Consider the following 72089-nt stretch of genomic DNA (forward strand, 5'->3'; position numbering starts at 1 on the left):
CTTTGAACTTTGGATTGGTCTGTGGTTCTGTAATAAACTTTGTCACCTTGGAAAAAGCATGAAAACACTTAGAAGGTTCAGTTCTATAAAAATTCAGTGGAAACTGGGCTTGTTAATTAATAGAGTGCAAGGGTACGATGCATTATGGCTCATCTACTCTAATGGCTCACTCCCACCTAGAGGAGAATTATTCCTCTGCCCTGTGATTACCTGCTCCTCTTGTGTGCTCCTGAAACCACACTTCTACCCCCTCCTTCACTCCAGCTCTGACCACCGACTGACCATGTAGTAAAGCAAAAAAGTGTGCTATTCCTGCAGAAATCCCGCTAAGGGAATGAGAGGGGAAGTATTGCAATGTTAGAAAGCAGAATCTGTCTAATTTGAGAAATAGGGTGAAACAACAGGGTTGGGAGCTAGGGGAGAGAGAGAAAAAAAAGATCAGCAAGATGGGAAGGAGTGGGACCGTATGCTGGGAGAACAGCAATTTCTTTAGGTGGGCTCTGATACATCATTTATATCTACATTGTGCTACTGAACCACTTACTGAGACCTTGATCTTGGTATGTTAACAAAGAATTCCAGAAAGACATGTAATCGTGTGATATAAAAATAAAGAAACACAATATCCTTTACTTCCATCAGCCTTGCTAAGCACTCCTCCTAATTTGAGTTTCCCCAGCTTCAGTGTCCAGAGGTTAGTTCTCGTTATGCCTTACTGGTTCTTTAAAATAAAAAAGCCAATCAGGCATTAATTGAAATTACTTTAAAAGTGTCCAAGTCACCTTTCACTGTTCTATTTGATAAACTAAACAGCTTGAACTCTTTATTTTTTTAATAATTTAAAGTTTTCTTCCATCCTTAGATGCTTTGTTTTTTTTCACCTTTTCCAGATTTAGAAGATTCCTTTTTTGTTAATGTGAACAAATAGAAGCACACACTTTCTCTATTCTCAACCACAGTCTATTGAGGAATTTGATTATGTGTTCTCTTCTGTATTATAGTCTTTTATTTAAACATCCAGGACTGCTTTAGCAGTTTATAATTGCACCGGGAAGGGAGAGTTCATGTCCACTGTGACCCTCAGCTTTTTTCAGAACCACTACCTTCCATCTGGTGTTCACGACTTGCTTTCCCTCTTTCAAGTGGAACTTCACATTATGTTATAGTCAAAGTTTTGTCTCCACATGCCCAGATAACAAGGTGATACAAATCTTTATGAGACAGTCTTGTTCTTCTCATCTCTAACTCCCTATATTCTAACTGTGAAAACACTTGGTCAGGAACATGCATCTCATTATGTATCAGGCTGTTAGTTGGCCCAGTCTAGCTTTAATCTAATTTGAGGTTCTAGGCATTACTGGTTTGCTAATTAGGTAATATTGTTTAATGTTATCAGGGGTAGTTGAGTTACAATATAATAAAATACAAAAGCATCTGTTCTCTTGCACAACAAAAAATGTAATTACAGAGTAAAGCCTACCTAGAAAGGTTACACAAAATTCACTTATAATAGAGACGCTGAAATCCATTGGAGCCATGGGACTCTGGATTAACCAGCAAAACTGTTTTTTTTCCATAAAAAAATAGACTTTTTTCCCAAGTCTATGAAAAGCATCCATAAACTCGCATAGAAGTAATGAATGATTCTCGTCTTAGTTGTTCCAAAAGGCAACAAAGATCTTTTGTTAGAAGTAAAATAACCTTGGGCAAATCAGTGAGAGAATAAGGTCCCAATTCAACAAAGCATTTTACCATTTTTTTTCCTCAGCCCTCTTCAGTAAAGTACTTACCTTTAAGTGGATAGCTAAATTCCACTGTACACAACAAGACTTAAACGTTATACTTGACTGCTCTCTCAACAGTTTGACGACTTGAGGTCTTAAAGGATAGGGGATGGTGGAACAGATTTGTGTCACATAGATTTAGACATTTGACCAATGCACCTTTAAAGTCTTTGGGCTCCTTATATGCAGTGGAGAGGATTAAGCAAATTACAGAGTCTGCTGCAGATTAGAGACAGGCTGAAACACCTATGCTCAGCACTGATTATAGAAGGAGTGATAGAGAAATTATATCCTAATTAGGTACCTTAATGAAGGACTTACTTAAAGTTGGGTGGAATTAGCTGATCACTTCTACAGAATGCAGAGCACCTTCTAGTTTCCCTAAGAACAAAGAGACCTTGTTCCATTGCATGTGTAAAGCCATGGTAACTAGCCCTGAGAAGTGCTGAGCATCTGCAAGTTGTCTTGACCTATATTTTGAAGTTACTCACAGCTTGTCAGTGTCAGGCATCTACTCTGTTCACATGTGTTTTCGTCAACTGCTTAATGAATAAACTTGTGAAGAAGAATTCTAGTTATGAGTAATTATGAAAATCAGGAATATTTGTTTTGGTAAGATTCTACTTACAGCACCCAGAAAAGTATACATGGGAATGTGCAAAAGGCTTTACACTGGAATTATTCCCACAGGACTTCCAGAGTCTATTGCAGGGCAGAAGCAACTCAGAAAGATGGGAATTAGTAAAAGGGAGGAAATATAAAATAAGGACAAATAGTAAGAGGGAGCAATGGTTCACACATAACATAGCTGGAGTTCATTGCGGTCACAGAGATGGACAGAACAAGAACATTTGACTAAGTGGAGCCTCCTAGCCCAGATATGTGTGAATTGTCCATGTTGTGGAGTGAAGCAAGGGGATCTACTTTACCTAGAAAATCCATTTAAAAGCATAGTTTTATATAGGACATTGGAGCCATTATAGAAATGTAATGAATTGTATTCCCCCAGAAAAAAAAATATAGTTTAATGAGTCAGATGTGTATTTGACTTCAAAATTCCCCAAAGGTCTTTGAACATTCAGTGGCTTTCTGTTTTTGCTGGCAGACAAAAGTATAGGGCCACAACTCCACTCACTCAGACAGTTACTGTTTAAAAAGATAACAAAAAAATGAGGAACGTTAAATCTAGTATACAGTTAAACTATCCAGCCCCAGTTTTAGCTTCCAGCCAGCATGGAAGGGATTTCTTTTAAATGTACTCTTTCATGCATAAAAGATGGCTGATACATTTCTGACTCAAAGGTTTAGGAAAGTTTGTGTTTGTCAACCAAGCTTTGAAATGTAAACCTTTATATTCAGGACCATGATATCTTGAATCTAATTTTGATATGATATCAGTTATGCTAGTAAAATTCCAAAGGAATTATAATGAATAGCAGCCCTATTCTACCATCATATTTAACCCAGCTACTGTAATATTACTAAGTGTGAGTTTCAAACATGCAGAGCAAATACTGGTAGTGGAAGGCTGGACTGAGACTACGCTCAAAAGTTTGCTAAATATTTTCAAAATTCAACTTTTTAATTCCATATAAAGTATGTGAAATAGTTTGATGAAATTCATTGGGATATTGTACATATTTCATTCTCCTAAGGACTTCTTTTGTTTGAAACCACTCTTAGAGCTTAAGAAAAATTGTTGACAGCTCATTTCTTCAGGAACTAAAGCAGGTGGTAAATTAATAGCTTAGGTGGGGGCTGCCATGAAGCATGAAAAGTTATGACTGGTGTCAGTCCAAATTACTGTCTTTAACTGCACATAAGGCACTGAAAAAACATTAGCTGTGCAGTAAACATGGTTTTAGCCAACAAAAAGAGATTTTACAAGGTTTCCTCAAGCAATCTCCAAAAGGTCATTCCATGCATCTGCTCCAGCCGTTGGTAGCATTTTATAGCCATTTGTTGTTGTTCTAAATCTGTGCCTGTAACAATGATCTCATTAGCTAAATCAATGGATGAGGGACATGTTGCAATCATTTTTTCAGTGGAACTTAGAGAAAAAAATACGGATATTGCAAATGCAAGCTAAACTATGAATGTAAATAATGCATATATTAATGCTAACATTTTTCACTTACGAGAACATTCCTAGTATAGACTGGCTTTCAAGACAGGAAATATATTCCATTTGTAGACTCACCGAAGTTTACTGTTTGCAGAAGCTCTAGGAACTAGAAAAAGAAAAAACTATAGCTCATAAACTGTATGTGCTTGAGATCATCCTTTAGAGCTGGCATGGAGATGCCAACACACATACTAATAATTTCACTTAGCTTCTGAAACAGGGTGGCATGTAAACTGTCTCTTAGAATTTGTTCTGGGCCTGAGCTAGCTCCTGAACTGTGCACAACAATTTTTTGTGAGTCCTAATTGTTGCACTACAGCAATTAAACAGTACAGACAACAGAGCTCCACTGCTTGGAGGCAGTCATTGACACTAATCTATTAGTATAGATATAGCCATAGAGCACAAACATACAACTATCTAAACTTTCCAGCTGCTGAGGGACTTCTTTAAGCTACCTTGTTGCTAATGTTACAGTGGTTGCATCTTCCTCTTAACACATCACTTTCACCTACTGCTCCATACCTGTATACTTCTGTTAATTATGCCCTCTTTGTCCCTTCCAGCTAGCATCCTAGCATTAGCATTTAGCATACTCATGATTCTTGAAAATTCATTTTGTGACAGTCTCATTCAACTGAATCAGCATGAGGCAAACCTGCTTGTTTCCAGAACTTTTCCCTCTGGTTTCCATAGGGTAATTGTTGTTACTTACTAGGGGTTAACAGCAAGGTAGATATACCGGACAGAAAATCAGTGTCCAGTTACACAATAGATTTCTGTCTGTAGAACTGGCCCTTTTTGAAGATGTCACTTTTACACATACTATCCCTTTATGTCTAGGCAGCTTCAGAGGAACTCCGTCTGTGTACACCTTCCAGTATTCAAAGATCTAATTCTCTAAATGGGTGGCTCTGAGGAAGGCAGTACAGCTTCACAAAGATGCCTGAGTGTGATTAGCTGATCTTAACATCACAAAGGAAATAAAAGAGCACATCTGTGTGTGATTTTTGTGGAACTGGAGCAAACATCAGACTCACTGTGCATATGTGTTGGCTCCCTGGGAGTTCTTGAAAATTACAGGAGTGCGACTTAAAAGATCAACAAGCTTTTAAAGGAAAGGAACAAAGGCTGAAAGGCTTTTATATAGGCTGAAGGTGTAAAATCAGAAAGGTTTAAAGTGAACACATTAGTCTGGCCGGACCTCCTTCTAACACCTACTGCATTTTACAAATGTGTGATGTCTATCTTAATATAGAATGGGAGAAGTGTACTATAATATTAGTATGTTAGTGATGCTGAAGACAGTCTTTGATAAAAATATGCAGGCTGGTTTCTTGGATAATGATGTACTGAAAAAGTTTTTGTACTCTAACTTCAGATAATGGTTGCTTAGCACTGAACCTTGTAACCTAGTAAGTTTACAAACACAGCTCCTCGTATCTGTGTGCAGAATAGAGAAAATTGCACTCAGACAGGAATCTGTCTGTATAAGCAAAAGCCAGGATGGATGAGATGAGGATCAGGATATGGTGGTCAGAAAACCTGGGTTCTACTGCAGAGTCTTGTATCAGCTTTCATTTGGATTTTGTTGAGTCTTATCTCTTTTCTTTCTTTATGGTCTTTTTTTCCAACTTTTTTTTACTTGTTTCACTTATGCTGAGAAAATATCATGAAATCAACACTTCAAATTGCAAGATGGGGTATAAGAGGGGTAGTGATTCATTATTTTCCATGGCCACTAAAGAAGGGTTAGAACAATAAGATTTATTCAAAAAATTAAAAAAAAAATACGATGGACAAGAGGAAAACTTTCTAACTATCTGGGTGACTAAACACTCGTAGGAATTTACCTAAGAACTTCCAAAACATGGTGGATTAGCATTCATAAAGCAGATTTATTGAAAAAAAAAAAAGACATCTCAGGCCAGTGATTAATCACTTACTATTATGTATATATAGCAAATTAAGTAAGCAATCTCACCATCACAGGCAGGGTCCAGCAAGATAATACACATGTCAAGAGTTTGGTGCCGCTCTTGTCCCTTGGATCGCAATACATCACCCAGGGTCTATGGGTCATAAATAACATGATCCTTGTCCTACATATTCTTACATCTTTGGACATTCACAAGTGACAAATACCACAAATCAAGCTCTTTAATGGGTTATTTGTTTCTCACATACATATCAGATAGGAGCATGTCTATTCTCACCAATAGCTACCATGGCTATTGTTCCCAATCATGGCACAAATGATTCCTTGCATGTCTATATCTGTTGTGTTTCAGCTACTCAAAATGGTAAATCAATCAGACTTTTTCCAAGTTAACAATTTTCTTACTTCTTAAAGTTCTTGGGATTTTAACCACATTATTCTCACCCTATTTTGGCTCTTGGGTATACAGCATGTAGTCCATCACCTATGCTAATTTCACTTCGGTCTTCTATTTGTGCATTAAAAGGTGAAAGAACTGTTTTACAGGACATTTATTCCCACTCTTCAAAGGTGCTACAATCTGGGGTCTCAGGAGATACTGCTGGGTGTGAAGAGCCCACATGGAAACACTGTAAAATCTTTTCTTTTTTTTTTTTTTTAGGAACTGAGAGGAGGAAATGCCTATCAGAATTGTAGACATACTTGTGAATTAATGAACTGTACAGAAATAGATGATTGCTTAATGTTGCCTCCAGCTCTACATGCCCTGATGTATGAATTTGGGTTAGTAAAGCAACTAAGTAGCATCCAAATTATACTTGTGTAACCATATCCAGACTGACATTCCAGGCACAAGTACAGGACCTCTAAAGACCTACTTTATTTTTTGCAGGAAAAGCAGAGGGAGAGGACAATGAATTTAGGTGTAACTCAAAGGGGAAGAGCTGTCACATCAACTTAATACAGAGAGGTTGCAGACATTGAAGCAGTGCTACTGATGGATTCTTCACTGGTTCTAGCCTCCTGTGGCATGAAGTCCATCTCACTAAATGTGCTTATCTACAAATCTAAATGCTTATGCCAACAACTGACCCTAGGCTTATCTTGGTGGTGGTGGCGAGGTAATCAAGATACTTAATGGAGATTAGGACAAAATTTCATCCTAAAGCAGATATTTACATTTGGTGAAATCATATCAAATTCTATTAACTAGTTTGGTTAAATCTCCACTGCATATAGTGAGTACTCTAATAACTACCTGAATCATAAATACTTGTATGACAGATGTCACAGGTTGAATGAAAAATTCTACCCTAGAAAATAAAGGAAGGGAGGATTTTGAATGGTTCATGAACACTTCTTTCCTCATTTCCTTCCCGCATTGCTGTCACGGATCCTGATTTAGGAATGTTTTAGATCACTTAAAGAATCACCGTCAAAGGTATTAGCAAAAGTGATTTTGTAAAAGTGTAACTTAACAGAGTTTGATGGCAAGGTTCATTCTATTACTTACTACATGGAAGAAACGTACAAAGGAAAATCAAGTTAGAATCGATTTAAAATTATTTACAGAGAAACTGGAGATGCAAAAAGGTAAGGGAGACACTTGTTTAATGGAAGAGATACAAAGGGTAAGGAAAACCTCCCGTTGAGTCATGAGCTTCAGAATCGACCCCCTTGTTCTCTAAACTCCTTCTCAGAGAGGAGTCTAGGTGCAGCTGGATCCAGACTTAGACGCAGACTTGGTCAACAGTTTATGGCTAATGGAATTAGCTACATGGATTTCATTAGACATTCATTCAGCATGCTATCAGTCACTTACTGAGGATCTGTTCTGGATAAAAGGTCTTTTAGTCTCAGGTAAGGAATCTGAAACCTTGATGTTAAAGAAGCACCTTCCATCCAGGCGTCCAGTGTTAGTTTGCTCTGTAGTTTGAACCCTAGGTTTCTCGAAGCAGACACTCAGGCATCAAATCTTATAAAAATAAATAATTTAATAGAGTGGTACAGCAGCAGGCTTGAGTTGAGTGCCTCCAGAGAGGGACCAACAAGAACAAAGAAATCCCTGGGCAGTTACGCCCCTACAGACTATTCACCTGCCCCTCATGCACTCTTCATACTCTCTTCACGTGCCTTCCATGTGCCCTTTGGTCCAATAGTGATTCTGGTCTGAGATCTTGTGACCCCTTATTGGATTCCTTCTCTGGAATCTCCAGACAAGCCATGATCTTGTCTAGTTGCAGCTGCTGTTGACAGTTGTAGCCTTGAAACCTGCTTATCTCCTGGTTTGTGCTGGCTCTGGAGGCTTTGTTTTGCTGGAATAGTACAAGTTCAGCAAATCTAGGTGAAAGTTTACAGTCTGCGGCCTAAGGCTTCAGCAAATCTAGCTACTTATGCTAAGTAAGTAAAGCTAAGCAAACAGCATACTAGGTCACACAACATCATAACTCTAAAAGTGATTCATTCTCTTTTCAAACTTACTTATTTAAGCTAAACGACTAATATCTCTTAATATTGCGAGGCGCCCCTGCTCAAGGGGAGATCACCACCATGCAGCCACGCTGCCTACCAGGGAGAGCTCAAAAAACGCTCACTTAGGCTGTCATATTTATGGGATAAAGTGGGTGGCTGGTAGTCAAATTGCATATAATGAAAGAAGTATGCAAGAGACTCTTTGTACCCACAACTTACTTTGTTCCTCGATAAATGAGTCTTGGAAAAATACCTGCTATTCATGTGTTAATCTCATGATCAGCGTTCACTGTGTTGCTCTACTCCTTTGTGGGTTTCCTAGAGGAGTTCTTGGCCCAGCTACAGCTCAGGCCTTTACCTCCTTTGGAGCCTGTACCAAATTACTGCTAGTTTGGTTAAGGGAGGTTCGAGTGCATCCATCACTATTGTTCACCCTAAAACCCATATGTATTCAGAGGATGTGAGATAGGGAGAATACTAAACCGCCTGCTCTCCCAGGCAGCCTGCTACCTTACCTGATTGTAGTGCTACACCAAAATGTTCTGTAGTACAAACCGCTGCATGCAAGAAAGGAGGAAAACCTACTTTGTCTTTAAAGCTCTGAGAAGAAGAGATTTAATCCAGTAAAAATATTCTCACATTGGCATTCAATTCAAGTAAAAATATAGCAGCCTGAAAGTACATCATAGATTCAGTTAAGGATCATGACTCAGGACCTTAGAGTTTTTTTACACTCGATGCAGTCGTAATTTTCATGTATAAAGGCAGAGCAGCACAAGTCATGAAAAAGCTTCCCCCTGAATTGATAGTAGCAGCACTTGGTGAGGAGAAATACAAGAAATATTTTGATGCTACTTAATTATTCATATCACCTACGTCAAGTTACGTACTACTAAGAAAAAAATTCATTTAACAATTCAGTGCAAACTTTGTCTCTCCTATTACTTTGAGAATCCTGGAATTTCCCTAAAACTAAACATAGGCAATTCTGAAAAATTAGCTGCTCTGGCATGAGAAAATAGAAGGGTACAAGCAAATCCATCTACAAAGCTAAACAGGGCAAAGTCCTGGCAATGATGTGACATGTTATCCCTTCACTTGTTTTCGGTTCCCTGTATGTGTCTGGGAGTAGACTGAATAGGGTATAGATGGACATGCAAACTCATGTGATGGTGAATTGCAGAATGGGGATGAGGGATCTAGCAGATATTACTGAAAGAAGGTGGCCCCTGCTTTGTCATATGCGGTGGGTCTTATTCCCACCAAAAAGTCTTTCTTCTAATGTCATCGACTTAGTCTGGTTCCCACTTACTCAAATCATACACAAGTTATTCTTCCCTCCTCTTTATCTTCTCTAGGAGTTTCCATTGTTCATCTCATACACAGTTAAAATATTGCAGCAAATCAGCCCTGACTTTCTTTTTATTCACTCTTAGGTTCAGGCATTTGCCTCAAGAGCTCACAGCTATGATTAATGTCCTAGGTCTTGTAAAAACCAACAAAAGACTCTATTTTGCTGAGGAGAAAAAAGAAAACTGTGTACTACAGCATGGGCAGCATGGCCCCTTTTATCTCCTTGCTTCACCTTTAATCTAAATTTTTTGATCAAAAGCAACTGCCTCTGAAGCTACTGGCAACCACCATTTCATAATACCTTTTATAAAGATATTTAGTGAACGGACTTCAGCCTAAGTGGACCTGTCAGGAGTGTTGAAGGGCAGAGAGTTGATTTCTTGGTTATATTTCAAATAGTGTCCTGAAATCAATTACACTAGCCAGAAGACTCAATGTGAACCACTGTGTCCACACTATAAACAATGGGATAAAACAGGACAGCTTCTCCCATCTGCAGCATGGGATGACAGCAGGACAGAAATAGAGCAGGTTTCAACACAAAAAGGTGACTTGCTTATGCAGTCCCTGCAAGTTTAGGTTTTGATTTGGCCTCATGCTGGCTGGAGATAGGTTAAAGCCAGAATTTCCTTAAAACTGTATATCATTCAGGCTTCATAGTAAAAAAAAAAAAAAAAAAAAAAAAAGCAAGTTATGCATTGCTGAATTTCTTTCTACTCCTACTCCTAGTCCAATGATTACTGGAAGTTCAGCATTTCTGAAAATGCTGTCTGGCATAACTACAGAAGGCAGAGCCTCTGGGGGCTGAACTTTTGCTGACATTACCAGGTTCACTACAGAAGTTAAACATGAAATACTTTGGAATATGAAATGCTTGTTAACAATAATAGAGAACTATATGTTTATATTTTGCAATGGAAAAAAACCCAAACAAACAAACAAAGCCCACCATACTACCAACTTAAGCATAAGAAATAAAAAGGGTTGTATTATATCAACACAGTTCAACATCTTGTTCCTGACAGTGGTCAACAGTGGGTACTTAGAACAAAAAATAAGAAAATATAAATAAATAGTTGGTGATACGTCCCTAAGCACTCTCCCAGTTTCTGATTTCAGAATGGGTGTATGATTTATATGTGACTGAGGGGCTTCCTCAGTCCCTCTGATCTCCTTAAAAAGTATGACCTTAGACTCTCTCAGGCTGCAGGTGACCCTCTTAACCAAAGCATTGTTACTGAAGAGTATCACACCACCAGTGGTTTTTTTCTGTACATCAATTAAAAAAAAAAAAAGAGAAATATTCATATTCCCCAATTATGTGACCATGTAAACATAGCATGTAAATTGTGTCATAGAAGAGAAGAAGCTTTATAAATCATTCACTATTCACATAATTTTGAGTTCCAAGTCATACATCAGTTCAGTAAACATTGAGTTTTACTCTGGATTAAATAGTACCTGTCATTTATGACCAAAATGGTGACTATTTAATCTCTGGCTGGAGAAAAGAGTTAATGCTATTATGTAAGACAGATCCTTGAATGATCATAGTTGTATTTGAAGACTTTGAAAATACAACAGTTTATAATCACACTTGCTCCAAGTTAGGCATTGAGTCTAAACTACCGAACTAGACTCTATAAAGAGAATCAAAAGACAGATAGGGATTTCCAGAGACAGATATCTCAAAATGGGATGAATGATCTTCCAGAAGTGGTCATTTTTCTCTCCATTGATAGTAGTATGATCCTAAATGATAGTCCAGACAGCTAACTTTTAGACAGTTAAGGTTAGTTAAGATTAATCTATCACCTTGTGATATAAGGAAAATAATTTTATACACTCTAAATTTTATCTCTAGTCTCATCAAACTTAATTTAATGTTATCTAATTTAATCTTTTTCTGTCCACATTGTTTCAGATCTAGCTACCAGTTTAATAGCTAATTTCTTATTTATTTAGAAAGATACTGGTGTCAAACACACACACACAAACACACTCAGAAAACTAATAGTATTTATCTTTACATGCAAAGTGCCCAGACTTAATTTATGAAAGAAAAGAAAATACTTCTGTAAGTATAGTCACACTATAATATACATAATCCTCATTAAGCAAAGTGGTTTTAAAGCGTCTCCCTCTCCTTTCTCTAGTAATTCTCCATGGTTCCAATTCTTTCCCATTTCCCAGTGCCTGAAGGTAGGAAGATGAGATTTGTCATAAGAATATAAAATAAAATGTAAAATATTCTTCGTTGCTGATCAGAATTTCCTAGAGCATTAGATCTACCCTTTCAACCCTGCTGAGCAGAAACTCACCCAAGTATAAGCCTGGCTATAGACAGTTTGCCCACTGTGACCATCACTACAGTACCTGAGCACTACCACAAATCTTTCTAGCATTAGGTGCAGAAAGATTATGACTTTGATGTCATTTAGATATTTGCATAATAATAACGTACCAGAAACAAACCAAGAGAATAAACAAGGATGTATTCAGAAATAAAAGTTTTTTATTCAGGAAGCCAATCTTTGTTAATACATGTATCCTGACACAACAGAGGTTAATGAAGGACAGATCTAAGGACCAGTAATACCAAAGGGGTAGTTAGGTTGGACATTCTAGACCTCAAGCAAGAACTGCTCTCTGTTACCTTGTCCTTCTAGAGATCCTCGAAGAAAGATTTTTTTTTTTTTAATGGAAATAAGACATTTTGTTAACTTAACAATGAGCTTGGCTTTCTGAATTCTACCTGTTTATATGCAAATGTAGAACAAATTCTTATTATCTCATCTAAATTGGTAGCATGTCTTGGGAGAATCAATTCTAGTGCAAAACAAGCCATTATCTCTCTGACTTTGCCTGGGAGTTTTTCACCCCCACGGGAGCAATAGAGAAGGATTTGCTTAGAAGGTATTTCCTCTTCTTAAATTTGCATTTATACTCTAGAATCATTGACTTCTGTCATTAGCAAGAATACAGTAGAACACAAATTCTGTGTTACAGAAATACATACGTATATGAGTGTATAGGGTTTGCATGACAAGGTTTTGGTAGTGGGGGGGCTACAGGGGTGGCTTCTGTGAGAAGCTACTAGAAGCTTCCCCCATGTCCGACAGAGCCAATGCCAGCCGGCTCCAAGATGGACCTGCTGCTGGCCAAGGCTGAGCCCATCAGCAACAGTGGTAGTGCATCTGGGATAACAGATTTAAGAAGAGGAAAAAAACCTGCTCAATTGCAGCTGAAGAATATGTGAGAGAAAGAACTCTGCAGACCCCAAGATCAGTGAAGAAGGAGGAGGAGGAGGTGCTCCAGGCGCCGGAGCAGAGATTCCCCTGCAGCCTGTGGGGAAGACCACGGTGAGGCAGGCTGTCCCCCTGCAGCCCAGGGAGGTCCACGGTGGAGCAGATATCCACCTGCAGCCCGTGGATGACCCCATGCTGGAGCAGGTGGATGTGTCCGCAGGAGGCTGTGACCCCGTGGGAAACCCATGCTGGAGCAGGCTCCTGGCAGGACCGTGGAGAGAGGAGCCCACTCTGGAGCAGGTTTTCTGGCAGGCCTTGCGACCCCGCGGGGGACCCACACTGGAGCAGTCTGTGCCTGAAGGACTGCAGCCCGTGGAAGGGACCCACGCTGGAGCAGTGTGTAAAGAACTGCAGCCCGTGGGAAGGACTCACATCAGAGAAGTTCATGAAGGACTGTGTCCCATGGGAGGGACCCCACACTGGAGCAGGGGAAGAGTGTGAGGAGTCCTGCCCCTGAGGAGGAAGGAATAGCAGAAACAATGTGTGATGAACTGACCGCAACCCCCATTCCCTGTCCCCCAGTGCTGCTGGCTGGGTTGAGGTAGAGAATTTGGGAATGGGAATGGGAATTTCCCAGGCACAGGTTCACTGTGCCTGGGGAGAAGGGAGGGGTGGGTGGAAGGTGTTTTAAGATTTGGTTTTATTTCTCATTACCCTACTCTGGTTTGATTGGTAATAAATTAAATTAATTTTCCCCAAGTCCAGTTTGTTTTGCCCATGATGGTAATTAGTGAGTGATCTCTCCCTGTCCTTATGTTGACCCACGAGCCTTTCATTATATTTTTTCTCCCCTGTCCAGCTGAGGAGGGGAGTGATTCAGTGGCTTTGGTGGGCACCTGGCATCCAGCCAGGGTCAACCCACTACCATGAGATGATAACCTGTAGTATACTTCAGTTCCCTGACCTGTGCTCAGAGCACATCATGGCTTCTGCCCAAGTCATGTGCATCTGTTATTTTTGCTTCAAATCCGGTGAGTCTGGTAGGGCTGGTACCTGCCATCAGCAGGTAGGACTGGAGTCAAAACATAGACATGTCACACCTCATCTTGGGGAACATGGGGCTACCCCGGTGTTCCTCAACATGGGTGTAACAAGTCTGCATCAGGGACCTAAGTCTCAGCCTACTTCAGCCTGCCTGAGTTGAGGGTAATTATTGCAGTTCAGTTGCTTTACAAACAGTTCACCGTGGGAAGTGTAACTGTGACTCATCCAGTCCTGATAAAGCAGCAAAAAGTTGTGTGTATGTGAGCTCACACTCTCCTTCACTCATACAATTGACTCTTTTGCCTGTCAGAAAGGCAGTGGTGGCAGATAATAGCTCCATCTCCCATCTCTTACTTTCTCCCATTTCCTCACCTACACAGAGACGGACTGAACATGAAGACTTTCTTCTCCTTCAAACATGGAATCAAGGTCTGGGGAAATTCTCTTCTTGCCCAAATGGGAATGAATACAATCCTTACTTCTCTTTGATGCCACAAAGTTACAGGCACAACCAAACCAAAACCTGGTTAAAAAAAAGTAAAAATAATAGTAAAGAACAATTAAAATAGTCAGAATAAGATTTATATTAATATTAATTAGTATTTCCATAGTATTTAAATCAATGCAGGACTGTCACCTGGTAGTAAATCGTTCAGGATATTTTTCCCATGGTGGAATATCATCCTTCATACTGCTCACAGCTGAGATATCTGTATCAGAAGTGAGGTGTATTTTCTAATGGAGGATGATGCCGCACGCCTAGTAAGTGCAAAGCTGGCAGTGCTTACAGCAGCACATAACCAAGGACCTGCTCATTTGTTTGAGTGTCCTAGACTATATGTTAGGAGTCTTGGAGTGGTGCCAAACTACCTAGCAATAATTGTAGCAGTCATCTGTGAATAGTGATATCTGGCAGCATATTAATAGTTCATTTAATTTATTGTCTTCCCACCTTATTAGCAGTACATCACAAGGCTGGAAAACTTTCTAAGCTCATATTTCAAAAGCAGAGCCCTTAAATCTGCACCTAAACCCTAGAAATTTCACTTATGTAATTTTCTCCAGTCATGTCAATATAAACACCAGACGTTATTGTGTTGCAGAGCTCTCACTCATGCAATGACAGCTGTCTCCTCAGTTGCTAAGCTGGCTGTTAAAGTGATTCACTGCAATCAGCCTCAAAGGTTTCCAAGACAGACCCCAAGGTAACTTAGAAAGTTGTAGGGAAGTTTGACAGGCTGCTTTATTTTGTTTTGTTTGGAAATAATGCTTAGAAATCACAGTGAGAAGTGATGCAAAGAAGGAACTTCAACTTTTGTTTCAAACAGGTTGCTTTGTTTGCTTGTGTACACAACCACAAAGAAACAAATACCAGGGACATCAGGCACACACAAAAGCTCATGTGGGCTCATATACACGAAGCAGGGAGAATAAAATTCACTGCATACAATACCACATATTGTATTCTTTCTATTACTCTTCAAGTATTTGAAGTATTAAAACTGGAGAGCTAGTGCCCTCAGCCTTGTTCTTTGACTGTTCTGTCTGTAACTCATGTGTTTACATACATATCTCTGAGAAGGTAGAACTACGATTCCTGTAGTCCTGAGACATTTTCCTCCTAAGCTCCGTGTTCAAAGATTTAGCTCAATCACAAATAGATTCATCTTGCGAATTGCATTATAAATATTGAGTCAGTCCATTGATTATCTTTTATATGTGGTATGGCTCACTGCCAAGATAAACACTGGAGGTACTTTAGGGAAGAGCACACATTGTTCTCTACTAGGCATAAATATCACCAGCTGCTGTTCTTTAAATGATACAGTCTCCCATCCTGAGTTCAAACTGCAAACATTTCGCTACATCTTGCAAAATGGATAATAAAGAGGATAACTTATGTTCTTTCATGTTGACTTATTATAAGAATAGTAGATCTATTGTACCAACATTTTCAAAGCAACTGGTCACATTATTTCCAACCAGAGACATGGGAGGAAGACGTGATTTTGAATATATCATATTTCTTAAATCAGAAAAGAATGTATATTCTCGAATAAGAAAGTGTTTTCAGGATGTTTTATTGACCATGATGTTTATTGGCCTCAGCCTTAAAAGATATAGATAGATAAGCACTAAAGCTGGCCACATACTTTTCACTGCAGGTAAGAGTTCAATGCTTAGCTAGGGTTTGCTGAATAAATTATTTAGAGGCTTGTTTTTCCATGACATGAAAGCAGACTTTCATTGCATTTGTGGGGTTTATTTTTGTGTTCAAAAGTTTTCATAAATCTATGCTGAAGTTCCCAATCTTAAGAGCACATAGACTGACCTGCTTCTTGGAGGATCAGTCAGATGAATAAAGGAAGCAGAATAAAGGAAGTCAGAGGGTTGTCCATCATCCCATGAAATCAAACACACACACGCACACACACACACACACACACACACAAAACCTCAACTAAAACCCAACAAACTACCCAAAGCCAGAAAAAAAACCAACATTATAGCTCAAGTATAATGAGGTAGCCACAACAGTCAATGTTTTCAAGATAGATGTAAAATTGTTTAACTGAGTTCTCTAAGTCACCCGATAGAGTGAAAACTGAATTAACAGCCTGCTCCGAAAATATACAAATTCAGTGTCTGGTCTTTTAAATAGAGCAAATAATTCATGATTAAATGAATGGAAGGACCAGAGGATGCTTCATCCTTTGTAGGACTGAATCCAAAGGTACTGCTGAAAGTCTGCTAAGGCATGAGTCAGGACTTACAGTATCATTAAGGTTGAAGTAAGAACTATAGAATTTAAGCTATAAAATTGAAATAAGGATCAAATTCAAGCTTCTATTATAATTGTGATATAGCTGTGCATCCAGGCCATGTCTGTGTAAACATAAGATCCCATAAGACTGGTCCAGAAACTCCCCATTTAGTTGGCTGCAGAGATGATACAATGGACCCACCTGAAACAAGGTAAAGGACTGAACTCTTAGATGGCTTCACAGCAACTCATTCGACCCATTGCTACAGGAGCTTTCCAGTTTGGGAACTTTGGACAGTCCCACAGATTTCCCCCAATCAGCTACTTGTGTGCTTCAGTGTGCTGATTAACATCCTTAGTGACCGTTCTGGCTGTTCCAGGCACTCTGCTGGGAGTTTCCTGCTGCAGAATCCACCAAACTGAACACACATAAGATGTTTGTGAATGATCAATAGTAGCTGCGCCTGCAGAGGCAGAGACAGTCAGGTAGGACATTCTTTTGTAAATAGTTCAAGTTGTTAAACTACATTTTGTACAAAGTTTAAGGTATTCAATAATGGTGGATCATGTGTGTGCTGGATTGGTCACATCAGATCACAGGTCAGCTGGATAGAGGAATTCAGCAGAGATTTTGCTTCAGCACATCACACAATCCCTCATTCATCCACCTCTGCTCATTTATAAGACATCTGTCTTCCCTCTTTCTCCCCATCATGCTATGACGGAGAATGTTTGAACAACAAATGTTTTCCACATAGAAAATACAAAACTTTTGGTAGTGCAGACAACATAAGGTCTGCAAAAGATTACTTTCTGAATGACGGGCAAGGATTTTCTTTTGGCCAGTCAAAACTTTGTTTCAAATCAGTTAAAAAAAACCTATCTGAGATGCCATTCACACATTCTGTCGAAGTCTTCTTTCCTGTTTAAGATACTGGGGAATATATGTCCAACCACTTAGCCAACTTGTGCAGCTAATGGCAGTATGTATCTTCCCTTGTCAGCCTTCCACTACAGCACAGGCGGTCATGGATATTAGTGACACACAGATGACACAGATGAGACAGGATCTGTAATGGCTATTTTTTCTGAAAATGTTAGTATTTATGCCCACAAGGAAAACAATTTGTACTTGGAAGTGCAGGTACTTTGAAATAATAGCTATTGTACTTTTTCCCTGTAGAGATATCTCTGAGGCTTTTTAAGCAGTCAAACAAGGGAAAAAAAATTAGAAAACATGCTGTAAATTGTTCATACAAAATAAAGTAACACTTATCCATGCTAATGATTACTATGAATATCCAAACCATAAACATGTCTCATGAGCAAGAGAGCAGATAAATTGGCTGTATGCTACTAATCATATCCAGTATAAGCCTTCTAGCCTTCATCTAGTCCCATCTAATTAAATGATGTCTCCCTCTCATGTGGATTTATTTACATGTTGCTAGCTACCTTTGCTAAACCAGGAAACAATGAAAAGATATAGCTGCTATTATTACTTATGTTTGGAAGGAAAACCGCTCCTGAAGAAATAAAGAACAATGCTTTTACAGGCAAGCATCTCCTGCTTGCATCTGAGGATCAAGCTTGAATCTGAGGTTGAGCAGATATCAGACCAGTTCTTGGGGCAATAAGCTAAATAAACAGCAAGCTCCATTTCTAGCCCTGAGGTCGAGTGATGCAGAGCAACTGGCAAACTTAAGGCTCAACCGTTTCTCCCCAAACAGGGTGACAGTGCTCATACGATGAGGGTTCATGCTTTCCTATAAACCCTGCCCAGCAGAATAGTGTGTCTTGGCACAGGCCATAACCATGTCAGAGACCATGCTACCAAATAGTATGGATGATCATAGACAATATTTAAGCCCATGCTCTAGTGCTAATAGCTCACAAATATAGATGTAGGTCCCATGTGATCCACAGAACATAATTTAATCTCTCACTCTTAGATAATTCTAACATAAATAGTACTTCTTGTCTCTCAGCCCTTTCCAGTCTTCTTTGCCTGAGACAATAACCAACTCCTATTTCAAGAGATTAATGGAGATTTTCTTTGGCTAGAACTCTTAGGTGTTAGGAATAACACAAAATAACACATCTCTCTCAAGACCATCACTTGGGAAAAATCTCATCATGTACCATGGGGTTTCCTTTGGAAAGTTCAACACTGCCTTAATGCTTAAGATTAATACTGTCACACCTCTTATGTGTTTGCACACATTTCCAGTTCCTGAAGCTTATTTCTGCTTTTTAAGAGTGGAAGAGCTGAATGAATTGACAGTTAGATGAAGTACCTAGTATCTTTAATTTTACACACACAGATTATGTCTCAGAAAAAGTCAAAATAAGCATCTTCCTTCTGACAAGAATGTTACGTGCCCTTTGTGTTGTTTACTTTTTTGCCTTTGGTTTTTTTTGAAAGATTACCATAATGACAACAAAGCAACAATGAGAAAGTCCACCTGTATTCTCTGATTTCCCAGTGGAATCTGTGCATGGCAATCAGATAACAAACAAAACTCTTGACAGAGACACAACACAATGCTTGTGACCTAATGAGCAGCAAGGAGATGAGCCAGGCATGCAGTTGTGTGCTGCAGCCTAAAAAAAGATATAGGAAAATAAGAGGGTAGGACAGGTAGGAACCTTCCCTCTGTTATATCACACTACTGTGCCACAGAGCTGCTTTCAAAAACAGATGCTATAACCTTCCAGGAGCATGTACTTGTGCTTAAGGGAGAGCTGTGAGGCAGCAGGTGTCCTGGATTTCTGTTCACACCTTTTTACACCTTTCTTTTTTTGCCAAAACCTAGACTGTCACAGCCTGAGGTCTGCTCTACAGGTAGATCTAGTTTATGTGCAGCTGCACTTTGAATGGTCATGCAGTCGCCCTGGTATGCAAATATCTGAAATCCCTTCCTGTCAATCAAGGAATGGTTTTACTTCCAAAAAGGCATCTTTATATTGACTTCTGTTGGCACAGCTTCAGTAGTAACAGTGGCAATAGGGCTGACACCTGACTGGCAAATGTGAGCTGGCAGAAGTTCCTTAGGTAAAGACAGGCCAAATCCTTCTGTGACTGGCACAGGTTTCTTTAGTCAGTGCTGTTTACCTGCATTGATATCAGGAATACTTTGCCAGTGCAATGCATGAATATTCTGGTCTCAAGAAAGTGATAACACAGACAAACCCTACAACTACACAAGGGATATTATTTATGTTTCAGTTAAGGAAGTGCCATTTTCTAGTACAAGGAGGGAAGAAAACAAAGAAAGAGGTCTTGCTTGGCGCTGCTCACTACAGCACTGGTGGAAGTGAAGACTATGTATATAAAAACCTATTTCTTCTCTGAGCAAAGAAGGTAGAACCTGAGAAGACTGAGGAAGGAACACTGATTTTATTGCCCTAGTATCAGTCTGAGTAGCTGCCAACCCTTTTTATACTGATGTGCATGCAATGGAGTAGCTGGGATAACCCATAACAGCCAAGGGATTCAGCCCTCAGAGACACTGTAAATTCAATGGGCCAATTAGCACCCATGCAATCTCTGTTTCAAAAAGCAAAGACAATTATCTACATTTTACAACACGTAGTTTAAGCTTGTAACTGATCTTATGCTTTGTGGGTTTCTTTTGGTTTTTTGTTTGGTTGGGTTTTTTGTTTTGTTTTAATTTAGTTTCCACTTCTCTTTATAGAGAAAAAGCTAAGCTGGACACCCACTAAACCACCTCTATAAAGCCTGGACACCACAGTGAGCATATGGCCATCCCCCATTTCTGCAGGAAAGCCACATGTTCACAATCTGCCTATTTTAATTGTGCCACGGGTATCATATTTGTCTCTAAAAGGCTACTGGGTCTTGCTGTGTGCCTTGCTGTCTCTGGCACACGGGAAGCACAGATGAGAAGCCGCTGGGCATCGCCAGCCAGTGCTTAGCTGCGGTTGCATGGCAAGGGGGGCTCAGAGGGATAGGAGGGTCTGCAGCTGCCTGCAGACACCCACACTCTGAATGTAGGACCAGGTTTCAGTGAGTCATGGAGACAGACACAGAAGAGGATTGAAAGAGGCAAAGAAGGTCAGTAAGATAAGTTTATACAATTTCTTCCTAACAGAGATGAATATTGGCGGCCTGAGGAAGAAATAATAAAAAGTGCTTCTTTAGTCTATATGTATTACAAAAAATGAGAAGAAAAAACTTTTTTTTGTGGAGACAGTGGAGTTACTGTCCAGTTACCTAAACCTGAGTGCAGGCCTGTGGCAAAGAGTAAGACTAAATATTCCCTTCGGGTCTTAACAACCTATGAGTTTTGGAGGACAATGTTTCCTCATGCCCTTTGATCACCCAGCTAGAGAATGGAAGTGTCTGCCTCCTGCTGACATCTCCCTGTGACAGGTCTCCTGGGATTTCACTCATGAAGGCAGAGAGTTTGCTTTCAACAGTATCATGCAGGTGAGAAAACAGAGGAAGAAGGTCTAAGTTTTCAGAGCAGAAGCACTTTGAACAGGAGGGTCTACATCTGAGGACCTGCCATTCTTATAGAGGTAGTTTTTGCAGATAATAACAGATGACTAATAAAACCTGGCAGTTTCTTTAATGCTATATTTATATGCACCATTATGAAGGACTATAACCAACACATGGAGAAAGATTTCTTCACAGTCTTATTTCCTTATGGGAGAAAAAAGATCATAATGATAATGCCTTACCGATCTGGGAGTCTTGCTGATACAGAAGAGCTGTTTTAAAAGAAAGCATATGTAGGGGGGAATGGGGGTGTACTGTATGCACATACGTATATTCGTATCTATGGTAGAACCAATATTAGGTGTTACAGTCAGTGGCTAGGACCTTCATCTTAGAAAGCACTGTACTGAAACTGAGCAAAACAGAGTTTGTTTGGGTTTTTGCTTTGTATGGAAACCCTGAATGCCTCAGTTGTGAAGCAGAATACAGCAGCTGTTTTCAAACAAAAAAAATCTTTCTAAAATAATCCAGGCTAGGAAGGTAGACAAATTTTGAAACTCCACAGAAAAAGAACGTGATTCTAGAAGTTATAATGGATTTCTAGGGACAAACAGTCAGATTTCGAATAATTGAAAGGGATGAAGCCAACCATTCTTTCTTCTTCCCTAGAATTCCAGCCTTAAGATAACTTGGATGTGTGGGAAAAAGTCTGTCTTCAAGATCCCTGAAACTGCCCTTGTTCTTTGAAGATTTCAAGCTAGACTGGCTTCTGGGATATTTGACACCTGTAGGTAACAACTGCCCCAAACCCCCACTGCTTTTTATTTCAAAGCTGTCTTCCCCAGCTGAGACATGGAGGCTATATCTAAGACTAGTAAATACCTTTGGGAACTTTTCCAGACACTGAGAGCAACTGGCATGGAAAAGACCACATCTGTGCTGTTGGACTCTCTCAGCTTCCAAAACCAAGTCACCACTCTCAAACTGTTTATTGGGAATGGTTCCTGACCAGGCTAACATCAGAGCTGTGACCAGGACATGTGCGGGAGAATTCTGCTTTTCCAAGCAAGAGACCATTCGAGCTGCTTAGCAGTACACTAAAAAAAATATATTTAACAATCGTATTATGGTGTCAGGGCACAATCTCAGATGCTGTTTATTAGTATAGCCGTAATCAGAGAAGATACAGAGAGTTCCTAATGCACATACGGTGTAACACGCAGATATTGGCAGAGAAAGCGAGTTTCAAATACTTGAAAATAACATTAATATTCTCTGTCTATCCTCACAGATATTCTCAGGAGGAGCCATACATGACAGCAGCTTATCAGGTTTGTGAGAAACTATCTTCATAACTGTAGAGCCATAAGTATCATCTCTACAGAGAATTTCCTGACCAGAAGAGAGAGCAGGTGTAGTCATCTTCTAATTTATATTCTTTATCCGTGCATTTATTTTTATTTGGCTAAAAATGAATACATAATATATACACTTTATTGTATCAAATATCAGGGTTCTCTGGTGAGTAAGATAATATCTCTAATTTCCCATGGTTACCTGTGCTACTGAGCCAATAAAGTACTGTGCATTGCTATTATTGGATTTCAAACCTGACCTGAGTTTTACTTTTATTAACATTTTTATTAATTTGACTGCACTGACAAAATGACGGACGAATATGTTGTCTCCAAAATAGAAAAAGGTATATGCTGGTCAAAAGGAGTTAAATATGAAATTCCCAATAATTTGATATTTCCAAATAGGAAATAATACCAAAAGGAAGAACCATTTCTAAAGAACAGAAACAAAAAAACACAAGAGCTGCTGAGAAGGATGTCCATTAGAAAATTATGAAAGTCCAAATGTCCTAAGCAGGTACACAGAGAAGGCTTGAGCATTCATGGCGTATACGATTGCTCCAATAAGCCTGCACATTACATGTACCTCACTGAATCATGAAGGGCATAACAAACAAAACACCACCGCAAAAAAAAAAGTAGCTGAACACTTCATTTGCTTATCAACAGCTCTGCATAACCATGTCTCCTCGAACATGGTCAGCATGGTCTTCTCTCTGGAGCAATGAGAAGGTAAAGGCTGCCATCTGCTTCTGCTCAAGGCAGGAGGTTTGATCTAAGGCCTAACCCTGACTGTCGCTGAAGTCTGCAGGAGCTTTTCCTTTTATTTCAGTAGAGGATATTCCTCCCATCCTTCTCATTGGACTTTGAGCGCCTGACTGAAATATATAAGATAGGAATATGGTCAGCTTAGGTTTCCTCTATACTCTATAGAAAAAGAGATTGATGCTACCCACCTGAAATCTAAATGACCTCTGGAATGTCCTGTATTTCTCCATTGATTTCCTATCTCTCTCCATTCATTTTAATGAGTGTAGGGCAGCTATATCCCTAAATTAGCTGGTTCAGTTATGTGCCAAAAGTTATATGGCCCTTGTGCTTAACCTTGCTTGAATCAACATGTTTTATCTGAACACTTTTTTTCCCCTGAGAAACCAGATCTTGTCCCTTTTTGAGGAAACATCTGTAGTTTCAAACCCACTGTTTTTATAGAGACAAAATTTAACAATCCCAAATCTTTTTGGTAAAAAAAAGTTTCACATTTGCACCTAAAAATACCCTGAATATTGTAGAGAGATTTCAAGAACGGTGCTGGTTAAATAAATATGCTTTCAACAGTTCTCAAGAAACACTACAATCTGAAGCAGTCTATCCTATACTGGTTTTGTTTCCCCAATGACAGCATAAAATGGTAAAAACAAAGACAGCTCTCACTCTAACACAGAACGTGTACCTAAAATTCATTGGAAAAAAATTACCGTGTATGTGGAATAATCTGGCAAATTGTTATGCCCAGACAATTAATGTAATGAAGAAATGCTGACCAGTTTATGGTAAAACTATTTTTCCTTCTATTTCTCAATTACTGCATGTTCTCACACTGCCTGCTCCAGCCAGATTAAAATTACTTTAATGACTTGGATGAATGGCATCAGGAGTTAGCATAGCTCACAAAGTCTCCAGTGAGATTGTTGCTCTGCATTTTACTTCTGTTAACAAAATTAAATATGAGTTGCCTGGGTGTCCTCAAAAGGGTTGTTTCTTGTATACAGGGCTTCCCACAGAATATAAAAGCAAGACAATGCTTTTCAAGAATTGTTTCACAAGTGATAAATTACACAAATTTCTTTACCCTGTGAATCGCTGAATAATTTACCCAGACGATAATGATGTATGCCTCAATAAAAAATGTTTGGTATAATTACAATTTTATTTGTAAGCCACTTAGCTCATGCTCACTGAAGGTATTTTGGTGAGGTTTTTTCCCAGTAACTTTGATTTTCCCTACTATATCAATTCTGAACTTTGCTGCCTACTATTATAACTGCAAAGTTCATATGAAAGCTCCGGTTCTGGTTTGCTGGAGTCCTCTGTATCATAATAACGATTGAGAATAAAATGCTTTTCTCAGATCTTGATTTTGTTCTTATTCTTTTCTTCGACAAGCAGAGCTCTTAACGTCCTCACTGAGCAAAGTTTAAAGTTGCCAGCTTGGATACCATTTTCAGTGAAGCTGTAACAAAAGTGCAGCTAAATATTTACTTTTGGGGTAGAAACCATGCTTCTGTGATGGTGTTGAAATTCATGTTGGAGCTAGATGCAATTGGACAAGAACATTGTTCTGTGTAGTTCTTAGTCAATAGAGGCAATCCTGCTTCCTGCAATGCAGTTGGTTACTAAGTAAGAGCATTGGTGTGGCACCTGGAAATCCCACACATGGACTTTCTGTGCTAGGCCCTCAAAAAGCTGGGAATATAAAGATGGTCCCTGCTCTGAGCCTCTCATAAGTCAAAATCCGAAGCAAGACGTTGTTCACAGAACACCAGTAAATAACAAGACTGCACCACTGGCAGCTAAGTCCAGCAGGGGCCTGTTTGATGCAATTGCCTGCAAGAAAATAAGGCAGCTTTGGAAAATAGTAGTAGTGCTAATGTGAAGTGCCTGAGTTGCCATGGCTAGGGCTAACAGCTTGAAATTGTAGGGTAGTTTTAGTGACTGCTTTGTGCTGTGTTTTCCACAAAGAATGCCCACGAGAAATATTGATGATACCTTTCTTCTGCTCAGACTGTGGATACAGTGGAGCGTGAGCAGAAAGTCCCACAGGCTGATCCAGGCTTCCTAGTCCTCAGCACAGAGCAGATGTCTAAAACTCAATGGCTATGTTTGTATTAATAAAACGTATGGTGCCAGAGGACAGACTTGGCATGCCTGCTGACACTATTAAATTGCTAGGCTGGTTTCTGGCATGGTATTAGTGTGGTCCTATTAGACTTATCCAGAAGTTAGCACAGATGAGAGGTCATTTTCAAAAGGCTGGTCAGATTCTACCTCCCTCTTCTGTAGGCTAAGAGATTTTAGCTGGACTGACACAAGCCATACCATACTGCTTGGCCTCAGGATTAGAAAACAAACTATTATCTCATCTTACTGATATAGCTACGGCTGTTACATCCCTGCCTGCTCCACCTGAAGGTTCGTCCACAACTAAGGAAATCCTAGCTCTTCAGAAGAGACCTAGTTTGAGAAAAAAGTTGTCATTACCAGATTAAATGTAGAAGTAGTTAATCTGCTCTTGCATCTCCAGAGACATGTAATCTGTATTCTAAGTGTATTAACAAATGTAAGACCTCTCAAAAGAGATTTTATGGAAGCTGAGCATGTTCAGCTGAAGGATTTGTGAAGAAATGTCTTCACAATAGCCTAGTGGCTAGGGCACAGGTGCCCAGAAAGGAAAACTTTGGTTTTCACTCGTTTTGAATATGGGGGAGTTTGAACTTAAGGTGTTTATGCTGTTTATGCATTTTCTATTGGAAACAAAATCAAAACAACTCCCCTACACACCGTTATTAGGTTAGTGTGCAAGTATCAGCGAGCTGTAGGCTCCTGAACTAAACTTACTTTTGCTTGGAAACTTTGTTCAGATTATTTCACATTCTTGACTGAATAGGGAATCCATGTGTCAAAATAAATTAAATCTTGTATCTCTTACTCTCCCTTGTTCCACTATATGACCTTCACCTTTATGATCAGAGCGCTCTCTGGAGATGTGGGTTGAAGTCCCTAAGCAGACCAAGGTCATAGAAGACTATTCTGCAAAGTATAATTACTGCCACTTCCTCCACCCATTTTTTTAGTTAGCTCATTTCTATCAATATCTAATCAGAGCTGATTTCCTGGTGTGGGTTCCTCTGCTTGGGTCTGAATTGCAACAGAGTATTAGTGCTGAGGTTGAGTGTTTCTGAATGTATGCACATGTGAGTGAAGACATACAAGGAATATTCAGACCTGCCAGAGAGGTACCAGGGAGTTTTGTGTGCACTAAGGATGAGAATACGTTGGGGATTTGGCCATCTGGAAGACAAGCATTGCATCAATTCTTAAATCTCAAATTAAACATCTGGATTTCTCTGACCTCAGCCACAAGCTATGTGTAAAGCTGGCTTCTGTCAATGGAGACACTGATGTTGAGTGGCACTAAGCTTTATATGAGTTATAGGCAGGCATCTTTTGAAAACCTGTATCTGAATAAATTCAATACATTGAACATCTTGTATTCAATGAATAGCGTCCTGCTGAGTGTGAATGATTTTAATTTCCTGTTTGAAGGCAGCTATTTAGTTTAGTGAGCAAGCTGCAAAATTATTTCCTTTGGCTGGTTTCTAAGTCCAGAACTGACACTGGACTTGAATGTAACTCTGAACCAGTGATGATACTTTTTTGTCACTGAGGTTGCTGGTTTGCTTTTTGTATCCATTTATACTTTTAAGCTTTTGAGGTGCTCACAGACAGACCTACACCAGAACAAATAAATGCTGGTATAATACAGAAAAAAGCTAGTAGTAAAACATATTTGCATACCATGTTGCTTATTTTTTGAGAGATCAGTGCAGCGACTGCAACACAGGTAGTCACTGCAATGCATGCATAGTTAACCTATGTCTTTTATGGTTTCAGATATCTGTGCAGTGTCCCAGGACATGACTAGTATGTTTGTGTTGACCCCACCTGAAGGCAACTTGTACCTTTGTGGTTTATTTAAGTTATTCTCAATAATGTTTTGCAAAAAATCCTCTTGTGAATAAAAGATGGAGGGCAATAAATATTTCAAAAAAAGATCAACACTTGGAGAGAGAGAGAGAGAGTACTATAGGGAGAAATAAAGAAGGATTGAGAGACAGAAAAGGGGAAAGAAATCTGATCCGTTTTCAACAGACAAACACAACTTCCGTAAGGCCCTCACGTACAATATTTAACACACTGTAAAATAACATTATTTATATAAACTTTATCAGACATTTCATCTTTCAAATTTTATTTCAGGATTAGTCTTGAAATACCCCTAAGGTATTGTCTTACTTGCAAAATGTTATTTCAATTAGTTGAATATCATTCTTTACAGGATTCAGGTCAAACGAGGGGCAAAACTAAATCCAAACCAAACAATATGTGTCTGCAATAAATTTCTGTTCCTGAATTATTCATACATAATGGCATAGGTGACTCTTCAAGCATTTTGAATTAACTGGAATTGATTTCTCACTTTTTTTATGCCTAGTTGTACAAGCTTTTTTGTACTTTTACTTCTCCTTAACAAATAAAGTATTGATTCAACTCTACTGAACATGTTTTATTTAAACTTTGCCCTTTGTCAGCAACTTAGTCCTCTACCCAGAATTCTCTTCTTTGACTTTCCATTGTCTCTTGATCTGGAAGGTGAAATATACTGGATAGGCTCCTTGGTATGACATAATGTACAAAATGCATTCCAAATTTGCTGGGAACAGTTACAATACAAAGCACACACCACGCAACTTAAAGCACTTAGTGCTCTTCTTCTTGACTAGACTCTCAGATTGCTCCCTGGGAAATTCAACACTTTCAAAGTCAAATAAACAGACATACAAATTACAGCCTTTTTTTTTTAAATATTTTTTTCCTTTGACTGGTTTATTCTTTTGATCTAAAACTAACATTATATGCTGAACTCAGATGCTCTCTCACTCTCCCTCCTCAACAGGACAGGGGGAGAAAATAAGATGGGAAAGTTCATGGGTGGAGAAACAGGCAGGGACATCACTTACCAGTAACCATCACGGGCAAAATAGACCCTAGTTGGGGAAAATTAATGTAATTTTCTGCCAGTTAAAACAGAGTTGGCTAGTGAGAAACAAAGACAAAATTAAAACACTTCCGCTCCACCTTTATTCCCAATCCCACCTTCACCCCTTCCCTCCCGACTCGTGTCCCCCCAGGGGGCGGCGCAGGGGCTGGGGCCGGGGGTTGCGGTCCGTCCCCCCCAGCCCCTCTCGGCCGCTCCTCCCTCCTCACACGTCTCCCTGCTCCAGCGCGGGCCCTTCCCCGGGCTGCAGTCCTTCAGGGACAACCTGCTCCCGCCCGGGCTCTCCACGGCCGCAGCTCCGAGCCGGCTGGGACCGGCTGGAACCGGCTGTGTCCGGCACGGGGCAGCCCCGGCCTCTCCTCACAGAGGCCGCCCTGCAGCTCCTGGCTCCAGCACCTGGGCATGGGCATCCCAATAGAGTAAGTGATGGGTATGGAGAAAGTCAGTTATAAAATCTACTTTAACTCCACTGCAAGGCTTTCCTTACAAATACTCTCTGATCTCATGCTTCAATGTATATGTTTTGTGTTTATCAGCATAGTGCATTGCTCAGTACAATGTCTGGGGCACCACATTCTCCCGTCCCTCTTTTCCAGAGGTGGGGGGAAGAAAAAGACTTCTCTTTCTGTAATACTGCAAAAAATGAAGCTTTTTAAAAGTAGTTCACTTTATTGCAGTAATGGCTTTACAGAGTTACAGTTTATAGGGGAGAGCGCTGGTCATGTTGTCCATGGTTTAGTAGTATGTAGGATCCCAGTTTAGCTTCTATGAAAGTTAACAGAAAGTCAAGGTAATCTGGCTTTTGATCCAAAATTTCTTGGTTCATTTTCCATATGAGTTTCCATGCTACGTGTACCATGCTATGATCTTATTTATTTTCCTTAGCCCAAGCTTATGTCTATGCACCAGCAAGAAATTCCAGTGAATAGATTCTGATTACTCTGTCAGATATCAGAAATGTAGATGACTGATTAAAAAAAACAAGCTGGTATTCTGGTAAAATTAAAAATTACTATCTTCCAAGTAGCAAAACTTAATCACACTGGTTGCTATTTCACTATGATGCGAAAATGCATTAGAACAGTCTAATTTACACTGCAGTGTAATTCTTTCAATTTATTAAGGTTGTTCTTATATTTATGATAGAAGTCAAATCAGCTTCTTTCCCAATTGTATTCTTTGCTATACGGTACAGCAGTTCATAAACTCTAGGTGCAGATTACAATACCAGTTTTAAACATGGCTGACAAAATTACTATGATGGTAGCTACAAGTGCAGCATCATATAAAATAAAGATTATTATCATCATTACCAAACCATAGGAAAAAATTGTGGATTCCATTTGCTCAAAGATATTTGTTATATAATGTATCCAATATATCAGCTTTATTCCATACATAATCTTTCAAATCTTCATCTCATTAGACTTGGACATAAATATATTTCATCTGCAAAAATTATCTGATTGTAGACCTAAAGACAAGTGAGGAAACAACAAAATACCATATTGGCAGTAACACAAAGTACCTGTTCTTCACGTGCAAGCTCTTTTTCCTTATAGCAAACATAGCTGTAGAGCATTACCTCTAAACAGCCCTCAGTAATAATTGACATCATACTATATTTGTACATCCCTTAGTGACAGTCAGAGAAAAGTCAGTCTTTACTGAGTGGTGATCGATACTTATTTCATGGTTATCTGCAACAGAATCAATTTGAAAGAGCTAGTCATGTCTGATTCGCAGGATTATTATCATAGCCAGTAAAGTCATATAAAAAGATACAAGTATGAAGTGGAAGTTTATTTTAATTAGTAGAATACAGTATAGATGTATATATATAACTTCAGTGTATATACATAGACATGTAATAAAATCATAAAGGTAGCCATTATTCAGTATGAAGAATAAATGGGACCTTTATTTTACCATTTCTTTTGAAAAGGCAGAGAAGACCTGATAGCAGAATTCATTAAATCTCATGTTGGCCTCAGTGGGTTATGAGTCAGGCTCCAAACTATGATTCAAGGTGATTGTTTTTTATACTCTCATTCCAGACTTGTGAATTGTCTGAAAATGCAAATAAAGCAAGCAAGGAATTGAGCAATTCTTTCTCAGTCTTCCTAAATAAATGTATAGCATATATAACCTTTAACTAGTTTAACCTTAGTGAATGCCACAAATCTGTATGAGTATTTCCACTATAGCTGTTTTAATGAAGCTCTAAGAACTCTCAAAAATCTTCAGACTGGCCTCTTTACCAAAGCCTCTCTTCAGTAAAACCCGTTGTAGTCTTACTAAAATTCTGCTGGAATACAGCACTTTCTGAATTTTCAGTACAGAGGATCTTTGTTCAAAAGTTTAAAAGTGAAATGGAAATCATGAGAGATATGGTTTTAGTACCTGACACAGTAATTGGAAGAAAATTTGTTAGATACTCTAAAAAAATGAAAGAGCTACTTTGATGGAGCAGGTAATCCTGGAAACCATTTCCAGGCACATTAAGGACAAGAAAATCATGAGGAGTCATCAGCATGGCTTCATCAAGGGGAAGTCATGCATGACCAACTGAAAAACTTCTACAATGAAGTGACTGGCCTGGTAGATGAGGGGAGAGCAGTGGATATTCTCTACCTGGACTTCAGGAAGGTATTTCACACTGTCTCCTGTAAGATCCCTGTAGAGAAGCTGTTGATGTATGGGTTGGATTAGCAGACAGTGAGGTGTATTTAAAACTGGTTGAATGGCTGGGCCCAGAGAGTGTTGATCAGTGGTGTAAAGTCTAGTAAAAGGCCAGTGACTAGTGGTGCCTCCCAAGGATCAATACTGCGTCCAGTCCTGCTTAACATCTTCATTACTGATCTGGATGATGGGGCAGAGAGTACCCTCAGCAAGTTTTCTTTCCTGCCCTGTGACAGGACCAGAGGCAAGTGGCACAAACTGAAACACAGAAGATTCTCTTGAACCTCAAGAAATGCTTTTTCACTCTGAGAGTAACCGAACGCTGGCACAGGTTGCTCAGAGAGGTTGTAGAGTCTTCCTTGTCAGAGGCATTCAAAAGCCGTCCAGACACAGCCCTGGGTAACCAGCTGTAGGTGGCCCTGCTTGAGCAGGGGTATCAGACAAGATGACCTCCAGGGTCCCTGCAAACCTCAACTATTTTTGATTCTGTGATTGTGATAAATATTTTCTCTAGAATTTTAGCCATCAAGTCCATTAAACTGTAGAATTCAGACATACATTATCATAATGTACATATGTTAAGATTTGCTTGAGACATTAACACCAGCTTTATTGTTTCCTGTGAAAAAACCAATATATTTACATTTGTGCTATCAGCTGTAGGACAAAAATTCAGCATGTACCACCACAACTACCACAGAAATCCTGGGAATTCATGAAGTTTGTGAGGGAAAGCATAGTCATTCTCTTTTTCACTTGGTAGGTAGAAATATATGTGACTTTTGAAGCTGTCATATTTTGTGGCTTCCTAAAGTAAGTAACCTTAAAGTAAGTAACTACCTCACGAAGTTTTTTTTTTCATAGTCTCACAAATTCCATTTTAAAACTAGATTGGCTTGTGATCCCTATATACCTTGTGGAAACCTACTTATATTATCACTTAGATTACTAGAATCCTTCTTCTACTTTCTAGCTTAAATGCTCATCATTTCATCTCATGTCAACATTGACAGTTAACTTAAGTAGTTCTTTTCCCTCCTTAATGCTTAACCCTCTTGTGTAAGATCCAATCCCCACCTAATCTTCATTTAGCTAAGCTAAAAGACACTTTTCTAAGGCTCCCTTTCTGTAACAGCTTTTTGTATTCTTTGGCTCTCCCAAGTAGTCTTTCTCTGAACTTGTTCCTGTAGGAATACATCACTCTGGAATGCAGCTGACCAGAACAGTAGAGACGATTCCTCTGGGTTCTTCCTGATGTTTTCTGCAATCTTCTTAATAATCTGAACTTGGAGTGCCCAACCTGACTCTTTTAAAGACTGCATTTACATTTTTCTTGGCAAGTAACATCCATGTCCCAGGGACATTTTGCAATTCACTGTTAAAGAAAGTAGTGAGAAGGCTGCCGGCTTTGTAGCAGCTTGGGGAGTTGCCTTGGGGAGTGAGGATGCTCCTGAAAGCAGTCTGCCTTCTGCTTTTCCTCCAAGGTGGTCCACACCACATGTCCAGTCTGGGTCACCTGAGTGAAAGCCCTAGATCTTTACTGCTAGACCACAGGGGAAGTATGGGACCTGAACCCATGTCACCATGAAGACAAAGCCACATGGTGCTACCACAGAGTTGGCCAGGGCAGCTCTCCTCTGAGAGAGTGCAGGTTTTGTCAAATCACCTGGTGATTTTCAGGAGGAAAATCATCCTGGAGCAGAAAACCTCGGGTGTCATATTAAATGATATGTTTGAAGTAGGCATTGCTCAGGTTGATCAAGCACAGAATGATTTGCTTTAGGATGATAGTAGTGATATTCAAAACGTGTTTCTCAGTTGCTCAATACTGAAGACTTGTTTCTTTTCTTTGTATGTTCAGTCATGGACAAGAAAGGAGAGAAGGACAAAAGTTGTGTGGGCAGTTAAGGTATCCAGTACAGAGACTGATGAGGTTGGTAAGTAGCACAATGTAATACTGAGAGCTACAGCGAGAAAGCACAAATGTGGTACTAATCCCTTTCTCCTTCCCACTGTATTCTCTGATGTTTTAATATTACTGAAGTACAAAAGAAGTGTTGCTGAAAGCTATCAACAGTGTACTGAGAAAACACAATAGAAAACAGCAAGTAGTGGGCAATCACACAAAGTTGCTAATCATGTTGAACCAGCTTAAAATAAAATCTTTACAATGAAGTTGCACAGATTCCAGCAATGAAATTAACCTCCTATTAATATTTCTTCCTTGCTGATGGTAGTAAGGTGAGAGGCTCTTCCCCACATACACCTGATGAAACTTGTCCTCTGTTGGACAGTGCAAATGCCTTCCTCTCACAAGTCCTAACCAACAAATTTGAAGCCATGAGGTGTTGAATCAAAGGCTTGATTTCAGAGCCAGAAGAAAATAGCTGAATTTTTCCTGTTTCCTTCATTTGGGTTTGGATCAGTGTTTCAAAATAATAGCATCTCCTAGTAAAGATTTAATTCTGTTCATCAGCCTTTGCAATTATTTCTTCTTCTGTGATTCAGTTCCCAGGATGTACAATGAAAAGCTGATATTTACCACAGTCCATTGACAATTCATTATTACCATAATTTTTTCTCCAATAGAGAATACCAATTTATCAGAACCTACACTTCTGAAGGCAAAAACATTCTTTGACTGATATCTTCAGTCAAATTTTGAAAAATAAAGTCCTGGATACTACAGTATGTTTCTAGGGACTTTTTCTCCCTAATTTTTAAAAACTTTTCCCTTTGAATTTTTGATTAATTTATATTGTCATGCATACCAGATTGATAGCAAATCCTTTCAAATTTTCAAACTGACATGTTTTGACTTACCCATCCATATTTCTTCCTTCCCAAGTTTTCAATTTTTTTAACATTTTCTACATACTGAAAATTTTGACTTTTTTGTCAATTCATGATTAAAAGATTGTTGCACCTCTTCTTTCCAAAAGTTTTGGTGTTTTAAGAAAACTTGTTTTTAAAAATGCATCTCCAACAATTACCTTGTTGTTAAAGTTGCTGTGGTGGGTTGACCTTGGCTGGCACAAAGTGCCCACCAGTCTGCTCTATCACTCCTCCATCAAAAGGACAGGAGGAGAAATACAATGGACAGGGAGATCACTCACCAATTACCATCACAGGCAAAAGAGATTTGGTTTGGGGAAATTCACTTAATTTATTGCCAATTAAATGAATAGGATAGAGAGAAATAAAAATTAAACTGAAGACACCTTCCTCCAGCCCTCCCTTCTTCCCAGGCTCAACTTCACTCCCAACTCTTCTAACTCTTCCCCCCAGGCAGTGCAGAGTGGATGGGGAATGGGGGTTGCAGTCGGTTCCTAATGCTTTGTCTCTGCTGCTCCTTCCTCCTCACAGTGTTCCTTTGGTCTAGCGTGGGGTCCCTCCCACAGGACACAGTCCTTCATGAACTGCTCCAATGTGGGTCCTTCCCACAAGCTGCAGTTCTTCAAGGACTGCTCCAGTATGGGTCATTTCCATGGGGTACAGTCCTTCAGGGATGGACTACTCGAGTGTGTGCTCCTCTCTACAGGCCACAGCTCCTGCCAGGACCCTGCTCCTGCTTGAACTGTCTATGGGCTGCTCCTGTGTGGACTCTCCAAAGGCTTCAGCTTCCTTCAGGGCACATCCACCTGCTCTGGCATGTGGTCCTCTCTCCATGGGCTGCAGGTGGAGATCTGCTCCCCCGTGGACCTCCCTGGGCTGCAGGGGGACAGCCTGCCTCACCGTGGTCTTCCCTATGGGCTGCAGGGAAATCTCTGCTCCGGTGCCTGGAGCACCTCCTCCCCCTCCTTCTGCACTGACCTGGGGGTCTGCAGGGCTGTTTCTCTCACATTTTGTCACTCCTCTCTCCCGCTTGCTGTTTTGCAGCATTTTTTTCCCTTTCTTAAATATGTTATCATAGAGGCACTACATCGCTGATGATTGGCTCAAATTTGGCCAGCAGTGGGTCTGTCTTGGAGCTGGCTGGAGCTGGGTCTGTTGGACAAGGGGGCAGCTTCTGGTGTCTTCTGACAGAATCCACCCTTGCAGCCCCCCCGCTACCAAAATCTTGCCATGTAAACCCAATACAGTTGCTTTGAGATCCATACTGCACACTCTGAAGAGAGTGTGTGTTACACCAGACACCTCTAATCACTTCTATTAAATACAGCTGGGGATCAATGGGATACTTGTCTTATACACTTGCACAGCATGTCTAAAACTGCAAAGCACTCCTTGCTATGATCCCTGACATGGAGCCTAGCAGCAGTGAAAGAGGCTTGCATCCATATTGGTCATCTAACTCTCTAGACAAGGTGGCCTTGCCCATGTTCTTTATTGGGAGTGCTAACATCTAAATTATGCCCAGGAATTTTCTGAGTGTGCTGCCAAAATCATGCAAGGGACTGTTCCATGAATTTAACAACACTGATGATTGAATTCCAGTGTTTGGAATTGCTCCTGGGCCTTGCTCAGTTTGCCAGCTAATGAGTTGCCTTGCAGTGCTATCTGATCTTTCTCCATCTTTTACTAACATGCTCTTATTGCCTTGGTGCGTGGAAGTGCTATTTTTCATGCTTTAGAGGCGAGAAACTAATAAATCACATATTAAAGTAATCTGACCTAACTTTAATGGGTAGAATTTCTTCCCATCAAAAGTCTGCGATATCTGAAATTAGGGGACTTGATTGTCTTACAGAGGGGTTTGTCACCTGGCTGCAGAAGGAACTTGGATGACTGAATTAGTGAGGATGTCTACACTGGGCTGTACTAGACAATGCTGTGATGAGCAATGTGCTCCTGACTACATTCAGATGGCCTTTGGCATCTATGTGTTATGTGGTGGCAGCATCCAAGACACCACACAGTGATTCAGTCAGATCTTGCACCTCAGTACTGTCATTGGAGAAACATAATTACAACATCTAATTTTAGCAGCCACGGAAGGGATCCTGGATATATTCTCTTCTTTGTACCAGTATTGCACAGAGACAGGCTCTGTTGGGTGAGCCTGTCTAATCATTACCTGATGCAGAAAATGTGCAGTTCCCCCATGTCTCCTGCCCCTCAATTCCACTCCTGCTACTGCTGCTCCCAGGGGCACATTGAAATCTCCCTGTTAACACTAGCTGTTACTTGTTTGGGCCTTCTGTGATTTGTTTTAGATCATTAAACAGGCAGAAAAATAACCCACGAAAACTAGAATAATGTTCTGTCAGCTTTTTTGTCAGAAGCTGAGAAACCAGAAGGATGCTTGAGTCACCTCAAATTATAAGTGGAGTACACAGCAAGGAAGGAAAGAGAACAAAGTGGAATGGGACTTCTCCTTTGGGCATCAGCAACCACTTGTATCTTCTCTTGTCTCTCCTAACCACATGGCCTAGCCTTGACTGTCTGATAATCAAAGCTGTTAGCACAATCACTTTAACTGGTTACTGCAGACATTCAAGAATTCTCTTTGCCTCTTTTTGTAGTTATAAGCCTTTATCAAACAAACAATAATCACTTCAAGCGTCTTATGATTGCTCTTCTAGAAAAGTCATTTTTCTAGTCACTTAACTCTCCCTTTTTAGGGCTCCGTACAGGGTTAGATGGGAGCTGTTCAGAGAAGAGCTTCGTCTGGCTTCCCTATTATGCGTGTTCAGCTGCTATCTTGACATTACCTCCCTGCCAGCATTTCTCACCTGCCTCACAGAGGTGTTATGTGATGTAATTAGTTTTATTATTACTGTAATTACCATGAAACCAAGCTGACAAAATGAGACTGCTTCCCCAGGCTTTTCCCATCATTTTTTGCTGAGCTTTAAGATTATTTTAGCAGTTAGAACTTTCTTCTGTGCTAGTTTCCCATTATCACTACTTCTTTCTTTCTCCTTTTGTGTCATTTGGTTATGGTGGTGATAAAGCATGCTGACATATTCTACTGTATCATTTTCCACAGTAGGCTTGAAAATAAAAGTCTCTAACAAAGTGCTGTTACTAGTGGGACCCTTCTCCCATTTTAGGTAAAGAGGGAACAACTAAACATTTTCTATTTCTCCCCCCCCCCCAAGGAAATTGAGCACAATGTACATACATATTTTGCACACTTACAAAACCTGGAGAATGCAAATGAATAATTCAGGTAATGCTTTGATTCAAGTTCCCTTGTTTTGTCCCAGATTCACAGAGAATTTTGATGTTGCCACACTGAGCATTTCAATGCTCAAGAATGACATGTTTTCCTCCAGGAGACAAATTCACAGTCCCCAGTTCCACAGGTTCACTGTGCTGGAAATGAACATGAGTAGGAGTGTTTCACCCAGGAGTGGCAAAAGGCAGCATGCTGACCCAGTCTGTGCCTGTCAGAAGGGGGATGTTTGAATTGTGTCCCTCACAAAAACACTTAGGAAACAAACTGAAGTTCACAGGCACGTACTTCTGCAAAATTTCCCTTTGCACCTCTGAGTGTGCACATGTAGTAGTGTAGAGATTAGTGTATTCACCGAGAAAAGAGGGTTGTCGGCTAAATCCCATCCTCAAGGATGGCAAGGGCTCAAACCCACCTTTCTCACATCCCAAAAGAGTGCTGCAGATTGCTATCTCTAATGCGTGCTCCCTAAATCAATCTGTGTATTTACTGGGTATTGGGAGCTAGCCCTCAGTTTATTTAATTTATCAAAGGGAAAGAGGAGGAAGAAGGGGATTTTTGAGGAATACTGTTTAAAACTGCAGTCAGGTAGTTGCTAGCAATATTCTGGTAGAAAAAGCAAAGCAAAATCAAATGCTTCAAGGATGATGCTGGAAATAAACAGTTTGAAAATGCCGATTCTTTAAAATTTTTACATATATGTAGAAAAATGTCACTTGAGGCTAGAATACATTTTGTATTAGTTCAAATCTTTCAAGTAATTTTGTATGCATTCCTAATAAATAAGCCTTCATTTAACTGTTTATCTATTTATTTATTGAAAATATTGTTTGAAATATTATTAAATATTATTTAAACATGATTTATTAATTATTTTTAATTTTAAAAGATATTTTAAATACATTATTTCTATTAATCATACATTGAAGTGTATTATAAAATAAACCTTTATTCACCATTAAAGATGATCTCAAAAGTTTTGTGTGCAGCAAATTATTGATCTATGACATAAATGGTTCTTTCTTTCTAATAATGTGCAGTTCGTTCTGATACATTAGTTTTGAGGCCAGAATTTAATGATCTTCCCTTTTTGGTTTGAGTTTGGTTTTTTTGTTCTGTTTTCTTGAGGTTTTTTTAGTTATTCCAAAATCCGGCTTTCTTTAATATATATTTTATTTCTTTCTATCCATGCTAGTGCCTTCAGGGTACCTAGGTGATAAATGCATAACTCTGTTTTCTTGTTTGGAACAAGAGCAACCTTACCCTAATTTGCTTTGAAGCAGCCAAATAGTTTTTTGATTTCCCTAATACAATATTTCATATTCCATGTAATACAATATTTCATTTTCCAGTTAATTTATTCTTAGTTAATTGCATTATATTCTGTCTGAATATGTGACACTGTGAAGCAATTCCAGAAAATTCTGGTCTGATTCTTCAAGACCTGAAACCCAAAACAAAAGGAGAAAACCCCACATAGATAGCAGAAAATGTAACTTAGTGTTCAAGCTTGAGCTGGAATTATCAGGAGACCCTGACTCTGAAGCAACTCCTCTAAAAAGGAGGACCTGCAATCCTTGGAAAGCTGCTATTATCATTACAACTGAAAGCCTGTCTTATCAGAAAGTTGAGTGAAGTGGGTTTTTTCTTTCTTTCTTCTTCTTTTTTTTTTTTTTTAACCAGATCTTCAAGGAATGTGTGTGTAAGGGAGCCTCTTTCAGGAGTTTTTTTATTTCCTCTTTTATATGGAAGCTTTGATTAATGTCTGCATTACTTTTCCTATCTCTTATCCTCCTGGAAAATGAAAGGTTAAAACCTTAGTGTCTTTATTCCAGGTTTTGGAAGATACAATTCAAATGGAGAAATGGGAATCTGGGGTAATACCATATGCAGGTGGCATGTTGTCCTGTGCTGGAATGGAATATGGATAGAACAGATCGTGTGCAGGATTTGAAAAGGAAGCCAATGTTCTTCTCTTGTTCCCATTCTCTTTTATCTTTTTTTTGCCTCACCTGCTGATAATTATGTTTACAAAAATGTACATACATTAATTCTATATATGCTATTGTGTAATCTGCAGGATGTAAACTTAAGAACTATTGCATTTGGAAGTATAGATATTGTCACACATTAATAATTTGAATGAAAAATGAAATTTTATGCCGCATACCTAAACATTTATTGTCCTTCACGGCCTCCATCAGACCTGCACAAGTCTGGTTCTGGAGAAGTTCCATGTAGGTAGCGGAAGTAATGTGAATGTGGCCTGGATTAAAATCTGAGGAAGTCAGTACAGAACCACTTCCCATGTTTCAGGATATATTTCTAAATGGTCTGTCCTTAGTAGCCATGCTAATGATGTTTTCACCTTCTTTGCAATAAGATTGTAGCGTAATGCTATTATGAACCAAAAGAGAAACTAGGGATCAAATTGTCTGTGTTTATCATGTCTCCTAATGACTGCATATATACTACAAAATTAAGCAAGGCCAGGGAATTGACTCAAGCACTGACACATGATCATCCACACCCTTTAATACTCAAAACTTCTTTGACATGGTTTTGGCCCATGTCACCAGGCACTCTCCCAGACAATGCCCATCCATAATTTGAAGGACACCATGGGCCAGGGAAAGTTCCCAACAGGCAGCGTGGATGGAGTCACTTTGTTTTGGTGAGGCAGTTTGGCAGCTAGCTGTATGGTCATAATCCATATTTTCCCAATTTTCATAACAATTTGAGATGCAAATTCCTTTTTTGTTTACTAATATGGACATAAATGGTGAAAATTTCAGCCTGTCTCAGTCCCTTTTGATATGTATTGTAATGGCAATGCAAAATAGATGCAATGAAAAATATTGCTGTGATCCAAAAAGGGTATAGTACAGGTGAAATTTCTGGCATCAAAACCACAGACAACACTAGATTTATCAGTGTTAACTGGGAGAAAGGAACAGAGAGTAGCAAAGGGCTCTTGCGCATCCAGGTGGCCCACCATGACTTGTGGCATGTGTAACAAGACAACCACATTAGGGATTGAAGGTTTTCACAAATAACAAAGCCAGTAATGATTATGCAGCTGTTCCACCTTGATCCCCAGTGTTACTAGACAGCAAGACAAGAATCTGCAGGACACTGTAGTTTAAAAAATAGAGGTATTAGCTTTATCATATTGATTAACTAGGAGAACAAAGCTGGGGTCAATCGACAAATGTGGGTGGGCTGCTTATTTTGGAGGGGATGGAGATGATAAGGGGGAAGAGCTCTGGAGGGGAAAAAAAGAGGGAAAAGAAATCCAAAATCCAAGGTGGGGCAAGTCATGTGAACAGGGCTGTTTGGGAGTATCTCTCAAGCAGGTGCTCAAAACAGGTAGGCGCAGGGCAATAACCCTGTCACTGCTCCAACCATGCCTGTGTCTGCCTTACTCCTGATGTCAGGGGAAGCTCGCACTTTCCCTGTCGCTGAGAAGGGAAAGAACATCGCTTGTCACACCTAGAGGGAAAGAACATCTTCTTACCCACACAAAGTTCCTTTATTTCACTGCTGTATATTCTTTGTGTGACTTGTGTTAGCCACTCCAGTCTGTCTTCCGCTCAGATAAATGAATAGCACAGCATAGCATAGCATAGCATAGCATAGAATAGAACAGAACAGAATAGACTAGAATAGAATATTTCAGTTGGAAGGGACCTACAACAATCATCTAGTCCAACTGCCTGACCAATTCGGGGCTGACCGAAAGTTAAAGCATTGTTAAGGGCATTGTCCAAATGCCTCTTAAACACTGACAGGCTTGGGGCATCAACCACCTCTCTAGGAAGCCTGTTCCAGTGTTTGACGACCCTCAGTAGAGAAATGCTTCTAAACACTTCTGAAGATGAAGTGTAATTGCCCTAGGGTCCCTCAAAAACCATGGAAGAGACAAGCACCTTCCGAGGCAAGACATCGTTGGTGGCCTGAACTCACTGGTGCTACAGAGAGCCTAGGAAAACTTTCCTAGTGTTAGTGCTTCAGCTCAGTGCCCAAGGCTAGATATGATAAATTAAAGACTCTTGTCTCCAGGTCTGTAGTGTTTTCCGATGTGAAAGTAAAAAGACCTTCATTAAAGATTGTGTGGAATTTGAATGCTACTTGGAGGAAAACCAAATAAATCTTATTATTCCCTCTCATTCCTTTACATTTTGCTAACAGAGGTGAGAACACTGTAGGTGTTAACTACTGAGCTACTATTCCAACTATTGAGAGACTTATTTTTACAAATGCAGCTGTGCCAGTGAAAAGCCTTTCACCACAGCCTACTATAGCTTCTTGTCACTGCCTCCCTGCCAATGTGTCCCTTTGATCTTTGTTTCATGTGCTTGAAATGTAGCTACCAAAATTACTTGTCTCCATGAGCCCAGTTAACAAAGATATGCTATTTTTAAACGCACCTGTCCCATTTTTACTGAACTGGGTTAAATCAGGATCAAGGAACAGCTCAGCCAGTAGGTCAGAAGGGCTGGTAACCTTTCTGAGGGGAGCAGGGATGATATGAATGGCAACCTCTACAAATGACATGATATGGCCAGAACAGGACAGCAGAAAAGAGCCTGAAATATTCTGTCTGTGAATGTATCATGAACAAGATCGGTCCTGGCCTTTGCATAGATGCATACATGTGACGTTTTTGTATGCAGGAATCTTTCTTTTCCTTTACACACCTTTCAACCAAGGTAGCAGGTATTGTGCTACAGGGTTCACAAGGACTTCACTCTCTGAGAGTCTTTAGAAATGCAAGTCATCACTGTTGGTGGAGAAAGAGATCCTGCAGCTTAATTGCTTCTGCGATCTTGGGAAGCCCAGTATATTACAGAATCACAGAATCATAGAATGGTTGAAGTTGGAAGAGACCCTGGAGGTCATCTTGTCTGATCCCCCTGCTCAAGCAGGGCCACCTAAATCTGGTTGCCCAGGACCGTGTCCCGATGGCTTTTGAATATCTCCAGGGAGGGGCACTCCACAACCCCTCTGAGCAATCTGTGCCACTGCTCAATCACCCTCACAATAAAAAAGTTTTCCTGATGTTCCAAAGGAACCTCCTGTGTTTCAGTTTGCACCTATTGCCTGTGCACTGGGCACCACTGGAAAGAGCCTGGCTCTGTCCTCTTTGCACCCTCCCATCAGGTATTTATATACATTAATAAGGTCCCCCCTGAGCCTTCTCTCCTCCTGGCTGAACAGTCCCAGCTCTCTCAGCCTTTCCTCATATGTCAGGTGCTCCAGACCCTTAATCAAACCTTTAATCTTTGTGGCCCTTCACTGGACTCCTTTCTGTACGTCCATGTATCTCTTGTACTGGGGAGCTCAGCACTGGACACAGCACTCCAGGTGTGGCCTCACCAGTGCTGAGTAGAGGGGAAGGATCACCTCCCTCAACCTGCTGTGAAATATTCGCATGTAAGCTAAATTAGCTCCTAGATGAAGAAATTGTTTCTTATGTCTTGGCATGTAAGATGTGTATTTTCAGGTCTTTGTTAGGCATGAAACAAAACTGATCTGTAGTAGAAAAGTATCATTACCAATGGACCAAATTTCTGTGCTGCTGCAAGAGTGTTAACTAAATGGTTTTATACCTTAGCAGCATAATTTAGGATAAACAAATATCTTACCATAATTTGGTATGAACTTGGTCAGTGAAGGAAATACTTTTCAGGCCCAGGCTTTCTGACACAATCATGCATGACTATACATAGACTATCCAAACACAGATACTGTCTTTTCCACAAAGTAGGACTGAAAATAACTCTCCTGTTCTTGTCTGAAGACTCTAATTAATTGCAACAACTATAATTTACATAATGGCTTTGAATTCATCCTGCCTCAAGAGGGATCTCATCACTAGCTGACCAGGGCAGGGAAAAAGGCTATACAAAAACCAAAGAGCGTTCAGTAGTTGATATACCTGGTGCAACTTGGTTCAGTCTCAATCATTTTTTTCTCTTCAGCTGGTGAACTTTTGGCATGCCAGCAGCTAAGGTTTATCTATACCTATAGTCAGTTTGGACTAAACAATTGTTCTAGTTTCGGCTGCGATAGAGTTAATATTCTTTCTAGTAGCTGGTATAGTGCTATGGTTTAGATTTAGTATAAGAATGTTGATAACACACTGATGTTTTCAGTTGTTGCTAAGTAGTGTTTGTACCAAGTCAAGGATTTTTCAGCTTCTCATGCCCAGCCAGCAAGAAGGTTGGAGGGGCACAAGAAGTTGGGAGGGGACACAGCCAGGACAGCTGACCCAAACTGGCCAAAGGAATATTCCATACCATGTGATGTCATGCCTAGTATATAAACTGGGGGGGAGCTGGCTGAGCGGGGTGGATCATTGCTCAGGAACTAACTAGGCAACTCGGTCGGCGAGTGGTGAACAATTGCATTGTGCATCACTTATTTTGTATATTACAATTCTATTATTATTATTATTATTGTTGTTGTTGTTGTTATTGTTGTTGCTGTTGTTTTCCTTTCTGTCCTATTAAACAGTGTTTATCTCAACCCATGAGTTTTACTTTTTTTTGATTCTCTCCCCCATTCCACTGGGTGGGGGAGCAGTGAACAAGTGGCTGTGTAGTTCTTAGTTGCTGGCTGGGGTTAAACCACGACAACATTCTATACTATATTGTATGTGGATGCTGTTATTCTGAAATACTTTTATTATTCCAAAATAGATTTAACCAGACTAGTAAGAAATTCTCTTCCTTCTGAATAAGAATATATATTGATATGCTGTTGTGGTTTAACCCCAGCCAGCAACTAAGCACCACGCAGCTGCTCACTCGCTCCCCCGCCCCAGTGGGATGGGGGAGAAAATCGGGAAAAGAAGTAAAACTCGTGAGTTGAGATAAGAACAGTTTAATAGAACAGAAAAGAAGAAACTAATAATGATAATGATAACACTAATAAAATGACAACAGCAATAACGAAAGGATTGGAATGTACAAATGATGCGCAGTGCAATTGCTCACCACCCGCTGACCGACACCCAGCCAGTCCCCGAGCTGCGATTCCCCACCCCCACCTCCCAGTTCCTATACTAGATGGGACGTCCCATGGTATGGAATACCCCGTTGGCCAGTTTGGGTCAGGTGCCCTGGCTGTTTCCCGTCCCAACTTCTTGTGCCCCTCCAGCTTTCTCGCTGGCTGGGCATGAGAAGCTGAAAAATCCTTGACTTTAGTCTAAACACTAGATAGCAACATCTGAAAACATCAGTGTGTTATCAACATTCTTTGCATACCGAACTCAAAACATAGCACCATACCACCTACCAGGAAGACAGTTAACTCTATCCCAGCTGAAACCAGGACATACGCTAATATGGAATGATCATTCAACTTTAAATGTATATCTTTTTATTCAGATTATGTGTCATGGATAAATAGATGCTGATGCAACAATTTTTCACAGTGAAAAGTGGAAACAAATTTGTCTTTATACCAGATGAAGAAATTCTGAGGAATATAATAGAACAAAAAACTCCTGAAAATTCAAAGCTATTGGATTGTTAGGTGAGAGCATTTGCTTAATCCAACTTCAAACCGAGTTATAGTAACAGAACTAACAATGGGATAAGTTGTAAGAACACTGATTTTGTGTGAGGGAAGGGAAGGGAAGGGAAGGGAAAAATGTAACCCCTTTTAGCCACAAGACCAATACGAAACTTTACTTCTTTAGGCACTGAAAAAAGAGTAGCACAGAGAGAATTATCCACATGCACAGCATCCTCCAGTGCTTCTCCTTCAAGTCTGATCTCCCTGGGTACTGGCTTGACCTCATCGTCTGTGTTTTATGAGATCTGATAGGATCATAGACTTGGATGGCAACCAAACTATGCTGGCTGCTTTGCTACTTCTTGCTGATAATATGCAAACCTTTCCTCTAATTGAGTGTGTGCCACTTGCCCTTGAATTCAGTAATGGGTAAAAAGTTTATTTCAGAGTATAACACATGCTTGAGATCTCAATATTCAGCTTGTCATAGTGCAGCCCTCTCACAGTTCCACATAGTCGCAGAGCATACTGCATGTATTCTCTAACACAGTGATTTATAAATGCATACAGTTTCCACAGAGGTACCGATGCCTTTATATTGACAGAATTAGATCATCTAAAGCAAGGGCCCCCCAAAGGGATGAGTTACAGGAGAGGGCAAATTATTTATGTAGAAGGTTTCTAAATAAAGACTCAGATTTTGGTAATGCAACTAGAATAATCAAGTTGCTTCTAATAAACATTCAGAGTCTGAGTGATTTGAGGATACTGTTGTAGGGGTTTTTTTCCCCCAGGTCTCCTGAAGGAACTTCAGTCTGGATATTCTTCTTTATAGTAAACACAAGTGTCTATGGACCAAAACAAAGAATAAATTATATTACCAGTGCTATAAGGCAAAAAATAAGCAACCTTAAAATATATATATTTTAATCTCTTTTATTCTTTTACCCTGTCCAATGTGAGCAGGTTGCTATTAACAATAAAGGATATACTGCAATTATAAACTGATTACTTTTTGGCATTGTGATAGAGAAGATGTGGTTTGGAAAATTACCCCTAAGGGCATGGGTATTTTGCTGTGCCTGGAAAATGCTCTGTGTAAGCATTAGGTGTGAGAAATTTATTTCCAGCACTCCATGCTAACATGTTAACCTTCTGCTGAAGGTTAGTTTCCTAAAGAGTACCTCAGAAGAGAAATCTCATACAAGAGTATTGCCCTTACTGATCTGCAAAACCACAGACACTGGTATTCCAGCATCTTCTCACTGTAAGGTGAAATGTGAGACTTTTACTCCATAACCTTGTGGGTCGGCAAGGAATCTGTATAACAGGTAATGTCTCAAGGATGCAGTTCTGTCTCTTGGGTGAACTGCTCCAAGAATTTTCCTCTACCACTAGCTCCCTTGTGTTCTTAATTCACACACACACAAAAAAAATGCAGTGCCAAAACTTTAGACTTGAACACCAGGGTTTAGTTCCTTGCTGGTGCTGAAAGCATAAATACACTGCTGTTAAGGCATTTACGGTGTGGATATAGACCTCAGCTCTTTTTTTCTGAAATGAGTAGTAGTTTATTATAACAGTTCTGAGCAAAGTACGTTAACCTACAGTGAGAACTAGTGGTATTTGAATGCTGTGTGTAGAAATATCCATAGAATACAAATGTTATTTTGGGAAGATTGCTCTCTCTGTTAGGATAGGGTATATCACACCTTCACTTTGCAGACGTCTGTGTCTGAGCTCTCTTTTATGGTCAATGGGAATAAATAAGCATTTCTAGTGTAGGAGTCCTTTCATCTTACAGGAGATACAGAATAGGGAAGATGAATTGTACCCATTTCTCTCCATTTGCTATATAGAGAGTTCTCTTGACCAACTCAGATGGAGAGAGCTTCATTACAGTGGCCTAAATTCGGTGAGATAAATCCCACAGTTAGTGAGGTTTTTTTCCTATCTGCAAAATAAGAATAACATTTTCCTGACACATACTGACAATATAGATATATAATAAATCTTTTTTTAAACTCTTGAATATTACCAATATAAGTAAGTGCATCCTGTACGTGCAAGAGAGAAAAAGGTGGAATGAACCAGCTGCTGATCAGTTAATGCTGCAAAATCAAGGTAAGGCATGTAATAAAAGTGGACTTTTACTACAGTGTCTGAGGTCAGAGTCTAAACAGCTGCTTTCACATCAAGTCTGAGTTTTTTAAGCAATCAGATCTGCTTGGTGAGGATGGCAGCAGAGATTTGCTCTGCACACAGCACAGTGGCATTTCTATCCTGAGGGCCTTGTCATTCATCTTTGTAATTTTACACTGAGTCTTTTAGTTATAACATCTGACAATTTTTACTTTGATTCGAGATAAAGATATGTCTGTAACCACCATCTTTCCCCTGTGAAAGAGAAATAGAAATAGGAATTTTGACTTAAATGTAAGTTAAATGCTCAAAATTTGGAAAGTTGAATGCACACACAGACCCCCAAAGCCCTGAGACATAATACAAGAGAATAACGTTTGGGGGATTTTCTCAGTTTTCTTTAGATACATGGTTTTAGCAATACTAGACATGAAATCTCAGGATGCCACCAAAGTGTAAATAAGAACTGCTGTAAGCTCAGTCAGAGAGCTGTAAAATACCATGAACTACCAGTCTCTTATGTGATCACAAATTTTAAAACAAAATAAAACAAAGCAACAAAAAAACCCTACCTAGAGTTGTAGTCCTTACTCAGAACTAACCTTCACTTTCTTTTACTGTAGGTAAAAAGTCTTGCTCTTCCATCTAATCCATGGGAATTCACAGGAAACTATACTGAACTAGGTATCCATCTTTTTTAAATTAAGTGGATACTGAGTAGGAGGCTGTAAAATTGGCACAAGAATAAAGCTGCTTGTCTAAGAGCAACATTTGAGAAGAGACTTTTTTTTGGTACATCTTGGGCTCTGAACTCATTAGCATGATCCTTGGTAAACTTTTCTGACCCGTTTTTTACTTCGCACAGGACTGGCACAACTGCATCTCTCATTACATCACATCAAATGTGTCCCACTGATATGAACTAGGTACCAGCTTGTTAAGGAAAAGACAATAAAGGCAAAATTCTCCCAGCAGATCTGCATGACAGGTCTTGACTACTGATACCCCGCTCTCTAAAAATGTGTAGTCTTGTCTTTGACATGCAGTCAGAGACACACAGTATCAGAGGCAAAAGATTTTCCAAGAAAAAAAGAGTTTGCCAAATTGGACAAACAAACCTATTTTTAAGAATACTTTATTTTAAGATATTTTATTAATACTGTTCATAGAGAACATTTTAATAACAAAATTAATCACTGTTTAATTACAAGGAGCAACAAATCACATATTCTTTCCCCTCCACACAGTGTACAGGAGAGGGAGATCAATATTTGGACAAATACATGCAAACTCAGCTGGGTGCTTGGAGATCAAGAAGGATCCTACAGATTATGTGGGCTGTGGATTAACCCTGATCTCACCACAAGGCAGCACACAGAGAGAAAAAAATGTGATTTCACTGATGGCAATCAACGTGGTGCCCTAAGAAACATGTCCATGCAAAGGATCAAAATCTTCAACTTAAAAAACTTATTAATACAATAAAATAAAATCCTGGGTAGCTGTAATTCTCTGAAGGAGCAGTCCCAGAAGTGCTCTTAAATCAGGTGTTGCACCTTGTGTCCTTATAATCAATACATAAAGATTGCATTGAGTCACAGTACAAAATGATGGAAAAATCCCACCTGGTTTGGGGGTAAGGTTGTGTCAGAAGTTTTTCTGGGAGAACCCTGCTGCCTCTCAAGGAGGCAAATTTTCTGCTTGATTCCTTCTCTGTAAGGAGAGATAGGATGGTGAATAAAGACGGCAGGCTGCTGCTGATGTTCACCCTTGGAAAAATTTCCTGGGTTATTCCTGTGCTAGAGCTCTGGCCATTCCCACAGCCATGAAGCAGGGCTCCCATAAAGTCAAGGGCTGTTAAGAGGGAGTGTCCAAAGAGCAGCATAAAATGCCATGAAAAAATATACATTTTTTCAGTTATTAATGGGATCAATCTACACTACCTTGATGCAGCTGAGAAAGCCTGCAGTCTAGAGAAAACACAATGAGTATAATAAGCTTCTTTCTCATTTTGCACATTTACTGTATGTGAGGGCAATTTCTTCTTATTATCACACCTCTGTTCTTATAGCTACTACATGTATGACAACTCCTTACGAAGTTCAGGTTTCAGTCTAATAATCAGTTTCTGATCAATAATTCCTTACATTTATTTCATGACTGGAAGTTTCCTAAACATTTCATCTTCCTATTCCATTCTCTGTCAAATTAAATGTTTAATATAGAAAAATATATAAAGAAAGAACTAAAAAAAAAAAAAAAAGAAACCCTCCCAAGTATCAAAGGAAATCTATCATGTAAAACAGGAAAGCAGACTACTTTTTGAACGAACAATACTTTTCTCAACAAATACATTAACTGAACAGACTATTCAGTTGTGGAATACTATGAATGTTATTTAGTGAAAAGTGAAGCTTTATTACAGGTTTGAAATTCAACATTTGTCTCTTTATTCAAGTTCTCTGTGGCATTGGAGAGTTTAAGTGAGATTTTTAATCATGCTATTATTTATTAATGTTTTGTGTGTTATTTATTTAACCACTTTGACTAACAATATGCTCTAGGTATATCTATAATTAATATTCCATATCAAGGGGCACTGTCAATTTCAGTTTGACCTGTCTTTTCAAAAGAAATCAACGATCAGAAAAAATTTACAAGGCTCCCAAGTTTTTATAAACTTCAGCCCAATAAGTTTTTTTCTTAAAATAAAAATATTTGAAAGCTATGGTATTCCTTACAATTTTCATGTAGCTGTCCAAATCTTAACGGTGGGTACTGTAAGCTAAAAACTAAACTTCCTTGAAAGAAATGCAGGCAGAAAACAATACTGAATGAAAAGTAAACAGAGAGATTAAACATCTAATCTTCATAGATCTTCAAAACCAAAATTTAAGTATTTTTTCACGTATACTCGCTCCTAGAAACCACAATCCAGAAAAGACAGATCATCACACTCTCTTTCTTCCTTCTCCCAAACTTACTTCAACCCACCAAAACAAAGGTAAAACTTTCAGTGTATTTGCTGTACACGTAATTTATTTCCAGACTGTAACCTTGATGAGAACAAACTCACATCTTTCTCTTAGGGAAGACATAGCTTTAGCTGCTGAAATTTGATACGGGTAAATCACAATGATTTCCTAGACCCAAGCAGATGAGAGATATGTAGCTTAATCCAGATAGCAATTTCTTGTAATTCAAATCAATCCCTAGTGATAATAACTAAGTGGTTGCTCCCAGCATGTTTCATCTCTCTACCATCTCCTATACCCAGTATCTCTGTTGCTTATAGGCACAGGGTGTTGGTGAGGTTATTAGGAAAACTATACTTTTCTCCAAAACATCTGAATACAAAACTGGGAAAAAAGCATGACTGATTAGAAGATAATTTGGTTCTCTCTTTGTAGAACTGGCCTCACTGAAGTAATTCAGAAGTGCTCTAAAATCAAGCATGTCCTTTAATCTTGCATTTGATGTCAATGCAATGGAAATAAAATTCCCATCTACTTCTGGAGCAGACTATATTGGAATCATCCTAGACTTCCTTTATGCAAGATGTTAAAATTTAATGGAAATAATTGTCATTAACAATATACATATTAAGAAGTCTTATTAAAAATATATTTCTTTGTAATCAGTTCCCTATGGAAACAATTGCTAGATGATCATGAAGAGTGTATAAATATTTGTGTGTTTTCACTTCAATCAGTATTTCCATTTTCTCCTTCATTCCCCAAGTAACTCTTGAATCTGTTAACCAACTTCAGTGAAAGTTTATGGACTCATGGCTCAAGCTGTACCGCACTCTGACAATTTCCATGAAAGCAGGTGACTGAGGAGAGGAGAAAGTTTCCCACTGATGAAAAGGCTCAGAACACCATTACCAGACACCAGAGAATCCACACGGGGTGGGAAGCATCAGTAATCAAGCTTCATTAATTCCACCCCCGACTGAACGGTCAGTTTATTACCTCATTTTTTTCCTGCTCAGTTCTTATGATCTCAGCATGACTCTTCTTCTTCAGGAATCACAGTTTCCTAGGCTAAATAGGACTTGGATTTTTACTATTGCGAAAAGATATATTTCTTTCTATTTATAGAAGGAGAAACCTTCTAAAGCACTTTCAAGTGCTCTGTATTCATCTGAAACAGGTGGGGATACTCACACTAGCAGGCTTATTGTGACACACTGGTCATTTTTAAAAATCCTTTTGCATTAAACATTTTATTGAGTGATGTGAAAAAAAGAACACAAAACCAGCAACTTAATGCCAGTTAAAAAAATTAATTCTTAAAGTCAGATAGAGACATGTGAAAAATCTTTTGCACAGACACATCTCTGATGACAACAGAATGGGAACCTGCAACTTGATGTGCCATTGCATCAAAGATAGCTAATGTCCCACTGTTTCTTGCATCACCCTGTGAGCTGAGGGACTGTCTCCCCCATGCCACTGTTGTAAGACCTTTATTGGGCTTAAATATAGAGCTTCAGCTTCCTGATGGTGCTTGTGGCCAAGCTGCTCTGCTTGTATGTTTGAGGATTGTACATCAGAGTTGAGGATATACAGGGAAACTAAAAAGCCAAATAAACATCATGAGGGCTAAGGAATCCCAGGGAGAACCCTAGGAGAATTGTTAATGGCAGCATTAAAACTTCATTAGTCACCCCAAGCATTACCTCCTCAATAAATCTGTGCTTCATGACGTTCTCTGATATTCCCCTATCTTCGGCCTACAGACTCCCACCTGCAAAAGCTATTTTAGTGAAAGATGAGGAGTATTCTAGATTCACGTTACCAGCTTTGTCTGAAGATGTAGGCAGTATGGATTAGGTTTTATCACCCGGTACGTACCTCATGAAGTTCAACAAGGCCAAGTGCAAGGTCCTGCACCTGGGTCGGGGCAATCCCAAGCACAAATACAGGCTGGAAGGAGAATGGATTGAGAGCAGCCCTGTAGAGAAGGACTTGAGGGTATTAGTGCGGGAAAAACTGAATATGAGCCAGCAATGTGTGCTCGCAGCCCAGAAAGCCAACCATACCCTGGGCTGCATCAAAAGAAGCGTGATCGGCAGGTTGAGGGAGGTGATTCTCCCCCTCTATTCTACTCTTATGAGACCTCACCTGGAGTACTGTGTTCAGCTCTGGGGCCCCCAACATAAGAAGGACAGGGACCTGTTGCAGCCAGCCCAGAGGAGGGCCACAGAGATGATCAGAGGGCTGGAGCACCTCCGCTATGAGGACAGGCTGAGAGAGTTGAGGTTGTTCAGCCTGGAGAAGAGAAGGCTCCAGGGGGACCTTCTAGCAGCCTTCCAGTACCTAAAGGGGGCCTACAGGAAAGCTGGAGAGGGAGTTTTTACGAGGGCATGTAGCGATAAGACAAGGCCTAATGGCTTTACACTGAAAGAGGGTAGATTTAAACTAGATGTAAGGAAGAAGTTCTTCACTGTGAGGGTGGTGAGGCACTGGAACAGGTTGCCCAGAGAAGTTGTGGATGCCCCATCCCTGGAAGTGTTCAAGGCCAGGTTGGATGGGGCTTTGAGCAACCTGGTCTAGTGGAAAGTGTCCCTGCCCATGGGCGGCGGGGGTTGGAACTAGATGATCTTTGAGGTTCCTTCCAACCCAAACCATTCTATGATTCTATGATTCTATGATTCTATGATCCACTTTCTCCTTTCCTTTTCTTTCAGCCCCATAATGCAGATTTTGTTTTTCATTTCCACAAGATACCTGAATGAGAGGGCCTGCTGGAGTGACATGGGGAGACTGGGAGGGGAGAAAAGCATTACAGCAGGGTAGAAAAGTCGAAGGTGTGTGTTTATTATTGTGAGGATGTCAGGCACTATCTGTGGAGCATTTTCACTCCAGGTCATTGACAGCAAAAACTCTCATGCAGAGCAGCATGTGACAAATTGATTTTCTTTGCAACTTTCAGCTGACCTTTGAATACATGATAAGTCAAGGCCACAATAAAATATCCCTTACCTCCTTTAATTCTCCCCTTTTTCTTAATAAATTGCCTCTGAAACATCTGCTCAGTACTGTCTCATTTTGTTTTGATCGATTCTTTGAAAAAAGCTATCCTGAGTAACTGTAAATATGATTTCTTAGTGTGAACCCTAATTTCTACAAGCAACTTACCCCTCTGTGTCCTCTCCTTTGTTATAATTCATCGAAGAATAATATATGTTTTGAGATAATGAAATCAAACACATCCAAATCAAAATTTTTACTGAGTCTATTTAATCAATTTTTTGCAAGAGAAATACAATGTTGCAGAATATTTCACCATTCATAGGAACTAGTCATGCAGTTCAATAAAAGATACTTAAATTAGATAAGCTACAGTTTTGGCTGGTTTTATAATTGTCCTTCTGAGCTTTTAAAATGTATTTTGTATTTAACTTTCCACAGTTTCTTTTCTTTTAGTATAGCAAGAAAATTTTGGAGTCATTAAAAAATATTCTGAATTGAGAAATGTGTAGCCTAAAAACCTGCAGCCTATGCAAAGTTTCCTTCCAAAGACATAACAGAGAGTCTATTAAGATAGTTGTTGTACACCAACAGTTATTCAGCAGCTCTCTTTTTCCACTCTGCACAAGTATGCAGTACTGATGCTAGGGAGCATTGCTATAACCAAGTATCTGAGATGGAATACACAGCTGCTTACAACCTTGGGAGCATAACGTAAGGAAGCCAGGCACATGACTTGGCTTCATTTGGGGAACTAGAAGAACTGTCTAAAAAGTAGAGTTTGTTTTTTGTTTTGTTTTGGGTTGTTTGCTTGCTTTTGTGTTTGTTTTTTTTTGTTTTGTTTTTTTAAAAAAGGAAAGCCAAGTAGTCAAATTAGAGTATTACTATTATGCTAAACCAACCAAAAGAAATGTTTGAATTTTTTTTTTTTTTTTTCAGGAAAACAATCAATTTTCTGGAGAGATTTCTGTTTTCCAGGTTTTCAATGGAAGCAGGAAAGAAGAAAAAAGATACTACTTATATAAAGTGTTTCTTTAATGAAACAATAAAAATAATTAAAAGAAAGCAAAAATGCACCTTTGATACTGAAATTCACCCAGCTCTAGCAGTTTACAATGCAACTAGCTAAACACTACTACACATCCAAAATGGTTTTAAATTCTTTGCTCAAATTCCTGAATTATTATCTCTAACAGATAAGAATGGAAAAGATAACTGTGGCTTACTGCACCATCATTTCTGTCATTTATCTATTGATCTGTCTATCAATCTATTGATCTATCCATCTATCTGTCCTAAAAGTTTTCAGTGAAGTTTTCAAATCACTTTTGATTCTGTCAATGTGTTTATGTATAACGGCTAACTCACCCCAGAGATATTTGGCACGTTATAAAGACTAACATTTTTGTTTGCATTTTATATGATGCAGAAAGGCTTGCAAAATATGACAGCCCACTCCTCAGAACATCATGAAAAGGGATAAGATATCACAACCACTCTAGTACACTGGGATTTTATAGTAGGAATGATCTGTGTAAGACAACTGGAAAATTTTGTGAGTGGCAGCGACTAAGAATACTGTGTCATGTCCTAAGAGTAATAGTAACAACGTAGGAAGAGTTGTGCAGTATTAATAGGTTGCAATTTAAAAAAAAAAAAATCATCTTCCTCAGTAGATTTAAATGCATCAGAAAAATAAATTAGTAAATATTTGTACTCCTTTTAATGTTTGCTGTTTGTTAATACGTGAAATCTTCATGTTAATATTTCCTATCTGAGGAATGATAGTTACTAAAATAGAGTATCTGTACACTTCAGAAACTTAGGTATCCAGATGCCTAAGCACAGACAACTAGTGCCATTTTGGTGTGATAAGGCACTCTTCCGAGCCTCCATTTGCCACTCCAGGGAGCATACACGTCCACAGGTCCTGCTAAGTCTGCCAGCCCCATGCAGGAGTTTCAGGTACCCTCAGCACATATAAAATGGCAGAAGACATTCATATCTTGACCATGACCTCTACCTGTATTTTGCCTTGCAGGAGGCACTGACAGGACCTTACAAATTTTCAGAGCTTTTTTTCTGTTCAAATATACTTTGCTTCACAGAAATAATACTTAAACATTTTTTCTTTTTCCCAGAAAGGAAGTTTCTGTCTTTAAGTTATTTAATATGCATTAATAAATATATCTTTTTAAAGTGTCTTCAGAAACAAATATGTAAGACCATGCTGAAGTAGAGTTGCCAGCTCAGCAGCTGAGATTGTCCATCTCTCTGATTTGATCTTTGACGAAAACGAGACCACCAATTCAGGTGAGGAAAATATAATTAGCCCTTACCTTGGTAACTAGATTTGGCAATGCCCCATCCATTCATTCACCATATCTAGCAGAAACATCTACCCCTCCTTTTGAACATAATGCCACTCCTCCAGGAGCGGATGCAGAGATTGAGAGTTGGATCCCTTAGGCAGCCGATACAGCTTGATAATCTACTGAAATACCATTCCTTTTTTCTGCCAAGTTAGTGTTTTAACCTGTCTCTTGTATCAGGGAGCCAGACAGGCACCAAAGCCAGCATGAGAGACCATAAGGTGGGGAAAAAGGATGAAAGAAGCAGGATGGGGAGGAAAAACAGGCTCATTCTCCTCTTCAATTATTTCAAACTGTTAGCTGTACTTACCCCATCTGCTCTAATCCCATCTTGATGCACAGGTTTTACCCCTCAGTAACTTGTTGGCAACTCAAAATTCTCACTTTCAGTGGAAAACCCGAAATTTAAGGATCCCAAGAAAAGTAGACGTCTGTATTCATAAGGAATGTGGGAAGGTGTGAGAAAGTTATAACAAACAGTAGTAAATAACAACTACACAAATAACAGCTCTGACAATAACCAGACACTAACAGAGATCCTGCTGTTCCCTGGGGCTGCTCCAAGCATTACAAGCAAACATATTGAGAAAAATGTCCTCTTACAGGATAGTGTCTTAAAGCAAAGCATCTTTGCTGAATCATTTTTTTCCCTTCAAACCCTTTTCTCTCTCAAAATAAGAAGAAGCTTCTGCTTCTGGCCAGAAGAAGGGGCCTTCCCACTTTTTCATTTTATGATGAGAAACCTCCTGTTCACTTCCCTGCTTTAGATAATGAATCCAGTCTCTAATGCTATTTAAACTGGTTGGAATGGCTCAGAAAAAAGAACTGATCAGTCTCCAGACCATCCCAAAGCTGCAACAGCTCAGCGATCTGGAGAAATAATGATGGCTATTTCAAAGCTAGCACAGACCAGATGATGTCTATGTTTAAATGACAGATGGAGAGAGAAGTGATTTCTGTGTGGCAGGCAGCTTGAACTTCTTGGCTTCTTGGATTTCAGTGCTTTGCTGGGCACAGATAAAGCGTCCTGACTACAGAGATAAGGAGAGCCTTGATGTAAGGAATCCCTGTGAAGATTCATTCCCTGCACTCTGATATAAGCTGATTCAGTTCCAATCCCTACACACCAAACTTCTTTCAAACCCTATGAACCAAGCCCTGTGAAGTTCGAATAGCTCCTCTAAGGTGCAGTTCTTACACTTTGCTTTCACAAGAAGGCTCTGAAAACCTAGGGTTTCTGACATAAAAGATATAATTTCTAACATAGAAAACCCCAAAGCTCTAGATGATTCGATGATGAGAAAGCATTCAAGTGTGGATGGATGCTGGTCTCTTACAGATTTTCCCAAAATATTTGATGCTGTCAGAGATCAGTGTCAATGGGGTCTAATCCAGTGCTGCTGCTCTTACAGTCTGATGTTACTCTGGAATATAGCAATATTATTGATGTTAATTATTGGTGCAGCCCCCCCCGGGCCACATTGCAATGTCAGGATCAGCCAATGTTGTGTTCTTGTTTTGGATACAAGTGCAGTGAGTTGGGACAATCTGGTACTTTCTTATCCTGGCTACGATACAGTGAGTTAGGATGATTAGGCACTCCCTAACCGTACCTGAAACTCCTGCTGCTTGAACTATGGCCTGCCTTGGAGGGTGCCAGAATTACCTGACAAGAATTACAGCCAGAATGGGAATATACTAACCAAAGTCAATCATCTCGCGATCCTAAGTGAGACCATTTAAGCTCTCTTGGATTCCAGCAGGGTGTGACCAAGTATCCCCCCTGAGTTGGGATGCCTGTCAGGGTAGATTTAGCAAGGATTTCCAAGATCATCCACTGATAGATGCCGATGAAGAAGAAGGGGTCAAATTTCATCTGCAAACAAATGCTGATGAAGGAGAATACAATTAGATTTTGTGAAGTTTCAAAGACCCTTTGGTACCAATAATTTACTACAATTGGCAAAGAGAGAAAAATCTTGATCACAGGTTAACCTCTATAACTGTGTGCGTATGTTTGTGTGTGTATGATTCAATTTAGGAAACTTTGTAGTGTTGATTACGGAAAATTTTATTAAATCACTCTGATAATTGGCTGGTGATTAAGTATTGTTAAATATCATATGACCTAATCTCGTGATTTACTGTAATATGGCTAATAAATCTTAAATTGCTGTTACATCAAAATTGTGCAGGATCCTAAATCAGGATTCACGACAATTTGGCTTAGTAACTCAATGGGAGGTTTTCCTTACCCTTTATACTAATTCCATCAGACATAAACTGTTGACCAAGTCTGAGACAAAGTCTGGATCCAGTCGCACCTAGACGCCTCTCTGAGAAGGAGTTTAGAAAGCAAGGAGGTGCATTCTGAATATTGTGACTCAATGGGAGGGTGTCCCTTACCCTTCCACTGCTCCAGTCTCTGTGTGAATCATTCTAACTAGATTCTAAGTCAATTTTCCTTTGTATGTTTCTTCCATGTAGTAAGCAGTAGAGTGAACGTTGCCATCAAACTTTTTTAAGGCGCACTTTTACAAATTCACTTTAAAATCACCTTTTGCTAATACCTTTGATGGTGATTCTTTAAGTGATCTAAATCACTCATCCGCAACACAAAGTCAAAGTGCTAAAAGTATACTTGCCATCTCCTCAAAGCATCAGATATTAATCTGTCATCTTTCTGGACCCAAAACTTCTCTAAATGCGTCACCATCACGCATAAAGTTGTCCTCACAGTAAAGCTGTGGAGCATTAATGTTTTCATTCATGTTTCACAGATGGAGGAATAGGTTGCCTGCCAATATCAAAGGGGCAATCTGGCAATGTAGCAGTCCAGAAGAGCTTTGGCTCTGATTTCAATATATCAGTCTAGACTACTAAAGGGCATCACCATGGTTGTTTTGTGGGAGAGCTAGGGAACAACCCCTCATCTGTCATTTGACTATTGTAAATGAAATACCAATTTTTATTTTTCTGTATATATTAATTTGTGATATTCAGTCCACATAACACACAGTAGCAGATGATAACTACATAAACATTCCTACAGATGTGATAGGACATGAAGCAAGAGTGGGAAGATTCAAAGCCCTAAAAATTGATCAATATAGCTTATAGATAAAACAATTAAGTAAACTTCTAAAAAGTTCCTAAATCTCAAGTGATGAGATCCCTCTGTCTGGGATAATGGCTTAAGTGTCAAACCAATAGCTTGCTTGGAAAAAATTTAAAAATAAAACTCTGTATTTATATCAATTTCTAGCTTCTAGCTCAGCAGGTGCATCTTAAGTTATGGTAATATTTATAATGTAAGTGCAATAGCTAGTCTAAGGAAAATTACTTTATTGGATTTATCAGTAGAGTATTTTACTCACTGTATGGTTGCAGTTCAGTGTTGAAATGGATGAAATTACTGTTCAAATTAATGAAGTGAAAAAAAAAGGAAATCGAAAGTCTGAATATTAAAGGCACTCAGAAGAAGTTTCTTAAGACAGAAATTGAACCAGCTATAAGTAATGAACAAGTTTCTCAAAACCATAATATTGGTACTGTAGCAACTGTCATTCCCTTAGTAACCACATCACAATCAAGTAAGTAAACCTGCCATGCCAGTGAGGAAAAGAAAAAAAAAAAAACAAAAAAAGAAAAAAAGGAAAAAAAAAACGGGAAGGGGAAGGGGAAAGAAAAAACCCCACACCAGTCCTTAAAAGCATGCAGTTAAGAAGCAAAAGAATAATTCAGAAAGGCTGGAGAAAGGTCAGGTCAGATGAGTCAATGGTCACACATTGCTTATATGTTACATTGACCATTTATTAAGAAGGATATTCCAAGGCATGATGTAAAATAGACAAGATTTGTTCTCCCTACACTTTATGGGAACCTTTAAGGTCAGACTTTTTTCAGCTCCTTATCTGCACTGAAATTTGAGCTGAAACACATTGGAATTGTTGATTTTTGATCTCCTACTTGGGCAAGCAATCCCTCCAACGCCCCAATACTCTGTAAACGCAGCAGAAGAAGGATAAGATACTCCCCATCAGACTCTGACTATCCAGTCTAAAGCAGTCACTGTAGACTCCTGAAAAGGATGAAGGAGGGTTAGGTACTTCCAGGTTCAGCCCATCCTGACATGCATGGTTAAGACAGAGAATAGCAACAGCCCTTAAGTGGTTGGGAGGAAGGCCTAAATCTAGGGGCCTCGACTCTAAGACAGAGTTCATTAGGTTTTGGGACATCACATGCGTTAGGGGAAAAGGTCAGATCTGGCTGTGAGAGACTGATAGAGTTAACGTTTCAAACATTGTGGTGGGGCAAGTTGTGCTTAACAATGAACTCTGCATAACAACAAACGCTGCACAGCAAGGAACCACTGGCAAGGGCATGCAGGAGGGTGCACAGCTCCCTGTTCTGATGTGTTGTTCTGCTATGCTGAGCAGGGCAGCTCACCATGCACAGTGAAAGATCACTTCTGCGGGGAAGGGGAAGTTACTCCCCAGACGACCCCCAAGCCCACCAACCCATTTCCCAAAGGCTCACAAACTGCTCATGACACCTAATTAGCTTAATGAGTTTGAGTGCCCACCCGAAGGAGGGGCAAGGGTGATAAAAGGACACAAACTGAAGCCCCAGGCATGCACACCCACTGGAAGTGGACCCCTCGGCTGACTGGACCAATGCTGGACCCAGGACTGGTGAAATCTTTCTCTTCTCTTCTCTTCTCTTCTCTTCTCTTCTCTTCTCTCTCTCTAATCCCTACACTTTATCCCTTTAGACATAAACAGTTGACCAAGTCTGGGACTAGGAGTGGATCCAGCTGCCCACAGGCTCCTCTCTAGAAAGCAAGGAGGTCTACTCCAAACCTCGTGACCCAATGGGAGGGCTTTCCTTATTGTTTTCCCTGAAATGATCCCCAAATAAGCAAGGCCTGCAGTATACGTTTGGTGATGTATGGTTAGCACTTGTTACACAGTTTACTGACATAGTTTCATGCTAATTTTTGTGGTGAGCATACCAATTTTTGTGGTGAGCATGCCAATTCATGTTGTGAGCGAATAAAAGTTGAGTTTTGTGTGTTAAAGGATCCATGGTGTTGCTTCACATTAATCCTGACCTGGGAATCAGCAAACCTGAGTCATCGTCCTGAGAAATTGGGACGTGACACTGGCAGCCTGAAAAAAGAGTTGCTGCTGCAGCTCCATGTCCCTGAGGCCTAACCAGTAGCCATGCTGAAAATGCATTCCTAGTAGGCACATGTACACAGAACACAGCTATTCACCGCATATAAACATATATGCATATATATGTGGCTGGACAGACAGATCACAGACAGAAACACAGAGCAGTCACACACAGACAGGACCAAAGGCCTCATCCTTCTTCCCTCTCTGGCTGAGCAGGAAGGAAGTCCATTCTTGAAACTATACAGATATACATCTGTACAAGGTGGATCATCCCAACAGCTGGGCTCAGACAGTCTGCCAAGCAGCTGCCCCAGGATCTCAGTATCCCCAGTTATTGGCACCTGGACATATGAGCCCCCATGACCACAGCTCTACTCCAGTTTGCACCAGAACACACAGATGTAAAGATAAACACACATAGCTGGTCAAGACTCCCCTGGACCCCAATAGCCAACACCACTGTGGTTTCACCCTTAGAGACATCTCTGGCTCCCAGAACACATCACCTACTCTCTGGCTACTCCAGCTTGATCTTTGCTGACACTCACAAACTCACTCACACACCCACACTTGCTCCAAGGGGGGCACAGGGGCCTCTCTTCCTTGGTCCTACCCCAGTGGCTTCCACTTGGTTTCACTCCCTCCTGTGTCTCCAGCCATGGGACCTCTAGCCTCGGTCGCAGCCCAGCTGCTAGCACCCAGACCCCATACACACATTGCTTGCAGAATAGAGAACCCCTCACCCATGAAAATTGTTAGAAAGGAATTTAATAAGTATACTGAGAAGCAGCTATTTACACATGACCAATCCTTTCTATCCCCTTTATCCCCCTGTTTTCACACAGTTGTTCCTCACCAAACTACCTAGATCCCTCCCTTTCCCCACCTTTGGCCACAACAAATCCTATCCAATCCCAAAACGCTTTTCTACTGCATCCCATAGTGTGTCCTATAGTCCCAGGCAGCAACCCCCTCGGTCCCAAAGGTGCTCCAGCATTGACTCATGATTATGGGTTTCATTCCTGGACGGTGGGGCTGAGGATCTTCTGGGACAACCCTGGGAGGGGCCCAGACAGGGTGTCCCTTCCTCTGAGTCCTTAATTTGTGTTACCACCTGTCTTTGTGCCTCTGTGCTCCTCTGGACTTGTGCAGATGTGCTTTTGATGGGCTGATGGCTCCTGGGATGGGCCTGGGAGCAGTCAGGGTAGGATATTATTGGGGGTCCCCCTCCTGCTGTTGTCTCTCTGTGTTCCTTTGTGGGTGTACATATGAGCTTTTATCATGTAACCCAACATCATGATCCTCTTAAATCTCCATGGTGGGATGCAAAGAGGGTTAGTTGATTCTGCACATCACCCTGGGGATCGATACTCTAGATTTCTATATTTTAGATAGTTAAAGGTACAGGAAAATAAATCCAGCCCACGTTTAAAGTGAGGCTTGGATGGGGAGGATGGGAAAAGTGAGATAGGGAAGCAGGAACTGATATAGTATAAACCACTGTTTCCATATTTAATCAGAAAAAGGATTAAAAGGGAAATAAAAAATAGCCTAGGAAATACAAGAACCACATTCTGTGGTGTTTTTCCTCATAATATTCTATAAAAGGTGTTAAAGAAGCACATTTGGCAAACATAAGCCCTCTGGTTTAGTTTCCTCTACTGCTAGGTCTCTGTTTAAATAAAAACATGCAAATATTTGTGTAAAGACTGATATGGCTTTTAATAGATGTTTCTAACTATTTCAGCAGCTTAATCGCAATGTGATTTTAACCTGAAATAATTAATTTCTCACAAATAACAAATCACAACTGATGATGACTTAGCTCTATTTCATTAACATTTACTAAAGGACTTTATATCCCCAGGTGGAAAATACCAAAGAGTTTTTATAAAAAGCACATTACAACACTGTTTTTCTCCTATTTTAAACTTTCTTGTGCATATTTAAACTCACCTAATGCTGCTATTTACGTTTTTATCAAGGCAAGAGTATATTTTAATGACCTGAATACTAGGATTACATTTTCTAATAAACATTTGACAAAGCTGCAAATACGCATTCCTTGGTCTCAGAGCACCTTTCCTTCCTAGTATCATATCAGTTTATATTGTACTATCACTAAAATCTGTATGTGTCTGGCACAGGTCAGGCCCTGGCCTTTTTCCACAGACCCATCACTGCAGTGCCCACTGCCAACATCTAGGCACAGACAACGCATACACTGAAACAAAGAATTAACAATCAAATGTAAAGGTAGTAATTTTGAAAGAAGAGTTATTCCATACTTTAATCCAGAAAGATTTGGAAATGAGGGAGGGTAGAATGCTGTCAGAAGAAACAAAGATGTATGAAAAGAAAGGTAAATACAAGTGCAAAAAGTCTGAACCCAGGTAAGCATTCAGATGATGACACTTTACTTCCATTAAACAAGACACTCACCCATTGGTGCCAGCAGCTGGCATTGCTCCTAGAGTTGGTTGGTGAGAAACAAAGACAAAATTAAAACAACACTTCCCCTCCACCTTCTTTCCAGGCCTACCTTCACCCCTTCCCTCCCGACTCGTGTCCCCCCGAGGGTCGGCGCAGGGGCTGGGGCCGGGGGTTGCGGTCCGTCCCCCCCAGCCCCTCTGGGCCGCTCCTCCCTCCTCACACGTCTCCCTGCTCCAGCGCGGGCCCTTCCCCGGGCTGCAGTCCTTCAGGGACAACCTGCTCCTGCCCGGGCTCTCCACGGCCGCAGCTCCTGCAGGAAATATCCCCCTGCTGCGGCGTGGGGCCCTCCCCGGGCTGCAGGGTGGGTCTCTGCTCCAGCGGGGTCTCTCCGGGGCTGCAGGGGATCCCTGCTGCGGGCCTGCACCACCTCCCGCCCTCCTCCTCCTCCTGGGGGTCCCTCTGCTGCTGCTGCCTCCTCGGCTTCCTCCTCCTCCTCCTCTGCCTGTGCCGCCTTCGGCCCTTTCTGGAACCTGTTTTCCCCCAGCTTGGCTGAGGGGCTCAGCTGTGTCCTGAGGTGGGGCCGTTGGAGCCGGCTGGGACCGGCTGGAACCGGCTGTGTCCGGCACGGGGCAGCCCCGACCTCTCCTCACAGAGGCCGCCCTGCAGCCCCACTGCTAGCGCCTGGGCATGGGCACACAAAACAATTAATATTATAAGGCCAGATTGTCAGTGTAAATCACTGGGGAGATCCTGATTTTTCTCAGCTAAGTATTTGTCATGGTCTATATAGATGTATTTATTTGTGTTTACTAAAGGCCTAGTTTTGTGTATCACTGGATCACTCAGTTGTATCACTGGAGAAATTCCCATTATTTCCAAAATCCTTTGTGTCAGCAAACAAAAGCAGGCTGTGTTCTGTTTTCTTGCACCACAATTACTTTCAGTCATACCGGTCATCCTTCTTAAAGGAAGGTGCCCTTTAAGAAAATTCCCATATAGGTCAAAAAAACTGGTTTGTTTATATCACATGCCAAGTCACATAACATGACAAATAAAGGTATGTCTGGAAAAACTGCTAGTTCACTGGCTGTACTTTAGAGACATTTAGGGCTGACAGTGCATATACAACTGTTGTAAAACATACTTTTCTGTCACGGAGCTGAAGGAGCTTTGAATGTAACAGCATTTATCTGGCATGCAGTACATACCATCCCTGTGTTCCTCTGTTGCGCTAAGGGACTCCTTTGGCTGCTTCAGTTCTTTTTCAGATGGCTTCATCTGAAGCTATCACTGCCACTCTGACTCTAAAACCAGCCCTCCAAGCAAGAAGGCGGTCGCCCCCTCCTGCAGAACATTCTCCTACGGACTTCACCTGAGGTCACACTCACGCAGGCATCTGCTTGGAAGCAGAAGTTCCCCACTCCTGTGCAAGCGCGTGACATTTGCCTGCCTGCTGGCATGCAGGGCAAACAAGGAGAGGCGGTTATTCTGCCTAGCAGGCATGCGGTGCGTAGTTATTTGGTTCGTGGTGATACAGGGCTGCCACTCATGCGACTCTGCCACAGCAAGCCGCTATCAATCAGTCTCCAACACCCCACTGCCTTTAGCTGTTCCTCTGAGCCAGCTGACTCCGACCGAGGGCCGCAACAAGATTGTCAGCAGAAACAAACCCTCTAGAAGACAACAAAGAATATGGTTGAATTGGAAAAGATGACAAAGATTAGAATTTAACCCTTGCACATCCTGTCCTGTTGGTGATGGTGAAAGGTTTCCATTGTAGTCACCACCCACCCAGATACCCTGCTGGTGGAGGGGCTAACCAGGAAAGCCTGAGCATCTTACCTGTGCTAGTGCTTCTTGAAATGGGAAAAGGCATTGACATAAGATAAAAATAAAGGACCTTTTTTCATTTGTAGAATGATGCTAAGTACAAACCAAAGTCAAATCTTTAACATTTGGGGGATATAGATTTTAAAGAAAATTCTGTGACCAATTCACTAGAAACTTAGGGTGCATGAGCCTCAGAGAGGATATATGCAGACATTTCAGCATAGTTGCAAATAGTAGAGCTTCTTATTATCACTTATAGTTTCACTGACTTTTATAATTTTTTGGATTCAGTGAGTTGCAACATTGGTGTACAATCCTAGTTTCCCAATTAACAAAGTTTAAAAATTTGCATAAGTGTGTACATTTATTAAGATATTTCTTGTTAATTAAAAATTGTAAGTGAAAGTTGTTTCTGCTCACTTCCCACATTTTTTAGCAAAAATGACAAAAAATGAACACATAATATTTTTTCCTTTGTTTTGCATTGAGTTTTGTAATGCTTAATTTTCAAATAGATTTGATATTTCACTTTCTCTTTCATCCATTAATCTTTTTCTTTAGTGTTTTTTTATTTCCTTCTTTTAAAGACCAAAAATAAAAGGAAAATTATAGGATAAAAGGTGAAAATAAAAGAAAAAAAATGAATATAAGAGAAGTGAGAAGCTAACACAGAAATAAATAAAAACATTCAAAATAATACAGATAAAATACATTTTTGAGAAATATGATACTATACATTTACATATTTCAAAACTGGGTTCTGTGCCCTAAGTGTACAAAAACATTCTGTACAGGGATGCTAAATACACCTAACACTGATGTGAGTATACGTAGTTATAGCGGTTATGCTAGCTTCTAAACCAGCATTTTTAGATTGCTTTATTAATATCTCAGCATGTAGCACAATTAAAATTAATAAATGATCTTTAATTAGTGTTCATAGGCAACCAGATGAGCTAGTGGTTATATTAATACTGAAGATGATATTCCTACTTTGTATATACACTTGATTTAAAAAAAAAGGATCAAGTGCTCAAGACATGGATGAATAGTTGCTACATCAAATGGCATGACTTCGCCTACACCCTATCATGTCAATTTAATAAATCAAGTAGGGAAATCCTTTGTATTAAGATTTTGTGAAGAAAAAGGACTCATAATATTTCATGTATAGCATAAACTATTAAGTGCATCTACAAAGTTTGTTACAAGACTTCTTCCAAGCGGTTATTATATATAGCCCGTACTACACGCCACTGAAATGCTGTTCTCTATTGCAGCATTCCAACCACATTAAAGAGCATTTTTGGGGTGGAAGGTCATAGTTTTCAAACATTAGCAGAGTTACAAAAGTAACGGGGGATTTCACGTACATAACTGAAGTATCTTGTGCTCATAAACTAAACCCCCTATGCCCTATTCCCCTCCATAGCTGCAAGGAACATGGGGGATAGGCTAGAATAGAGAGAAGGGGGAGTAAAAATGCTGGTTTTTACTTTCATAGTCCCAAACAACTCTGTAAATGCTTCCCTGGCTCTTCCTGCTACCAACATACACTGCGAATTCTCCCCCACAGGATCGGACCTGCTGTATATTGCCTCATTCATTCAAGGAACTCAAAGTGTTTTAAAAGACATCAGTTTCAAGGCCCATTAAAATCAGTGTGCATCTTTTCCACTAATGTCAAGAGGCTTTTAATCAGACTTTAAATTACTCCCCAGCTTCAACTGAGTTCTGAGTTGTTTCTTTCCCACAAATGCATTTTCCCTGCTTGAATCTCATTTCCTGCCTCTCCTCCTAATCTCCTTTTTAGGCCCCTTCTGTTGTTTCTCTGTCCTTACACTCTATTTTGCAACACTTCCCACCATAATGTCATCTGCAAGGTGAATTAATGTGCTCCGACTTCCAGATCATTAACAAAGGCACTAAGTATAATCCCAGATGAAAATGGTTCGTGATACACCAAAGCCACACTGTAAGGAATGAGATGCACTCCCCTGTTCCCTGCAGGATTATACAGGTTCTCAAAATCCCTCACTCTTAGCTCATCAAGGAAAGCTCGTGAAGCTCATTCAATTACCTTTTTCTCTCTCAACAGATCTAACACACACACACTGACACACACATAGATAGACGTATCTATATCATCTTCCAGAGTGGAGAAACAGAATCAGAAAAGGTAAAGAAATGGTGTACGGCAGAGCTACATAAAATTCATTTTTATACACATATAAAAATACATTTAATAGCACTGTCATGTTACAGAAGCCTGACAAATTTTTGATTGAATCTGGCCCTCACTTTATATTTCAGTTCCATCAGTTAAAGAAGCCACACTCACAATAACTCGTGGAAAATAAAATATTTATTACACCCTAACTACTGCAGGTAGAAAATGTTCTTTCTATGTCTGGTATTTATATACTCTATATTCAGCCTTAGTCAGATAACAAATCACATTATTCTTTACCACATTCCTCAGATAAACTTTCTATGGTACAGATTAATCATGCACTTTCTTTTCTTAATTAGTTATTTGAGTGGGAGAATCTGTTATTTTGCTGAGCACTATCAAAGCAAGTGACCCTCACAGCATCCTAACATGATGGAATAGTTGGCACCAGGGAGTTTTGGGTGAATAGAGAAGGCATTATGCAGGCAATGTACATGTATGTATGAACATGAATGTATGTATATGGATACACAGGTACAGAGGGGGTCTCTGCAGGGGTCAGTAGCATAAGCCTGGCAGTAGACAGAGGAGCCTTCAGATTTACTTCTGGCAGCATTAGCCGGCCCGGTGTGAGCAACTGCCTTGTTCATCTTCTGATCATCTATGTCTACTGCGAGGCTGAAGGAAATGTCTCCCCACTAACTCTGTGCTCTTTATTCAGTCAGTCCTGCGAGAACTTTCTGCATACCATCAGAAAGGGTAAATTCGGATTTAATCTCCACTATCCACCTCATCCATTTCTAATTTAGTTATATGGTTATTACATGGGTTGTGTAAGTAAATGGCAGCAAAGTATTCCTGCCATGTAATTATATTTTAAAATCCAAGTAATAGCAGTTACTTTTATTAGCAATAACAATTATCATCCCTCCTAGCATAGTCTCAGATAAAGAAATTCCTTGTAATGATCTTGTAATGACAGTCTTACATCCATGTCGTATTGACATGAATAATAGATTTAATGTCAAAGGAAAAATGCTTAACTGTTTCTTCATTGAAGGAGCATGAATTTCTATGCATCCACATACTTACATCCAGGAATCTTGACTCATTAGCTGGAAAATATATTAGATTAGTAAATTCCAGGTTTTAGCCCTTTAAACAACAGAAGTCCAGAAGAGGATTTAAAAAAAAATGAACTGAGCTAATAAGGATTCAAGGCAGGTTTACAGAGACAGTGCAGGACTAGAGACCTTGAGTTAACTCCGAGGAAACTAATATGTCTAGACAGTTCAGTCTAGGCTTATGAAAGGATACTTGAATCCCAAAAGCAGCAGAAATGTGTCCACGAGGACTTCCTGGCATCTAATGAGCCCTGCCTTTCTGTGGACCTAATTAACCCTGATACAGCTCTGGCCATGCAACTTCTGGTGGTAGAGCCAGCTTCCTCAGCATTGTTTTAGGAACCTCAGTGGCTGAGCCCTCCTGCCCCACACAGCCATGTCCTCAGTGTCAGAGCCGGTAGATGTGTTGCACAACACTGTTTACATAGAGTTTGTCACACAATAGGGTAGACTCTGATCCTGGCACAAGGGGTGCAAGGGGAGACAAATCTCTGCGCTCTCAAAGACATCTTGCAGAATTATAGGGAACTCGATCAAGTGGAGTTTCCCCAAGGCATTTGGGTGCCTGTGTACTCACAAACTGAGGCATTGAAATACACCCGAGTTTCTGCATTTGTATATCACAAGTTATTCTTTTGTTTGCAAGGGAGGGACATGTACAATTATCTACCTCAGACTCTGAAAATGAAAGTAATCTGAGACCTGATGCATGCTCATGTGTAAAAGTAACTCTGGTGCTCTTTGTAAATATATTTGGGATTTTTCTCAGGCACCAATGAGCACGGAAGAATTTGTGCCCATATTCTTAAATTTTCTTAACCTTAAAATCACAGTGGTGACATCAAAACTGCCTGCTGGGAATGGTTCATGCCATACATCAATTTGTGAACTACTCAGAAATTGCTTGGAAAAGTAGTATGGGATTCATGCAAAATCAGTTAAACTATATTGATGGCTGCCTTCCAGTCCTTAGGTGCGTTCACCAGGACTGGTTAATTTCAAAATGTAGCTGTAGCCTGTGATATCGTCCACACACTTTTTTTTTACTTATTTGTTTTTTTCAGTTGGACTTTTAATCAATTGTCCCCTTAGTTTTCTTTCTGTTGGATCTCTCAGGTCATAAGCCTGTTTTCACAAGGAGAGAAGAAAATCTAGAAGTGGACAGTCTTCCTGAACAGCAAAAGCAGAGGTCATGATACCATTGACCAGTTTGGTGTTTAACAACCAAACCTTGGATTTATACCTTTGGACAACAAAACTGAAGTTAGTCTTACTCTGATTTCAGCTCAAGAAGAGATATTTACCTCGTGTGCCCCTGTTCTTTTCCAACTTGTCACATAGTGCTCACTCTGCTAACATTACCCTTGACACTGCTTTTATTGCAAAACTATTGTTCCATTTGTGTGGGTTTGTGCCATTTGGACTCAATGTCTGTGTCGGATCATGGCTTTTTGTCCTCTTCTGTATTTCAGGAGCTGTGAATATCATTCATGGCAGCTAGCAATATTTCTCTGTGATTTAGCAAATGACATGAAAATGGTTTGTCCCAAAATCTAGCTTTCTGTTTAGTTAAGGTACTTATCCAAACCCTAGGGAAAAACTAAAAAGTGCTTATAGCACTTTACCACTGCTGCTTCATCATGTACCAAGTGTACCTGTGTTATATATGTCCGTTGCAAAGCTTTTCAGTGTAAGTTTGGGTTCATTGCTTGACTTTTACATTCTTTTGATCCCATTCCTTGGGATGTATCATACACATGTGAAGTCCTACAGCTCTGAAATGCCAAGAACTTTTGCCTTCCATGATGAATCCCACTGAATAATATTTAAATAACAGATGTCTGCTTTCCTTTGGGACAGATTTGTACGTACATCAATGCAGAAAAACTTCACAAAGTTTAGCTGTGTCCTAGAATAGATAATCTAATACTCTATAACTCAGTGCAAAATATAGTATAGCCTTTCTTAAACAGCACACAGACAACTGAAATTTGGAGCATTTAAAGAAAGTTAAAGCCTGCAATTGTCACTATTTTTGTTTTATAAATTCTCCTTATTTAAATTCTGAGCTGCATCTTTAAACCTTCTGGGCATTATTTCATTTTGGGGAATATATCACTATCATCAAGACTCCCTGTGTACACATAATTTCATCATTATAATTGTTCTCATAATGGTAACATTTGAATAAGCTGGATGATATAATCACTTTTTTTATTAGAACTGCATACACTCTAAGTGCATTCACTTTAACTCTGTCATGGGACAGGGACTAAGATTACTGTAATTGCATATAGCACAATATGGAAACATTTTCCCATACATCACTTATCTATTGCATTTAAGCTACAGTGTTAGACTTACAGAAAGGAGTGTGATATGTCCATACAGGACACAGTATAGAGCTGTTCTAATCAGTTTTACTAATACTTCAACAATGAAACTTAGTGTGGGGTTAACATTTTTGAAGTTAACATTTTTGATTGATTTTTGCTATGTCTAAAGTAAGTGCTGAAATCCCATCCGGCAAAGCTCCCACTGCAATCTGTGCAACACATTTTTGAATCCCTCCCTGATGTGTTCTCTTAGGCAGTCAGCTCTCTAGTGTCAGTGGAAGTTTGCCTGCCTATGTGCTGAGAAAGAAAGTAGGAAAACCTTCAAGATTTGGCCTCAGGTTATCGGCAGTGAAGTCTCTACAGTGCCTTTGTGCCTCTGAACTCTAATTGTCCCGAAACAAGGCAAAGTTCACAGATCTGGCACTGGAGCTGAGCCAAGTCTAGTAGTCCTAACCTTAGCAAAGTTCTCACCGAGGCATGGGAGTTTCATCTGATTAAAAATTTCAGGGTCTGGCCTGCTCTCTTTTAACTTTGTATGTGTTCACTAACCTACACTCAGGAAGTGGAGAGCCGTAAGATCTCAATCCCTTCACTGAACTTCAGTTGAAATAAATGTGAACAGCTCCTGTGGCTTGAAATACAGGACATAATTTGAGAGATGCTTTTGAAATATTTTCTGAATTAAGATAGCCCAGCACTGCAAAGATATGGAAACCTTCAAATGAAAGCTGTTTTCAAATAAGCTGTTTTCTTCACACTGTTTGGGTTTAGATCTGAACACTTCTTTTTGAAAACCTAGTAAGTTAATCATGTCCAGATCCTAGAATCACATCCTCCTAGAAAGGACAAATCAGCTGATGAGGAGGTCTTTTTCCTAGGGATGAGTGTTTAGATAGACTTTACCAGATGCTGCCATAGCAAGTTTGTTAAATGCAAAATGTGGAAAACAGCTTTACTGTTCCTCATGGAGGGATGGCGACACAAATGTAAGAATGCAGAATAACTGCAAACATTTCAAATTTTGAAGAAATGGGAGCTGTGCTCACATTCCTCTGAGACGAACTATCTTTGTCTTTGGGGTTTTCTAAAAAAAAAAAAAGTCAGAAAGTATAAATTAAATGTCTTTCCAAGGGCCACAATACTCTCACAATATTAATAACTTCTGTACATCTTTTGAAATTATCTATTTAGAACCTTGTGCTATTCCCATTCATTTTTCATCATTTCCACATCTGCAAATGTATATTTAAAAGCTTCCTACAGTCCTTTAAAGGATGCTACCCTCTCCCTGTTTTATACATCACCATCGAGGTGCAGTGGTAAATGTACTTTCTTGTTAACCAGACCTTAATGGAATTCTTCCATCTCTTCCTTGATTTCTGTCTGTCAGTGACATATCTGTCATCTTCATTTGTGAGTGCTGTCACCTGGGATTTTCTGTTGCTTAGATTATATTTTTTGCATCTGTTGCCTTTATTTTATTCTTTGATGTCTTGAAATATTTTCTTGTTGTATGGCATGAATTTTTCTGACAGTTTCAAATGAACAGTTTTGCCGACCAGCATATTATAATTTCTCGCTTGAATGTTTTTCTATCTTTTATTTTCTGTTACATACCCTGAATCCCTTGAGATCCTTTTTAATTCCTTTCTATGAGATATCCTCACTACATTGCTCTTCCTTTTGTTACATGGTCAAATACCTTTTCAAAATGTTGTCCAACTTTTCATTCAGAACTAGAGTGCAGGTGGCTTAGAACTCTTCAGGCACTGAGAAAGAGTAGCAAGAAACTCCATC

The sequence above is a fragment of the Harpia harpyja genome, chromosome 5 (genome assembly GCF_026419915.1).
Source record: "Harpia harpyja isolate bHarHar1 chromosome 5, bHarHar1 primary haplotype, whole genome shotgun sequence".
Lineage (NCBI taxonomy): Eukaryota > Metazoa > Chordata > Aves > Accipitriformes > Accipitridae > Harpia > Harpia harpyja.